General features: G+C 49.5%; 1 protein-coding gene across 1 annotated transcript; it reads left to right on the top strand.

Annotated features, from left to right (window-relative positions):
* Positions 1–42107: 42107 nt before the first annotated feature.
* LOC139273857 (palmitoyltransferase ZDHHC5-like) lies at positions 42108–70858 on the top strand. Its single transcript, XM_070890933.1, has 10 exons — positions 42108–42223; positions 46524–46681; positions 49625–49797; positions 52410–52512; positions 53929–54020; positions 55710–55842; positions 58630–58753; positions 61034–61152; positions 64763–65736; positions 69524–70858. The coding sequence occupies exons 1-10, from the start codon at positions 42187–42189 to the stop codon at positions 69711–69713; spliced, it is 2103 nt and encodes a 700-aa protein (XP_070747034.1). The 5' UTR covers positions 42108–42186; the 3' UTR covers positions 69714–70858.
* The last annotated feature ends 1231 nt before the right edge of the window (positions 70859–72089 follow it).

Raw genomic sequence — 72089 nt, 5'->3', positions numbered from 1 at the left:
CACTTCCGGGAATGTATCCTGTAAATATTGACACACTCCCGGGATTGGACCCTGTAAATATTGACACCCTCCGGGGAATGAGCTGTAAAAATTGACACATTCCCGGGAACGAGCTGCAAATATTAACACACACCTGGAAATGAACTATAAATAATGACAAACTCCCGGGAATGAGCTGTAAATATTGACACACTCCCGGGAATGGCCCCTGTAAATATTGACAATCTCCCGGGAATGAACTTTAATTATTCACACAATCCCGGGAATGGCCCCTGTAAATATTGACACACTCCTGGGAATGAGCTGTAAATATCGATACAGCTCTGGGAATGAGCTGTAAATATTGACACACTCCCAGGAATGGCCCTGTAAATATTGACACACTCCCGGGAATGGGCTGCAAATACTGACACACTCCCGGGAATGAGCTGTAAATATTGACACATTCCTGGGAATGTGCCGTAAATATTGACACACTCCCGGGAATGGTCCCTGTAAATATTGACACCCTCCGGGGAATGAGCTGTAAAAATTGACACATTCCCGGGAATGGCATCTGTAAATATTGACGCACTCCCGGGGAATGAGCTGTAAATATTGACACACTCCCGGGAATGGCCCCTGTAAATATTGACACACTCCCGGGAATGGACCTGTAAATATTGACACACTCCCGGGAATGAGCTGTAAATATTGACACACTCCCGGGAACGGCCACTGTAAATTTTGACATCCTCCGGGGAATGGATCTGTAAATATTGACATACTCCCGGGAATGAGCTGTAAATATTGACACACGTCCGGGAATGGCCCCTGTAAATATTGACACATACCTGGAAATGGGCCTGCAAATATTGACACACTCCCGGGAATGAGCTGCAAATATTGACAAACTCCCGGGAATGCCACTGTAAATATTGGCACTCTCCGGGACGGAGCTGTAAATATTGACACACTCCTGGGAATGGCTCCTGTAAATATTGACTCAGTCCCGGAATGGGCCTGCAAATATTGACACACTCCCGGGAATGGATCTGTAAATATTGACATACTCCCGGGAATGAGCTGTAAATATCGACACACCTGGAAATGAGCTGTAAATATTGACACACTCCCGGGAATGGCCCTGTAAATATTGACACACTCCCGGGAGTGAGCTGTAAAAATTGACACATTCCCAGGAATGGCCCCTGTAAATATTGACAAACTCCCGGGAATGGGCTGCAAATACTGACACACTCCCGGGAATGAGCTGTAAATATTGACACACTCGCGGGATGGTGTCGTAAATATTGACACACTCCTGGGAATGGTCCCTGTAAGTATTGACACCTTCCGGGGAATGAGCTGTAAATATTGTCACACTTCCGGGAATGAGCTGTAAATATTGACACACTCCCGGGAATGTATCCTGTAAATATTGACACACTCCCGGGATTGGACCCTGTAAATATTGACAATCTCCTGGGAATGAGCTATAAATATTGACTCGCTCCCGGGAATGAACAGTAAATATTGACACGCTCCCAGAAATGGCCCTGTAAATATTGACACACTCCCGGGAATGAGCTGGAAAAATTGACACACTCCTGGGAACGAGCTGTAAATATTGACACACTCCCGGGAATGAGCCTGCAAATATTAACACACACCTGGAAATGAACTATAAATAATGACAAACTCCCGGGAATGAGCTCTGAATATTGACACCCTTGCGGAATGGCCCCTGTAAATATTGACTCATTCCCTGGAATGGGCCTGCAAATATTGACACACTCCCGGGAATGAGCTGTAAATATTGACACACTCCCGGGAATGAGCTGTAAATATCGACACACCTCTGGGAATGAGCTGTAAATATTGACACACTCCCGGGAATGGCCCCTGTAAATATTGATGCACTCCCAGGAATGGCCCTGTAAATATTGACACACTCCCGGGAATGGGCTGCAAATACTGACACAATCCTGGGAATGAGCTGTAAATATTGACACATTCCTGGGAATGTGCCGTAAATATTGACACACTCCTGGGAATGGTCCCTGTAAATATTGACACCCTCCGGGGAATGAGCTGTAAAAATTGACACATTCCCAGGAATGGCCCCTGTAAATATTGACACACTCCCGGGAATGAGCTGTAAATATTGACACACTCCCGGGAATGGCCACTGTAAATTTTGACAAACTCCCGGGAATGGGCTGTAAATATTGACACACACCCGGGAATGTGCCGTAAATATTGACACACTCCCGGGAATGGTCCCTGTAAATATTGACATCCTCCGGGGAATGAGCTTTAAATATTGTCACACTTCCGGTAATGAGCTGTAAATATTGACACACTCCCGGGAATGTACCCTGTAAATATTGACACACTCCCGGGAATGGACCCTGTAAATATTGACCATCTCCCGCGAATGGCACCTGTAAATATTGACACCCTCCTGGGAATGAGCTGTAAATATTGACACACTCCCGGCAATGGCCCCTGTAAATATTGACAATCTCCCGGGATTGGACCCTGTAAATATTGACAATCTCCTTGGAATGAGCTATAAATATTGACACGCTCCCGGGAATGAACAGTAAATATTGACACACTCCCAGAAATGGCCCTGTAAATATTGACACACTCCCGGGAATGAGCTGTAAAAATTGACACGCTCCTGGGAACGAGCTGTAAATATTGACACATTCCCGGGAATGAGCCTGCAAATATTAACACACACCTGGAAATGAACTATAAATAATGACAAACTCCCGGGAATGAGCTGTAAATATTGACACACTCCCGGGAATGGCCCCTGTAAATATTGACAATCTCCCGGGATTGGACCCTGTAAATATTGACAATCTCCTTGGAATGAGCTATAAATATTGACACGCTCCCGGGAATGAACAGTAAATATTGACACACTCCCAGAAATGGCCCTGTAAATATTGACACACTCCCGGGAATGAGCTGGAAAAATTGACACAATCCTGGGAACGAGCTGTAAATATTGACACACTCCCGGGAATGAGCCTTCAAATATTAACACACACCTGGAAATGAACTATAAATAATGACAAACTCCCGGGAATGAGCTCTGAATATTGACACCCTTGCGGAATGGCCCCTGTAAATATTGACAATCTCCCGGGAATGAGCTTTAAATATTCACACAATTCCGGGAATGGCCACTGTAAATATTGACTCATTCCCTGGAATGGGCCTGCAAATATTGACACACTCCCGGGAATGAGCTGTAAATATTGACACACTCCCGGGAATGAGCTGTAAATATCGACACACCTCTGGGAATGAGCTGTAAATACTGACACACTCCTGGGAATGAGCTGTAAATATTGACACATTTCTGGGAATGTGCCGTAAATATTGACACACTCCTGGGAATGGTCCCTGTAAATATTGACACACTCCCGGGAATGAGCTGTAAATATTGACACACTCCCGGGAATGGCCACTGTAAATTTTGACAAACTCCCGGGAATGGGCTGTAAATACTGACACACACCCGGGAATGTGCCGTAAATATTGACACACTCCCGGGAATGGTCCCTGTAAATATTGACATCCTCCGGGGAATGAGCTTTAAATATTGTCACACTTCCGGTAATGAGCTGTAAATATTGACACACTCCCGGGAATGAGCTGTAAATATTGACACACTCCCGGGAATGAGCTGTAAATATCGACACACCTCTGGGAATGAGCTGTAAATACTGACACACTCCTGGGAATGAGCTGTAAATATTGACACATTTCTGGGAATGTGCCGTAAATATTGACACACTCCTGGGAATGGTCCCTGTAAATATTGACACACTCCCGGGAATGAGCTGTAAATATTGACACACTCCCGGGAATGGCCACTGTAAATTTTGACAAACTCCCGGGAATGGGCTGTAAATACTGACACACACCCGGGAATGTGCCGTAAATATTGACACACTCCCGGCAATGGCCCCTTTAAATATTGACACACTCCCGGGAATGAGCTGTAAAAATTGACACGCTCCTGGGAACGAGCTGTAAATATTGACACATTCCCGGGAATGAGACTGCAAATATTAACACACACCTGGAAATGAACTATAAATAATGACAAACTCCCGGGAATGAGCTGTAAATATTGACACACTCCCGGGAATGAGCTGTAAATATCGACACACCTCTGGGAATGAGCTGTAAATATTGACACACTCCCGGGAATGGCCCCTGTAAATATTGATGCACTCCCAGGAATGGCCCTGTAAATATTGACACACTCCCGGGAATGGGCTGCAAATACTGACACAATCCTGGGAATGTGCCGTAAATATTGACACACTCCTGGGAATGGTCCCTGTAAATATTGACACCCTCCGGGGAATGAGCTGTAAAAATTGACACATTCCCGGGAATGGCCCCTGTAAATATTGACACACTCCCGGGAATGAGCTGTAAATATTGACACACTCCCGGGAATGGCCACTGTAAATTTTGACAAACTCCCGGGAATGGGCTGTAAATATTGACACACACCCGGGAATGTGCCGTAAATATTGACACACTCCCGGGAATGGTCCCTGTAAATATTGACATCCTCCGGGGAATGAGCTTTAAATATTGTCACACTTCCGGTAATGAGCTGTAAATATTGACACACTCCCGGGAATGTACCCTGTAAATATTGACACACTCCCGGGAATGGACCCTGTAAATATTGACAATCTCCCGCGAATGGCACCTGTAAATATTGACACCCTCCTGGGAATGAGCTGTAAATATTGACACACTCCCGGCAATGGCCCCTGTAAATATTGACACACTCCCGGGAATGAGCTGTAAAAATTGACACGCTCCTGGGAACGAGCTGTAAATATTGACACATTCCCGGGAATGAGCCTGCAAATATTAACACACACCTGGAAATGAACTATAAATAATGACAAACGCCCGGGAATGAGCTGTAAATATTGACACACTCCCGGGAATGGCCCCTGTAAATATTGACAATCTCCCGGGATTGGACCCTGTAAATATTGACAATCTCCTTGGAATGAGCTATAAATATTGACACGCTCCCGGGAATGAACAGTAAATATTGACACACTCCCAGAAATGGCCCTGTAAATATTGACACACTCCCGGGAATGAGCTGTAAATATTGACACACTCCCGGGAATGAGCTGTAAATATCGACACACCTCTGGGAATGAGCTGTAAATATTGACACATTTCTGGGAATGTGCCGTAAATATTGACACACTCCTGGGAATGGTCCCTGTAAATATTGACATACTCCTGGGAATGAGCTGTAAATATTGACGCACTCCCGGGAATGAGCTGTAAATATTGACACACTCCCGGGAATGGCCACTGTAAATTTTGACAAACTCCCGGGAATGGGCTGTAAATACTGACACACACCCGGGAATGTGCCGTAAATATTGACACACTCCCGGGAATGGTCCCTGTAAATATTGACATCCTCCGGGGAATGAGCTTTAAATATTGTCACACTTCCGGTAATGAGCTGTAAATATTGACACACTCCCGGGAATGTACCCTGTAAATATTGACACACTCCCGGGAATGTACCCTGTAAATATTGACAATCTCCCGCGAATGGCACCTGTAAATATTGACACCCTCCTGGGAATGAGCTGTAAATATTGACACACTCCCGGCAATGGCCCCTTTAAATATTGACACACTCCCGGGAATGAGCTGTAAAAATTGACACGCTCCTGGGAACGAGCTGTAAATATTGACACATTCCCGGGAATGAGACTGCAAATATTAACACACACCTGGAAATGAACTATAAATAATGACAAACTCCCGGGAATGAGCTGTAAATATTGACACACTCCCGGGAATGGCCCCTGTAAATATTGACAATCTCCCGGGAATGAGCTTTAATTATTCACACAATCCCGGGAATGGCCCCTGTAAATATTGACACACTCCTGGGAATGAGCTGTAAATATTGACACACTCCCGGGAATGAGCTGTAAATATCGACACACCTCTGGGAATGAGCTGTAAATATTGACACACTCCCAGGAATGGCCCTGTAAATATTGACACACTCCCGGGAATGGGCTGCAAATATTGACACACTCCCGGGAATGAGCTGTAAATATCGACACTTCTCTGGGAATGAGCTGTAAATATTGACACACTCCCAGGAATGGCCCTGTAAATATTGACACATTCCCGGGAATGGGCTGGAAATACTGACACACTCCCGGGAATGAGCTGTAAATATTGACACATTCCTGGGAATGTGCCGTAAATATTGACACACTCCCGGGAATGGTCCCTGTAAATATTGACACCCTCCGGGGAATGAGCTGTAAATATTGACACATTCCCGGGAATGGCCCCGGTAAATATTGACACACTCCCGGGAATGAGCTGTAAATATTGACACACTCCCAGAATGGCCCCTGTAAATATTGACACACTCCCGGGAATGGACCTTCAAATATTGACACACTCCCGGGAATGAGCTGTAAATATTGACACACTCCCGGGAATGGCCACTGTAAATTTTGACAAACTCCCGGGAATGGGCTGTAAATACTGACACACACCCGGGAATGTGCCGTAAATATTGACACACTCCCGGGATTGGTCCCTGTAAATATTGACATCCTCCGGGGAATGGATCTGTAAATATTGACATACTCCCGGGAATGAGCTGTAAATATTGACACACTTCCGGGAATGGCCCCTGTAAATATTGACACATACCTGGAAATGGGCCTGCAAATATTGACACACTCCCGGGAATGAGCTGTAAATATTGACAAACTCCCGGGAATGCCACTGTAAATATTGACACTCTCCGGGACGGAGCTGTAAATATTGACACACTCCTGGGAATGGCTCCTGTAAATATTGACTCAGTCCCGGAATGGGCCTGCAAATATTGACGCACTCCCGGGAATGAGCTGTAAATATTGACACATTCCCTGGAATGGCCCCATGTAAATATTGACACACTCCCGGGAATGGATCTGTAAATATTGACATACTCCCGGGAATGAGCTGTATATATCGACACAACCCTGGAAATGAGCTGTAAATATTGACACACTCCCGGGAATGGACCCTGTAAAAATTGACAAACTCCCGGGAATGAGCTGTAAATACTGACACACTCCCGGGAATGAGCTGTAAATATTGACAAGCTTTAGGGAATGGTCCCTGTAAATATTGACACACTCCGGGGAATGAGCTGTAAATATTGTCACACTCCCGGGAATGAGCTTTAAATATTCACACAATCCTGGGAATGGCCCCTGTAAATATTGACACACTTGCGGTCATGGCCCATAAATATTGACACACTCCCGGGAATGAGCTGTAAATATTCACACACTCCCGCGAATGGCCACTTTAAATTTTGACCCACTCGCGGGAATGGCCCTGTAAATATTGACACACACCTGGAAATTAACTGTAAATATTGACAAACTCCCGGGAATGAGCTTTAAATACTGACACACTCCCGGGAATGAGCTGTAAATATTGACACATTCCTGGGAATGGCCCCTGTAAATATTGGCACACTGACGGGAATGGCTCTGTAAATATTAACACACTCCCACGAATGAGCTGTTAATATTGACACACTCCCGGGAGTGACCTGTAAATAGTGTCACACTTCCGGGAATGGCCCTGTAAATATTGACAGACTCCCAGGAATGAGCTTTAAATGTTCAGACACTCCCGGGAATGGCCCCTGTAAATATTGACACCCTCCGGGGAATGAGCTGTAAAAATTGACACATTCCCGCGAATGGCCCCTGTAAATATTGACACACTCCCGGGAATGAGCTGTAAATATTGACACACTCCCGGGAATGGCCCATGTAAATATTGACACACTCCCAGGAATGGACCTGTAAATATTGACACATTCCCGGGAATGGCCACTGTAAATTTTGACAAACTCCCGGGAATGGGCTGTAAATACTGACACACACCCGGGAATGTGCCGTAAATATTGACACACTCCCGGGAATGGTCCCTGTAAATATTGACATCCTCCGGGGAATGAGCTTTAAATATTGTCACACTTCCGGTAATGAGCTGTAAATATTGACACACTCCCGGGAATGTACCCTGTAAATATTGACACACTCCCGGGAACGGACCCTGTAAATATTGACAACCTCCCGCGAATGGCACCTGTGAATATTGACACCCTCCTGGGAATGAGCTGTAAATATTGACACTCTCCCAGGAATGGCCCTGTAAATATTGACACACTCCCGGGAATGAGCTGTAAAAATTGACATGCTCCTGGGAACGAGCTGTAAATATTGACACATTCCCGAGAATGAGCTGTAAATATTGACACATTCCTGGGAATGGCCCCTGAAAATATTGGCACACTGACGGGAATGGCACTGTAAATATTGACACACTCCCACGAATGAGCTGTTAATATTGACACACTCCCGGGAATGGCCCTCTAAATATTGACAGACTCCCAGGAATGAGCTTTAAATGTTCAGACACTCCCGGGAATGGCCCCTGTAAATATTGACACTCTCCGGGACTGAGCTGTAAATATTGACACACTCCTGGGAATGGCCCCTGCAAATATTGACTCATTCCCTGGAATGGCCCTGCAAATAATGACACACTCCCGGGAATGAGCTGTAAATATTGACACATTCCTGGGAATGTGCCGTAAATATTGACACACTCCCGGGAATGGTCCCTGTAAATATTGACACCCTCCGGGGAATGTGCTGTAAAAATTGACACATTCCCGGGAATGGCCCCAGTAAATACTGACACACTCCCGGGAATGAGCTGTAAATATTGACACACTCCCGGGAATGGCCCATGTAAATATTGACACACTCCCGGGAATGGACCTGTAAATATTGACACACTCCCGGGAATGAGCTGTAAATATTGACACACTCCTGGGAATGTACCCTGTAAATATTGATACACTCCCGGGAATGGACCCTGTAAATATTGACAACCTTCCGCGAATGGCACCTGTAAATATTGACCCTCCTGGGAATGAGCTGTAAATATTGACATGCTCCTGGGAACGAGCTGTAAATATTGACACATTCCCGAGAATGAGCCTGCAAATATTAACACACACCTGGAAATGAACTATAAATACTGACAAACTCCCGGGAATGAGCTGTAAATATTGACACACTCCCGGGAATGGCCCCTGTAAATATTGACAATCTCCCGGGAATGAGCTTTAATTATTCACACAATCCCGGGAATGGCCCCTGTAAATATTGACACACTCCTGGGAATGAGCTGTAAATATCGACACACCTCTGGGAATGAGACTGTAAATATTGACACACTCCCAGGAATGGCCCTGTAAATATTGACACACTCCCGGGAATGGGCTGAAAATATTGACACAATCCCGGGAACGGACCTGTAAATATTGACACGCTCCCGGGAATGAGCTGTAAATATTCACACAATCCCGGGAATGGCCACTGTAAATTTTGACAAACTCCCTGGAATGGGCTGTAAATACTGACACACACCCGGGAATGTGCCGTAAATATTGACACACTCCCGGGATTGGTCCCTGTAAATATTGACATCCTCCGGGGAATGGATCTGTAAATATTGACATACTCCCGGGAATGAGCTTTAAATATTGACACATTCCCGGGAATGGCCCCTGTAAATATTGACACACTCCAGGGAATGAGCTGTAAAAATTGACACATTCCCGGGAATGGACCCTGTAAAAATTGACAAACTCCCGGGAATGAGCTGTAAATACTGACACACTCCCGGGAATGAGCTGTAAATATTCACACACTCCCGCGAATGGCCACTTTCAATATTGACCCACTCGCGGGAATAGCCACTGTAGATATTGACACACTCCCGGGAATGGCCCTGTAAATATTGACACACACCTGGAAATTAACTATAAATATTGACAAACTCCCGGGAATGAGCTGTAAATATTGACACATTCCTGGGAATGAGCTGTAAATATTGACACACTCCCAGGAAAGGCCCTGTAAATATTGATACACTCCCGGGAATGAGCTGTTAATATTGACACACTCCCGGGAGTGACCTGTAAATATTGACACACTTCCGGGAATGGCCCTGTAAATATTGACAGACTCCCAGGAATGAGCTTTAAATGTTCAGACACTCCCGGGAATGGCCCCTGTAAATATTGACACACTCCCGGGAATGAACTGTAAAAATTGACGCACTCCCGGGAATGAGCTGTAAATATTGACGCACTCCAGGGAATGAGCTGTAAAAATTGACACATTCCCGGGAATGGACCCTGTAAAAATTGACAAACTCCCGTGAATGAGCTGTAAATACTGACACACTCCCGGGAATGAGCTGTAAATATTGACAAGCTCCAGGGAATGGTCCCTGTAAATATTGACACACTCCGGGGAATGAGCTGTAAATATTGTCACACTCCCGAGAATGAGCTGTAAATATTGACACACCTCTGGGAATGGCCCTGTAAATATTGACAGACTCCCAGGAATGAGCTTTAAATGTTCAGCCACTCCCGGGAATGGCCCCTGTAAATATTGACACTCTCCGGGACTGAGCTTGCAAATATTGACACACTCCCGGGAATGAGCTGTAAATATCGACACACCTCTGGGAAAGAGCTGTAAATATTGACACACTCCCGGCAATGGCCCCTGTAAATATTGATGCACTCCCAGGAATGGCCCTGTAAATATTGACACACTCCCAGGAATGGGCTGCAAATAATGACACACTCCCGGGAATAAGCTGTAAATATTGACACATTCCTGGGAATGTGCCGTAAATATTGACACACTCCCGGGAATGGTCCCTGTAAATATTGACACCCTGCGGGGAATGAGCTGTAAAAATTGACACATTCCCGGGAATGGCCCCTGTAAATATTGACACACTCCCGGGAATGAGCTGTAAATATTGACACACTCCGGGGAATGGCCCATGTAAATATTGACACACTCCCAGGAATGGACCTGTAAATATTGACACACTCCCGGGAATGAGCTGTAAATATTGACACACTCCCGGGAATGACCACTGTAAATTTTGACAAACTCCCGGGAATGCGCTGTAAATACTGACACACACCCGGGAATGTGCCGTAAATATTGACACACTCCCGGGAATGGTCCCTGTAAATATTGACATCCTCCGGGGAATGAGCTTTAAATATTGTCACACTTCCGGTAATGAGCTGTAAATATTGACACACTCCCGGGAATGTACCCTGTAAATATTGACACACTCCCGGGAATGGACCCTGTAAATATTGACAATCTCCCGCGAATGGCACCTGTAAATATTGACACCCTCCTGGGAATGAGCTGTAAATATTGACACACTCCCAGGAATGGCCCTGTAAATATTGACAATCTCCTGGGGATGAGCTTTAATTATTCACACAATCCCGGGAATGGCCCATGTAAACATTGACACACTCCCGGGAATGAGCTGTAAATATCGACACACCTCTGTGCATGAGCTGTAAATATTGACACACTCCCAGGAATGGCCCTGTAAATATTGACACACTCCCGGGAATGGGCTGCAAATATTGACACACTCCCGGGAATGGACCTGTAAATATTGACACACTCCCGGGAATGAGCTGTAAATATTCACACAATCCCGGGAATGGCCCCTGTAAATATTGACACACTCCCGGGAATGAACTAAAAATATCGACACACCCCTGGGAATGAGCTGTAAATATTGACACACTCGCTGGAATGAGCTGTAACTATTGACACATTGCCGGGAGGGCTCCTTTAAATATTGGCACACTCCGGGAGTGAGCTGTAAATATTGACACACTCCCGGGAATGGCCCAATAAATATTGACACACTCCCGGGAATGGTCCAATAAATATTGACACACTCCCAGGAATGAGCTTTAAATATTCACCCAATCCCGGAAATGGCCCCTGTAAATATTGACACACTCTCGCGAATGGCCCGTAAATATTGACACACTCCCGGGAATGGCCACTGTAAATATTGACACAATCCCGGGAATGAGCTGTAAATATTGACACACTCCCAGGAATGGCCCTGCAAATATTGGCACAAACCCGGGAATGAGCTTTAAATATTGACACATTCCCAGGAATGGCTCCTGTAAAAATTGACAAACTCCCGGGAATGAGCTGTAAATACTGACACACTCCCGGGAATGAGCTGTAAATATTGACACGCTCCAGGGAATGGTCCCTGTAAATATCGACACACCCCTGGGGATGAGTTGTAAATATTGACACACTCCCGGGAATGGCCCCTGTACATATTGACACACTCCCGGGAATGAGCTGTAAATATTGACAATCTCCCGGGAATGGCACCTGTAAATATTGACACACTCCCGGGAATGGCTCCTGTAAATATTCACAATCTCCCGGGAATGAGCTTCAAAGATTCACACACTCCAGGGAATGGACCTGTAAATATTGACACACTTCTGGGAATGGCTCGTAAATATTGACGCACTGACGGGAATGAGCTGTAAATATTGACGCACTCCCGGGAATGAGTAGTAAATATTGACACACTCCCGGGAATGAACTGTAAATATTGACACACTCCTGGGAATGAGCTGTAAATATTGACACACTCACGGGAATGGCCCCAGTAAATATTGACAATCTCCCAGGAATGGCACCTGTTAATATTGACACACTCCCGGGAATGAGCTGTTAATATTGACACACTCCCGGGAGTGACTTGTAAATATTGACACACTCCCGGGGATGATCTCTCTAAATATTGACACCCTCCGGGGAATGAGCTGTAAATATTGTCACACTTCCGGGAATGAGCTGTAAATATTGACACACTCCCAGAAATGTATCCTGTAAAAATTGACAATCTCCCGCGAATGGCACCTGTAAATATTGACACCCTCCTGGGAATGAGCTGTAAATATTGACACGCTCCCGGGAATGAGCAGTAAATATTGACAATCTCCCGCGAATGGCACCTGTAAATATTGACAACTCCTGGGAATGAGCTGTAAATATTGACACGCTCCCGGGAATGAGCAGTAAATATTGATACACTCCCAGGAATGGCCCTGTAAAAATTGACACACTCCTGGGAACGAGCTGTAAATATTGACACACTCCCGGGAATGAGCCTTCAAATATTAACACACACCTGGAAATGAACTATAAATAATGACAAACTCTCGGGAATGAGCTGTAAATATTGACACCCTTGCGGAATGGCCCCTGTACATATTGACACACTCCCGGGAATGAGCTGTGAATATTGACACACTCCCGGGAATGAGCCTGCAAATATTAACACACACCTGGAAATGAACTATAAATAATGACAAACTCCCGGGAATGAGCAGTAAATATTGACACCCTTGCGGAATGGCCCCTGTAAATATTGACACACTCCCGGGAATGGCCCCTGTAAATATTGACAATCTCCCGGGAATGAGCTTTAAATATTCACACAATCCCGGGAATGGCCCCTGTAAATATTGACACACTCCCGGGAGTGAGCTGTAAAAATTGACACATTCCCGGGAATGGCCCCTGTAAATATTGACAAACTCCCGGGAATGGGCTGCAAATACTGACACACTCCCGGGAATGGTCCCTGTAAATATTGACACACTCCCGGGAATGAGCCTGTAAATATTGATACACTCCCGTGAATGGCCCTGTCTGTATTGACACACTCCTGGGAATGAGCTGTAAATATTGACACACTCCCGGGAATGGCCCCTGTAAATATTGACACATTCCCGGGAATGAGGTGTAAATATTGACACATTCCCGGGAATGAGCCTGCAAATATTGACACGCTCTTGGGAATGGCCCTGTATATGTTGACACACTGCCGGGAATGAGCTGTAAATATTGACACACTCCCGGGAATGAGCTGTAAATATTGACACACTCACGGGAATGAGCTGTAAAAATTGACAACGCACCTGGGAATGGCCCTGTAAATATTGACACACTCCCGGGAATGAGCTGAAAATATTGACACATTCCCGGGAGGGCCCCTTAACATATTGGCACACTCCTGGAAATGAGCTGTAAATATTGACAATCTCCCGGGAATGGCACCTGTAAATATTGACACACTACCGGGAATGAGCTGTAAAAATTGACACACTCCTGGGAATGAGCTGTAAATATTGATACACTCCCGGGAATGGCCCCTGTAAATATTGACACCCTCCCGGGAATGAGCTGTAAAAATTGACACTCCCGGGAATGAGCTGTATATATTGACACCCTCCCGGGAATGGCCTCTGTAAATATTGACACACTCTCGGGATTGAGCTATAAATATTGACAATCTCTCGGGAATGCCACCTGTAAATATTGACACACTCCTGGGAATGAGCTGTAAGTATTGACACACTCTCGGGATTGATCTGTAAATATTGATAATCTCTCAGGAATGCCACCTGTAAATATTGACACACTCCCGGGAATGAGCTGTAAGAATTGACACACTCCCGGGAATGTCTTGTAAATATTGGCACACTCGCGAGAATGGCCTGCAAATATTGACACACTCCCAGTAATGAGCTGTAAATATTGACACACTCCCGGGAGTGACCTGTATATATTGACGCACTCCCAGGAATGGCCCTATAAATATTGACACACTCCCGGGAATGAGCTTTAAATATTCACAAGTTCCCGGGAATGGCCCCTGTAGATATTGACACACTCCCGGGAATGAGCTGTAAAAATTGACACACTCCTGGGATTGAGCTATTATTATTGACACACTCCCAGGAATGAGCCTGCAAATATTGACACACACTTGGAAATGAACGATAAAGATTGACACACTCCCGGGAATGGCCCCTGTTAATATTGACACACTCCCTGGAATGAGCTGTAAATATTGACACACTGCCGGGAATGAGCTGTAAATACTGACACACTCCTGGGAAAGGCACCTGTAAATATTGACACACTACTGGAATGAGCTGTAAAAATTGACACACTCCCGGGAATGAGCTGTAAATATTGACACACTCCCGGGAATGGCCTCTGGAAATATTGACACACTCCCGGGAATGAGCTGTAAGTATTGACACACTCCCGGGAATGAGCTGTAAAAATTGACACATTCCCGGGAGGGCCCCTTTATATATTGACCTACTCCCGGCAGTGACCTGTATATGTTGACGCACTCCCAGGAATAGCCCTATAAATATTGCTCGTAAGTATTGGCACACTCGCGGGAATGACCCTGTCAATATTGACGCACTCCCGGGAATGAGCTATAAATATTGACACACTCCCGGGACTGAGCTGGAAATATTGTCACATTCCCGGGAATGAGCTGTAAATACTGACGTACTCCCAGGAATGGCCCTGTAAATATTGACAGTCTCCCAGGAATGAGCAGTAAGTATTGATACACTCCCAGGAATGGCCACTGTAAATATTCACACACTCCCGGGAATGAGCTGTAAGTATTGACACACTCTCGGGATTGATCTGTAAATATTGACAATCTCTCAGGAATGCCACCTGTAAATATTGACACACTCCCGGGCATGAGCTGGAAGAATTGACACACTCCCGCGAATGTCTTGTAAATATTGGCACACTCGCGGGAATGGCCCGCAAATATTGACACAAACCCGGGAATGAGCTTTAAATATTGACACATTCCCGGGAATGGCTCCTGTAAAAATTGACAAACTCCCGGGAATGAGCTGTAAATACTGACACACTGCCGGGAATGAGCTGTAAATATTGACACGCTCCAGGGAATGGTCCCTGTAAATATTGACACACTCTGGGCAATGAGCTGTAAATATTGTCACACTACCGGGAATAAGCTGTAAATATTGACACACTCCCGGGAATGGACCCTGTAAATACTGACAATCTCCCATGAATGGCACCTGGAAATATTGACACACTCCCGGGAATGAGCTATAAATATTGACACACTTGCGGTCATGTCCCATAAATATTGACACACTCCCGGGAATGAGCTGTAAATATTGACACGCTCCAGGGAATGGTCTCTGTAAATATTGACAATCTCCCGGGAATGAGCTGTAAATATTCACACACTCCCGCGAATATCCACTTTAAATATTGACCCACTCACGGGAATGGCCACTGTAGATATTGACACACTCCCGGGAATGGCCCTGTAAATATTGACACACACCTGGAAATTAACTATAAATATTGACACGCTCCCGGAATGGTCCCTGTAAATATTGACCTACTCCGGGGAATGAGCTGTAAATATTGTCACACTCCCGGGAATGAGCTGTAAATATTGACGCACTGCCAGGAATGGCCCTGTAAATATTGACACACTCCCGGGAATGTGCTGTAAAAATTGACACACTCCCGAGAACGGCCCCTGTAAATATTGACACACTCCCGGGAATGTGATGTAAAAATTGACACACTCCCAGGAATGAGCCTGCAACTATTGACACACACCTGGAAATGAACTATAAATATTGACACATTCCCGGCAATGGCCCCTGTAAATATTGACACACTCGTGGGAATGGCCCTGTATATATTGATACAATCCCAGAAATGGCCATGTAAATATTGACACACTCCCGGGAATGAGCTTTAAATATTCACACACTCCCGGGAATGGCCCCTAGAAATATTGACACACTCACGGGAATGAGCTGTAAATACTGACACACTCCCGGGAATGAGCTTTAAATACTGACACACTCCCGGGAATGAGCTGTAAATATTGACACATTCCTGGGAATGAGCTTTAAATATTCACACACTCCCGGGAATGGCCCCTAGAAATATTGACACACTCACGGGAATGAGCTGTAAATACTGACACACTCCCGGGAATGAGCTGTAAATACTGACACACTCCCGGGAATGAGCTGTAAATATTGACACATTCCTGGGAATGACCCCTGTAAATATTGGCACACTGACGGGAATGGCACTGTAAATATTGACACACTCCCAGGAATGGCCCTGTAAATATTGACACACACCCGCGAATGATCTTTAAATATTCACACACTCCCGGGAATGGCCCCTAGAAATATTGACACACTCACGGGAATGAGCTGTAAATATTGACGCACTCCCGGGAATTGCCACTGTAAATATTGACACACTCACCGGAATGAGCTGTAAATATTGACACATTCCCGGGAGAGCCCGTTTAAATATTGGCGCACTCCTGGGAATAGCCCTGTAACTATTGACACACTCCCGGGAATGAGCTTTAAATATTCTCTCACTCTCGGGAATGTACCCTGTAAAAATTGACAAACTCCCGGGAATGAGCTGTAAATACTGACACACTGCCGGGAATGAGCTGTAAATATTGACACGCTCCCGGAATGGTACCTGTAAATATTGACCCACTCCGGGGAATGAGCTGTAAATATTGTCACACTCCTGGGAATGAGCTGTAAATATTGACGCACTGCCAGGAATGGCCCTGTAAATATTGACACACTCCGGGGAATGAGCTGTAAATATTGTCACACTCCCGGGAATGAGCTGTAAATATTGACACATTCCCGGCAATGGCCCCTGTAAATATTGACACACTCGCGGGAATAGCCCTGTATATATTGATACACTCCCAGAAATGGCCATGTAAATATTGACACACTCCCGGGAACGAGCTTTAAATATTCACAGACTCCCGGGAATGGCCCCTAGAAATATTGACACACTACCGGGAATGAGCTGTAAATATTGATACGCTCCCGGGAATGGTCCCTGTAAATATTGACACGATCCGGGGAATGAGTTGTAAATACTGACACACTACCGGGAATGAGCTGTAAATATTGACACGCTCCCGGGAATGGTCCCTGTAAATATTGACACACTCCGGGGAATGAGCTGTAAAAATTGACACTCCCGGGAATGAGCTGTAAATATTGTCACACTCCCGGGAATGAGCTGTAAATATTGACGCACTGCCAGGAATGGCCCTGTAAATATTGACACACTCCGGGGAATGAGCTGTAAATATTGTCACACTCCCGGGAATGAGCTGTAAATATTGACACATTCCCGGCAATGGCCCCTGTAAATATTGACACACTCGCGGGAATAGCCCTGTATATATTGATACACTCCCAGAAATGGCCATGTAAATATTGACACACTCCCGGGAACGAGCTTTAAATATTCACACACTCCCGGGAATGGCCCCTAGAAATATTGACACACTCCCGGGAATGAGCTGTAAAAATTGACACTCCCGGGAATGAGCTGTAAATACTGACACACTACCGGGAATGAGCTGTAAATATTGATACGCTCCCGGGAATGGTCCCTGTAAATATTGACACACTCCGGGGAATGAGTTGTAAATACTGACACACTACCGGGAATGAGCTGTAAATATTGACACGCTCCCGGGAATGGTCCCTGTAAATATTGACACACTCCGGGGAATGAGCTGTAAAAATTGACACTCCCGGGAATGAGCTGTAAATATTGTCACACTCCCGGGAATGAGCTGTAAATATTGACGCACTGCCAGGAATGGCCCTGTAAATATTGACACACTCCCGGGAATGAGCTGTAAATACTGACACACTACCGGGAATGAGCTGTAAATATTGACACGCTCCCGGGAATGGTCCCTGTAAATATTGACACACTTCCGCGAATGATCTTTAAATATTCACACACTCCCGGGAATGGCCCCTAGAAATATTGACACACTCACGGGAATGAGCTGTAAATATTGTCACACTCCCGGGAATGAGCTGTAAATATTGACACATTCCCGGCAGTGGCCCCTGTAAATATTGACACACTCGCGGGAATAGCCCTGTATATATTGATACACTCCCAGAAATGGCCATGTAAATATTGACACACTCCCGGGAACGAGCTTTAAATATTCACACACTCCCGGGAATGGCCCCTAGAAATATTGACACACTCACGGGAATGAGCTGTAAATATTGACGCACTCCCGGGAATTGCCACTGTAAATATTGACACACTCACCGGAATGAGCTGTAACTATTGACACATTCCCGGGAGAGCCCGTTTAAATATTGGCGCACTCCTGGGAATAGCCCTGTAACTATTGACACACTCCCGGGAATGAGCTTTAAATATTCTCTCACTCTCGGGAATGTACCCTGTAAAAATTGACAAACTCCCGGGAATGAGCTGTAAATACTGACACACTGCCGGGAATGAGCTGTAAATATTGACACGCTCCCGGGAATGAGCTGTAAATATTGACGCACTGCCAGGAATGGCCCTGTAAATATTGACACACTCCGGGGAATGAGCTGTAAATATTGTCACACTCCCGGGAATGAGCTGTAAATATTGACACATTCCCGGCAGTGGCCCCTGTAAATATTGACACACTCGCGGGAATAGCCCTGTATATATTGATACACTCCCAGAAATGGCCATGTAAATATTGACACACTCCCGGGAACGAGCTTTAAATATTCACACACTCCCGGGAATGGCCCCTAGAAATATTGACACACTCCCGGGAATGAGCTGTAAAAATTGACACACCCGGGAATGAGCTGTAAATACTGACACACTACCGGGAATGAGCTGTAAATATTGATACGCTCCCGGGAATGGTCCCTGTAAATATTGACACACTCCGGGGAATGAGTTGTAAATACTGACACACTACCGGGAATGAGCTGTAAATATTGACACGCTCCCGGGAATGGTCCCTGTAAATATTGACACACTCCGGGGAATGAGCTGTAAAAATTGACACTCCCGGGAATGAGCTGTAAATATTGTCACACTCCCGGGAATGAGCTGTAAATATTGACGCACTGCCAGGAATGGCCCTGTAAATATTGACACACTCCCGGGAATGAGCTGTAAATACTGACACACTACCGGGAATGAGCTGTAAATATTGACACGCTCCCGGGAATGGTCCCTGTAAATATTGACACACTCCGGGGAATGAGCTGTAAATATTGACACACTCCCGGGAATGGACCCTGTAAATATTGACAATCTCCCACGAATGGCACCTGGAAATATTGACACACTCCCGGGAATGAGCTGTAAATATTGACACACTCCTGGGAATGGTCCCTGTAAATATTGACAATCTCCCGGGAATGAGCTTTAAATATTCACACAATCCCGGGAATGGCCCCTGTAAATATTGACACACTCCCGGGAATGAGCTGTAAATATTCACACACTCCCGCGAATGGCCACTTTAAATATTGACCCACTCACGGGAATGGCCCTGTAAATATTGACACACACCTGGAAATTAACTATAAATATTGACAAACCCCCGTGTATGAGCTTTAAATACTGACACACTCCTGGGAATGAGCTGTAAATATTGACACATTCCTGGGAATGACCCCTGTAAATATTGGCACAATGACGGGAATGGCACTGTAAATATTGACACACTCCCAGGAATGGCCCTGTAAATATTGACACACTCCCGGGAATGTGCTGTAAATACTGATACAATCCCGGGAATGAGCTGTAAATATTCACACACTCCCGGGAATGGCCCCTGTAAATATTGACACACTCCCGGTAATTAACTGTAAAAATTGGCACACTCACGGGAATGTGCTGTAAAAATTGACACACTCCCGAGAACGGCCCCTGTAAATATTGACACATTCCCGGGAATGTGATGTAAAAATTGACACACTCCCAGAAATGAGCCTGCAAATATTGACACACACCTGGAAATGAACTATAAATATTGACAAACTCCCGGGAATGTGCTGTAAATACTGATACAATCCCGGGAATGAGCTGTAAATATTGACATACTGTCGGGAATGAGCTGTAAATATTCATACAATCCCGGAAATGGCCCCTGTAAATATTGACACACTGCCAGGAATGGCCCTGTAAATATTGATACACTCCCAGAAATGGCCATGTAAATATTGACACACTCCCGGGAATGAGATTTAAATATTCACACACTCCCGGGAATGGCCCCTCGAAATATTGACACACTCCCGGGAATAAGCTATAAAAATTGACACACTCACGGGAATGAGCTGTAAATATTGACGCACTCCCGGGAATTGCCACTGTAAATATTGACACACTCACCGGAATGAGCTGTAAATATTGACACATTCCCGGGAGAGCCCGTTTAAATATTGGCGCACTCCTGGGAATAGCCCTGTAACTATTGACACACTCCCGGGAATGAGCTTTAAATATTCTCTCACTCTCGGGAATGTACCCTGTAAAAATTGACAAACTCCCGGGAATGAGCTGTAAATACTGACACACTGCCGGGAATGAGCTGTAAATATTGACACGCTCCCGGAATGGTACCTGTAAATATTGACCCACTCCGGGGAATGAGCTGTAAATATTGTCACACTCCTGGGAATGAGCTGTAAATATTGACGCACTGCCAGGAATGGCCCTGTAAATATTGACACACTCCGGGGAATGAGCTGTAAATATTGTCACACTCCCGGGAATGAGCTGTAAATATTGACACATTCCCGGCAATGGCCCCTGTAAATATTGACACACTCGCGGGAATAGCCCTGTATATATTGATACACTCCCAGAAATGGCCATGTAAATATTGACACACTCCCGGGAATGAGCTGAAAATATTGACACATTCCCGGGAGGGCCCCTTAACATATTGGCACACTCCTGGAAATGAGCTGTAAATATTGACAATCTCCCGGGAATGGCACCTGTAAATATTGACACACTACCGGGAATGAGCTGTAAAAATTGACACACTCCTGGGAATGAGCTGTAAATATTGATACACTCCCGGGAATGGCCCCTGTAAATATTGACACCCTCCCGGGAATGAGCTGTAAAAATTGACACTCCCGGGAATGAGCTGTATATATTGACACCCTCCCGGGAATGGCCTCTGTAAATATTGACACACTCTCGGGATTGAGCTATAAATATTGACAATCTCTCGGGAATGCCACCTGTAAATATTGACACACTCCTGGGAATGAGCTGTAAGTATTGACACACTCTCGGGATTGATCTGTAAATATTGATAATCTCTCAGGAATGCCACCTGTAAATATTGACACACTCCCGGGAATGAGCTGTAAGAATTGACACACTCCCGGGAATGTCTTGTAAATATTGGCACACTCGCGAGAATGGCCTGCAAATATTGACACACTCCCAGTAATGAGCTGTAAATATTGACACACTCCCGGGAGTGACCTGTATATATTGACGCACTCCCAGGAATGGCCCTATAAATATTGACACACTCCCGGGAATGAGCTTTAAATATTCACAAGTTCCCGGGAATGGCCCCTGTAGATATTGACACACTCCCGGGAATGAGCTGTAAAAATTGACACACTCCTGGGATTGAGCTATTATTATTGACACACTCCCAGGAATGAGCCTGCAAATATTGACACACACTTGGAAATGAACGATAAAGATTGACACACTCCCGGGAATGGCCCCTGTTAATATTGACACACTCCCTGGAATGAGCTGTAAATATTGACACACTGCCGGGAATGAGCTGTAAATACTGACACACTCCTGGGAAAGGCACCTGTAAATATTGACACACTACTGGAATGAGCTGTAAAAATTGACACACTCCCGGGAATGAGCTGTAAATATTGACACACTCCCGGGAATGGCCTCTGGAAATATTGACACACTCCCGGGAATGAGCTGTAAGTATTGACACACTCCCGGGAATGAGCTGTAAAAATTGACACATTCCCGGGAGGGCCCCTTTATATATTGACCTACTCCCGGCAGTGACCTGTATATGTTGACGCACTCCCAGGAATAGCCCTATAAATATTGCTCGTAAGTATTGGCACACTCGCGGGAATGACCCTGTCAATATTGACGCACTCCCGGGAATGAGCTATAAATATTGACACACTCCCGGGACTGAGCTGGAAATATTGTCACATTCCCGGGAATGAGCTGTAAATACTGACGTACTCCCAGGAATGGCCCTGTAAATATTGACAGTCTCCCAGGAATGAGCAGTAAGTATTGATACACTCCCAGGAATGGCCACTGTAAATATTCACACACTCCCGGGAATGAGCTGTAAGTATTGACACACTCTCGGGATTGATCTGTAAATATTGACAATCTCTCAGGAATGCCACCTGTAAATATTGACACACTCCCGGGCATGAGCTGGAAGAATTGACACACTCCCGCGAATGTCTTGTAAATATTGGCACACTCGCGGGAATGGCCCGCAAATATTGACACAAACCCGGGAATGAGCTTTAAATATTGACACATTCCCGGGAATGGCTCCTGTAAAAATTGACAAACTCCCGGGAATGAGCTGTAAATACTGACACACTGCCGGGAATGAGCTGTAAATATTGACACGCTCCAGGGAATGGTCCCTGTAAATATTGACACACTCTGGGCAATGAGCTGTAAATATTGTCACACTACCGGGAATAAGCTGTAAATATTGACACACTCCCGGGAATGGACCCTGTAAATACTGACAATCTCCCATGAATGGCACCTGGAAATATTGACACACTCCCGGGAATGAGCTATAAATATTGACACACTTGCGGTCATGTCCCATAAATATTGACACACTCCCGGGAATGAGCTGTAAATATTGACACGCTCCAGGGAATGGTCTCTGTAAATATTGACAATCTCCCGGGAATGAGCTGTAAATATTCACACACTCCCGCGAATATCCACTTTAAATATTGACCCACTCACGGGAATGGCCACTGTAGATATTGACACACTCCCGGGAATGGCCCTGTAAATATTGACACACACCTGGAAATTAACTATAAATATTGACACGCTCCCGGAATGGTCCCTGTAAATATTGACCTACTCCGGGGAATGAGCTGTAAATATTGTCACACTCCCGGGAATGAGCTGTAAATATTGACGCACTGCCAGGAATGGCCCTGTAAATATTGACACACTCCCGGGAATGTGCTGTAAAAATTGACACACTCCCGAGAACGGCCCCTGTAAATATTGACACACTCCCGGGAATGTGATGTAAAAATTGACACACTCCCAGGAATGAGCCTGCAACTATTGACACACACCTGGAAATGAACTATAAATATTGACACATTCCCGGCAATGGCCCCTGTAAATATTGACACACTCGTGGGAATGGCCCTGTATATATTGATACAATCCCAGAAATGGCCATGTAAATATTGACACACTCCCGGGAATGAGCTTTAAATATTCACACACTCCCGGGAATGGCCCCTAGAAATATTGACACACTCACGGGAATGAGCTGTAAATACTGACACACTCCCGGGAATGAGCTTTAAATACTGACACACTCCCGGGAATGAGCTGTAAATATTGACACATTCCTGGGAATGAGCTTTAAATATTCACACACTCCCGGGAATGGCCCCTAGAAATATTGACACACTCACGGGAATGAGCTGTAAATACTGACACACTCCCGGGAATGAGCTGTAAATACTGACACACTCCCGGGAATGAGCTGTAAATATTGACACATTCCTGGGAATGACCCCTGTAAATATTGGCACACTGACGGGAATGGCACTGTAAATATTGACACACTCCCAGGAATGGCCCTGTAAATATTGACACACACCCGCGAATGATCTTTAAATATTCACACACTCCCGGGAATGGCCCCTAGAAATATTGACACACTCACGGGAATGAGCTGTAAATATTGACGCACTCCCGGGAATTGCCACTGTAAATATTGACACACTCACCGGAATGAGCTGTAAATATTGACACATTCCCGGGAGAGCCCGTTTAAATATTGGCGCACTCCTGGGAATAGCCCTGTAACTATTGACACACTCCCGGGAATGAGCTTTAAATATTCTCTCACTCTCGGGAATGTACCCTGTAAAAATTGACAAACTCCCGGGAATGAGCTGTAAATACTGACACACTGCCGGGAATGAGCTGTAAATATTGACACGCTCCCGGAATGGTACCTGTAAATATTGACCCACTCCGGGGAATGAGCTGTAAATATTGTCACACTCCTGGGAATGAGCTGTAAATATTGACGCACTGCCAGGAATGGCCCTGTAAATATTGACACACTCCGGGGAATGAGCTGTAAATATTGTCACACTCCCGGGAATGAGCTGTAAATATTGACACATTCCCGGCAATGGCCCCTGTAAATATTGACACACTCGCGGGAATAGCCCTGTATATATTGATACACTCCCAGAAATGGCCATGTAAATATTGACACACTCCCGGGAACGAGCTTTAAATATTCACAGACTCCCGGGAATGGCCCCTAGAAATATTGACACACTACCGGGAATGAGCTGTAAATATTGATACGCTCCCGGGAATGGTCCCTGTAAATATTGACACGATCCGGGGAATGAGTTGTAAATACTGACACACTACCGGGAATGAGCTGTAAATATTGACACGCTCCCGGGAATGGTCCCTGTAAATATTGACACACTCCGGGGAATGAGCTGTAAAAATTGACACTCCCGGGAATGAGCTGTAAATATTGTCACACTCCCGGGAATGAGCTGTAAATATTGACGCACTGCCAGGAATGGCCCTGTAAATATTGACACACTCCGGGGAATGAGCTGTAAATATTGTCACACTCCCGGGAATGAGCTGTAAATATTGACACATTCCCGGCAATGGCCCCTGTAAATATTGACACACTCGCGGGAATAGCCCTGTATATATTGATACACTCCCAGAAATGGCCATGTAAATATTGACACACTCCCGGGAACGAGCTTTAAATATTCACACACTCCCGGGAATGGCCCCTAGAAATATTGACACACTCCCGGGAATGAGCTGTAAAAATTGACACTCCCGGGAATGAGCTGTAAATACTGACACACTACCGGGAATGAGCTGTAAATATTGATACGCTCCCGGGAATGGTCCCTGTAAATATTGACACACTCCGGGGAATGAGTTGTAAATACTGACACACTACCGGGAATGAGCTGTAAATATTGACACGCTCCCGGGAATGGTCCCTGTAAATATTGACACACTCCGGGGAATGAGCTGTAAAAATTGACACTCCCGGGAATGAGCTGTAAATATTGTCACACTCCCGGGAATGAGCTGTAAATATTGACGCACTGCCAGGAATGGCCCTGTAAATATTGACACACTCCCGGGAATGAGCTGTAAATACTGACACACTACCGGGAATGAGCTGTAAATATTGACACGCTCCCGGGAATGGTCCCTGTAAATATTGACACACTTCCGCGAATGATCTTTAAATATTCACACACTCCCGGGAATGGCCCCTAGAAATATTGACACACTCACGGGAATGAGCTGTAAATATTGTCACACTCCCGGGAATGAGCTGTAAATATTGACACATTCCCGGCAGTGGCCCCTGTAAATATTGACACACTCGCGGGAATAGCCCTGTATATATTGATACACTCCCAGAAATGGCCATGTAAATATTGACACACTCCCGGGAACGAGCTTTAAATATTCACACACTCCCGGGAATGGCCCCTAGAAATATTGACACACTCACGGGAATGAGCTGTAAATATTGACGCACTCCCGGGAATTGCCACTGTAAATATTGACACACTCACCGGAATGAGCTGTAACTATTGACACATTCCCGGGAGAGCCCGTTTAAATATTGGCGCACTCCTGGGAATAGCCCTGTAACTATTGACACACTCCCGGGAATGAGCTTTAAATATTCTCTCACTCTCGGGAATGTACCCTGTAAAAATTGACAAACTCCCGGGAATGAGCTGTAAATACTGACACACTGCCGGGAATGAGCTGTAAATATTGACACGCTCCCGGGAATGAGCTGTAAATATTGACGCACTGCCAGGAATGGCCCTGTAAATATTGACACACTCCGGGGAATGAGCTGTAAATATTGTCACACTCCCGGGAATGAGCTGTAAATATTGACACATTCCCGGCAGTGGCCCCTGTAAATATTGACACACTCGCGGGAATAGCCCTGTATATATTGATACACTCCCAGAAATGGCCATGTAAATATTGACACACTCCCGGGAACGAGCTTTAAATATTCACACACTCCCGGGAATGGCCCCTAGAAATATTGACACACTCCCGGGAATGAGCTGTAAAAATTGACACACCCGGGAATGAGCTGTAAATACTGACACACTACCGGGAATGAGCTGTAAATATTGATACGCTCCCGGGAATGGTCCCTGTAAATATTGACACACTCCGGGGAATGAGTTGTAAATACTGACACACTACCGGGAATGAGCTGTAAATATTGACACGCTCCCGGGAATGGTCCCTGTAAATATTGACACACTCCGGGGAATGAGCTGTAAAAATTGACACTCCCGGGAATGAGCTGTAAATATTGTCACACTCCCGGGAATGAGCTGTAAATATTGACGCACTGCCAGGAATGGCCCTGTAAATATTGACACACTCCCGGGAATGAGCTGTAAATACTGACACACTACCGGGAATGAGCTGTAAATATTGACACGCTCCCGGGAATGGTCCCTGTAAATATTGACACACTCCGGGGAATGAGCTGTAAATATTGACACACTCCCGGGAATGGACCCTGTAAATATTGACAATCTCCCACGAATGGCACCTGGAAATATTGACACACTCCCGGGAATGAGCTGTAAATATTGACACACTCCTGGGAATGGTCCCTGTAAATATTGACAATCTCCCGGGAATGAGCTTTAAATATTCACACAATCCCGGGAATGGCCCCTGTAAATATTGACACACTCCCGGGAATGAGCTGTAAATATTCACACACTCCCGCGAATGGCCACTTTAAATATTGACCCACTCACGGGAATGGCCCTGTAAATATTGACACACACCTGGAAATTAACTATAAATATTGACAAACCCCCGTGTATGAGCTTTAAATACTGACACACTCCTGGGAATGAGCTGTAAATATTGACACATTCCTGGGAATGACCCCTGTAAATATTGGCACAATGACGGGAATGGCACTGTAAATATTGACACACTCCCAGGAATGGCCCTGTAAATATTGACACACTCCCGGGAATGTGCTGTAAATACTGATACAATCCCGGGAATGAGCTGTAAATATTCACACACTCCCGGGAATGGCCCCTGTAAATATTGACACACTCCCGGTAATTAACTGTAAAAATTGGCACACTCACGGGAATGTGCTGTAAAAATTGACACACTCCCGAGAACGGCCCCTGTAAATATTGACACATTCCCGGGAATGTGATGTAAAAATTGACACACTCCCAGAAATGAGCCTGCAAATATTGACACACACCTGGAAATGAACTATAAATATTGACAAACTCCCGGGAATGTGCTGTAAATACTGATACAATCCCGGGAATGAGCTGTAAATATTGACATACTGTCGGGAATGAGCTGTAAATATTCATACAATCCCGGAAATGGCCCCTGTAAATATTGACACACTGCCAGGAATGGCCCTGTAAATATTGATACACTCCCAGAAATGGCCATGTAAATATTGACACACTCCCGGGAATGAGATTTAAATATTCACACACTCCCGGGAATGGCCCCTCGAAATATTGACACACTCCCGGGAATAAGCTATAAAAATTGACACACTCACGGGAATGAGCTGTAAATATTGACGCACTCCCGGGAATTGCCACTGTAAATATTGACACACTCACCGGAATGAGCTGTAAATATTGACACATTCCCGGGAGAGCCCGTTTAAATATTGGCGCACTCCTGGGAATGGCAACTATAAATATTGACACACTCCCGGGAATGAGCTGTAAATATTGACACACTCCTGGGAATGGTCCCTGTAAATATTGACACACTCCTGGGACTGAGCTGTAGATATCGACACGCTCCCAGGAATGAGCAGTAAATATTGACACACTCCCAGGAATGGCCCTGTAGCTATTGACACACTCCCGGGAATGAGCTTTAAATATTCTCTCACTCTCGGGAATGTACCCTGTAAAAATTGACAAAACTCCCGGGAATGAGCTGTAAATACTGACACACTCCCGGGAATGGACCCTGTAAATATTGACACACTCCCGGGAATGGACCCTGTAAATATTGACACACTCCCGGGAATGAGCTGTAAATATTGATGCACTTCAGGGAATGAGCTGTAAATTTTGACACACTGCCGGGAGTGTCCTGTAAATATTGACACACTCCCGGGAGTGACCTGTAAATATTGATGCACTGCCAGGAATGGCCCTGTAAATATTGACACACTCCCGGGAATGAGCTGTAAATACTGACACACGCCCGGGAATGAGCTGTAAAAATTGACACGCTCCCGGGAATGGTCCCTGTAAATATTGACACATTCCGGGAAATGAGCTGTAAATATTGTCACACTCCCAGGAATGAGCTGTAAATATTGACACACTCCCGGGAATGGACCCTGTAAATATTGACACACTCCCGGGAATGGACCGTGTAAATATTGACAATCTCCCACGAATGGCACATGGAAATATTGACACACTCCCGGGTATGAGCTGTAAATATTGACACACTCCTGGGAATGGTCCCTGTAAATATTGACAATCTCCCACGAATGGCACCTGAAAATATTGACACGCTCCCGGGAATGAGCTGTAAATATTGACACACTCTTGGGAATGGTCCCTGTAAATATTGACCCACTCGTGGGAATGGCCCTGTAAATATTGACACACACCTGGAAATTAACTATAAATATTGACAAACTCCCGGGAATGAGCTTTAAATACTGACACAATCCCGGGAATGAGCTGTAAATATTGACACATTCCTGGGAATGGCCCCTGTAAATATTGGCACACTGACGGGAATGGCACTGTAAATATTGACACACTCCCGAGAACGGCTCCTGTAAATATTGACACACTCCCGGGAATGTGATGTAAAAATTGACACAATCCCAGGAATGAGCCTGCAACTATTGACACACACCTGGAAATGAACTATAAATATTGACAAACTCCCGGGAATGTGCTGTAAATATTGACACACTCCCGGGAATGAGTTGTAAATATTGACACACTCCCGGGAATGAGTTGTAAATATTGACACATTCCCGGCAATGGCCCCTGTAAATATTGACACACTCGCGGGAATGGCCCTGTATATATTGATACAATCCCGGGAATGAGCTGTAAATATTGACACACTGTCGGGAATGAGCTGTAAATATTCACACAATCCCGGAAATGGCCCCTGTAAATATTGACACACTGCCAGGAATGGCCCTGTAAATATTGATACACTCCCAGAAATGGCCATGTAAATATTGACACACTCCCGGGAATGAGCTTTAAATATTGACACACTCCCGGGAATGGCCCCTAGAAATATTGACACACTCCCGGGAATGAGCTGTAAAAATTGACACACTCAAGGGAATGAGTTGTAAATATTGACGCACTCCCGGGAATGAGATTTAAATATTGACACACTCCCGGGAATGAGCTTTAAATATTGACACACTCCCGGGAATGGCCCCTAGAAATATTGACACACTCAAGGGAATGAGTTGTAAATATTGACGCACTCCCGGGAAATGCCACTCTAAATATTGACACACTCCCGGGAATGAGCTTTAAATATTCACACAATCCCGGAAACGGGCCCCTGTAAATATTGACACGCTGCCGGGAATTGCTCGTAAGTATTGGCACACTCCCGGGAATGACCCTGTCAATATTGACACACTCCCGGGAATGAGCCTGCAAATATTAACACACACCTGGTAATGAACTATAAATAATGACAAACTCCCGGGAATGAGCTGTAAATATTGACACCCTTGCGGAATAGCCCCTGTACATATTGACACACTCCCGGGAATGGCCACTGTAAATATTGACAATCTCCCAGGAATGAGCTTTAAATATTCACACACTCCCGGGAATGAGCCTGCAAATATTAACACACACCTGGTAATGAACTATAAATAATGACAAACTCCCGGGAATGAGCTGTAAATATTGACACCCTTGCGGAATAGCCCCTGTACATATTGACAAACTCCCGGGAATGGCCCTAGTAAATATTGACACACCCCTGGGGATGAGTTGTAAATATTGACACACTCCCGGGAATGGCCCCTGTACATATTGACACACTCCCGGGAATGAGCTGTAAATATTGACAATCTCCCGGGAATGGCACCTGTAAATATTGACACACTCCCGGGAATGGCTCCTGTAAATATTCACAATCTCCCGGGAATGAGCTTCAAAGATTCACACACTCCAGGGAATGGACCTGTAAATATTGACACACTCCTGGGAATGGCTCGTAAATATTGACGCACTGACGGGAATGAGCTGTAAATATTGACGCACTCCCGGGAATGAGTAGTAAATATTGACACACTCCCGGGAATGAACTGTAAATATTGACACACTCCTGGGAATGAGCTGTAAATATTGACACACTCACGGGAATGGCCCCAGTAAATATTGACAATCTCCCAGGAATGGCACCTGTTAATATTGACACACTCCCGGGAATGAGCTGTTAATATTGACACACTCCCGGGAGTGACTTGTAAATATTGACACACTCCCGGGGATGATCTCTCTAAATATTGACACCCTCCGGGGAATGAGCTGTAAATATTGTCACACTTCCGGGAATGAGCTGTAAATATTGACACACTCCCAGAAATGTATCCTGTAAAAATTGACAATCTCCCGCGAATGGCACCTGTAAATATTGACACCCTCCTGGGAATGAGCTGTAAATATTGACACGCTCCCGGGAATGAGCAGTAAATATTGACAATCTCCCGCGAATGGCACCTGTAAATATTGACAACTCCTGGGAATGAGCTGTAAATATTGACACGCTCCCGGGAATGAGCAGTAAATATTGATACACTCCCAGGAATGGCCCTGTAAATATTGACACACTCACGGGAATGAGCTGTAAAAATTGACACACTCCTGGGAACGAGCTGTAAATATTGACACACTCCCGGGAATGAGCCTGCAAATATTAACACACACCTGGAAATGAACTATAAATAATGACAAACTCCCGGGAATGAGCAGTAAATATTGACACCCTTGCGGAATGGCCCCTGTACATATTGACAATCTCCCGGGAATGAGTTTTAAATATTCACACAATCCCGGGAATGGCCCCTGTAAATATTGACACACTCCCGGGAGTGAGCTGTAAAAATTGACACATTCCCGGGAATGGCCCCTGTAAATATTGACAAACTCCCGGGAATGGGCTGCAAATACTGACACACTCCCGGGAATGGTCCCTGTAAATATTGATACACTCCCGTGAATGGCCCTGTCTGTATTGACACACTCCTGGGAATGAGCTGTAAATATTGACACACTCCCGGGAATGGCCCCTGTAAATATTGACACATTCCCGGGAATGAGGTGTAAATATTGACACATTCCCGGGAATGAGCCTGCAAATATTGACACGCTCTTGGGAATGGCCCTGTATATGTTGACACACTGCCGGGAATGAGCTGTAAATATTGACACACTCCCGGGAATGAGCTGTAAATATTGACACACTCCCGGGAATGAGGTGTAAATATTGACACATTCCCGGGAATGAGCCTGCAAATATTGACACGCTCTTGGGAATGGCCCTGTATATGTTGACACACTACCGGGAATGAGCTGTAAAAATTGACACTCCCGGGAATGAGCTGTAAATATTGACACACTCACGGGAATGAGCTGTAAAAATTGACAACGCACCTGGGAATGGCCCTGTAAATATTGACACACTCCCGGGAATGAGCTGAAAATATTGACACATTCCCGGGAGGGCCCCTTAACATATTGGCACACTCCCGGGAATGAGCTGTAAATATTGACACACTCCCGGGAATGGCCCCTGTAAATATTGACACACTACCGGGAATGAGCTGTAAAAATTGACACTCCCGGGAATGAGCTGTATATATTGACACCCTCCCGGGAATGGCCTCTGTAAATATTGACACACTCTCGGGATTGAGCTGTAAATATTGACAATCTCTCGGGAATGCCACCTGTAAATATTGACACACTCCTGGGAATGAGCTGTAAGTATTGACACACTCTCGGGATTGATCTGTAAATATTGATAATCTCTCAGGAATGCCACCTGTAAATATTGACACACTCCCGGGAATGAGCTGTAAGAATTGACACACTCCCGGGAATGTCTTGTAAATATTGGCACACTCGCGAGAATGGCCTGCAAATATTGACACACTCCCAGTAATGAGCTGTAAATATTGACACACTCCCGGGAGTGACCTGTATATATTGACGCACTCCCAGGAATGGCCCTATAAATATTGACACACTCCCGGGAATGAGCTTTAAATATTCACAAGTTCCCGGGAATGGCCCCTGTAAATATTGACACACTCCCGGGAATGAGCTGTAAAAATTGACACACTCCTGGGATTGAGCTATTATTATTGACACACTCCCAGGAATGAGCTGTAAATATTGACACACTCCCGGGAATGAGCTGTAAAAATTGACACACTCCTGGGATTGAGCTATTATTATTGACACACTCCCAGGAATGAGCTGTAAAAATTGACACACTCCTGGGATTGAGCTATTATTATTGACACACTCCCAGGAATGAGCCTGCAAATATTGACACACACTTGGAAATGAACGATAAAGATTGACACACTCCCGGGAATGGCCCCTGTTAATATTGACACACTCCCTGGAATGAGCTGTAAATATTGACACACTGCCGGGAATGAGCTGTAAATACTGACACACTCCTGGGAAAGGCACCTGTAAATATTGACACACTACCGGAATGAGCTGTAAATATTGACAATGTCCCGGGAATGGCACCTGTAAATATTGACACACTACCGGGAATGAGCTGTAAAAATTGACACACTCCCGGGAATGAGCTGTAAATATTGACACACTCCAGGGAATGGCCTCTGGAAATATTGACACACTCCCGGGAATGAGCTGTAAGTATTGACACACTCCCGGGAATGAGCTGTAAAAATTGACACACTCCCGGGAATGGCTCGTAAATATTGGCACACTCGCGGGAATGGCCCGTAAATATTGACACACTCCCGGGAATGAGCTGGAAGAATTGACACACTCCCGGGAATGTCTTGTAAATATTGGCACACTCGCGGGAATGGCCCGCAAATATTGACACACTCCCAGTAATGAGCTGTAAATATCGACACACTCCCGGGAGTGACCTGTATATATTGACGCACTCCCAGGAATGGCCCTATAAATATTGACACACTCCCGGGATGAGCTTTAAATATTCACAAGTTCCCGGGAATGGCCCCTGTAAATATTGACACACTCCCGAGAATGGGCTGTAAAAATTGACACACTCCTGGGATTGAGCTGTAAACATTGACACACTCCCGGGAATGTGCTGTAAAAATTGACACACTCCTGGGATTGAGCTGTAAATATTGACACACTCCCGGGAATGTGCTGTAAATACTGACACACTCCCGGGAATGGCCTCTGTAAATATTAACACATTCCCGGGAGGGCCCCTTTATATATTGACACACTCCCGGGAGTGACCAGTATATGTTGATGCAATCCCAGGAATGGCCCTATAAATATTGACACACTCCCGGGAATGAGCTTTAAATATTCACAAGTTCCCGGGAATGGCCCCTGTAAATATTGACACACTCCCGGGAATGTGCTGTAAAAATTGACACACTCCTGGGATTGAGCTGTTAATATTGACACACTCCCGGTAATGAGTCTGCAAATATTGACACACACTTGGAAATGAACGATAAAGATTGACACACTCCCGGGAATGGCCCCTGTTAATATTGACACATTCCCTAGAATGAGCTGTAAATATTGTCACATTCCCGGGAATGAGTTGTAAATATTGAAACACTCCTGGGAATCGGCTGTAAATATTGACACAATCCCGGGAATGGCCCGTGTAAATATTGACACACTCCCGGGAATAGTCCTGTATATATTCACACACACCCGTGAATGGTCCAGTCTGTATTGACACACTCCTGGGAATGGCCCGTAAATATTGACACACTCCTGGGAATGGCCCGTAAATATTGACACCCTCGCGGGAATGAGCTGTAAATATTGACATACTCCCGGGAATGGCCCCTGTAAATATTGACACACTCCCTGGAATGAGCTATAAATATTGACACACTCGAGGGAATGAGCTGTAAATATTGGCACACTCCCGGGAATGAGCTGTAAATACTGGCGCACTCCTGGGAAAGGCCCCTGTAAATATTGACGCACTCCTTGGAATGGCCACTGTAAATGTTGACAAACTCCCGGGAATGACCCCTGTAAATATTGACACACTCCTGGGAATTAGCTGTAAATATTGACACCCTCGCGGGTATGAGCTGTAAATATTGACACTCCCGGGAATGGCCCCTGTAAACATTGACACTCCCTGGAATGAGCTCTAAATATTGACACACTCCCGGGAATGAGCTGTAAATATTCACACAATCCAGGAAATGGCCCCTGTAATCATTGACTCAATTGCGGGAATGGCCCGTAAATATTGACTCACTCCCGGGAATGAGCTGTAAATATTGACACACTCCCGCGAATGAGCTTTAAATATTGACACACTCCCGGGAATGGCCCCTGTAAATATTGATACACTCCCGGGAATGAGCTGTAAATATTGACACACTCCCGGGAATGAGCTGTAAATATTGACACACTCCCGGGAATGAGCCTGCAACTATTGACACGTACCTGGAAATGGCATATAAATATTGACACACTCTCGGGAATGAGCTGTAAATATTGACACACTCTCGGGCGGGCTCCTTTAAATATTGGCACACTCCCGGGAGTGAGCTGTAAATACTGACGCACTCCCAGGAATGGCCCCTGTAAATATTGACACAATCCCGGGAATGGGCAGTAAATATTGACACACTCCCGGGAATGGCCACTGTAAATATTGACACACTCCCGGGAATGGCCACTGTAAATATTGACACACTCCCAATATTGACGCACTCCCAGGAATGAGCTGGAACAATTGACACACTCTCGGGAATGAGCTGTAAATATTGACACACTCCCGGGAATGGCCCCTGTAAATATTGACACACTCCCGGGAATGAGTTGTAAATATTGACATACTCCCGGGAATGGGCCTGTAAATATTGACACACTCCCGGGAATGGGCTTGTAAATATTGACACACTCTTGGGAATGAGTTATAAATATTGACACTCTCCCGGGAATACCAAGGGGAGGAAGTGATGCTTCAGTTTTACAGAGCCTTGGTCAGACTGCATTCTGCTAGTTTATATTGGCCTTCGGTGGGTCTGCAGCACAGAATCACAGGACTGATGCCGCTACTTAAAAGGGTTAAATTGTGCCAGGTTGTATAAATCCGTCTTGCATTCTCCTGAGTTTAGAAAATGTAAGGAGTGATCTGATTAAGATGTTTAAAATATTAATAGGATTCGATGGAAAGTATACGGAGAAAGTATATCCTCTGGTAAGAGAATGAGGATGTCCCAAAGCGCTTCACAGCCAATGAAGTCCTTTTGAAAGTGTAGTCACTGTTGTTACGTGGGAAATGTGGCAAGCATTTTGCTCACAGCGAGCTGCTACAACAGCCAATGAGATAAACGTGTAGATCCATCTGAGAGGGCAGACAGGTTCCTCGGTTTAATGTCGCATCCGAAAGACGGCATTTCTGACAGTGCTGAGCTCCCTCATACCTGCCCCTCCGACAGTGCAGCGCTCCTTCGGTACTGCCCCTCCGACAGTGCAGCGCTCCCTCAGTACTGCCCCTCCGACAGTGCGGCGCTCCCTCAGTACTGCCCCTCCGACAGTGCAGCGCTCCCTCAGTACTGCCCCATCCGACAGTGCAACGTTCCCTCAGTACTGCCCCTCCGACAGTGCAGCGCTCCCTCAGTACTGCCCATCCGACAGTGCAACGTTCCCTCAGTACTGCCCCTCCGACCGTGCAGTGCTCCCTCTGTACTGCCCCCTCCGACAGTGCAGCGCTCCCTCAGTACTGCCCCCTCCGACAGTGCAACACTCCCTCAGTACTGCCCCCTCCGACAGTGCAGCACTCCCTCAGTACTGCCCCTCCGACAGTGCAGCGCTCCCTCAGTACTGCCCCTCCAACAGTGCAGCACTCCCTCAGTACTGCCCCCTCTGACAGTGCAATGCTCCCTCAGTACTGGTGTTATCAGCCATGTGTTAGGAAGAGAAAGAAATGACTTACAAAGTACATTTTTTGAAATGTGGTCACTATTGTAATGTAGGAAATGTGACAGACAATTTGCGCACAGCAAGCTCCCACAAACTGCGACAAGATAATGACCAGATAATCGATTGAGGGATAAATACTACCCGTTCTTCTTCCAATAGTGTCTATGGGACCTTTTACATCCACCTGAGAAAGCAAATGGCGCATCATTTTAACGTCTTGAGCTGAAGAGAGGAAATAAAAGTAGCCTGTGTTCCCGCTCCTCACTGCTCACTAGGAACCCTGATTGCATAGTGTGTGTGTGTTTGTACATAGGGTAAGTTTGGAACCTAACGCTGCTGTGATTTCACGCTCTTTCCCCCCCCCCCCCACAACCCCCGACCCCACAAATCCTTGGCTAAAAGAACCAGAGTGGAATATGAGAATTTTTTTTTTGTATCGCAGCAAGTTATTATGATCAGGAATGTGCTGCCAGAAAGGATGGTGGAAGCAGATTCAAAAGTAACTGTAGTACGATAGTACAGGGCAAAGAGGACAGAGCAGGTGAGTCGGTCTATTGCTGCATTACAACAATGCCAACACTCCAAAAGTACCTCATTGGCTGTAAAGCACCTTGAGAAGTCCGATGGTCGTGAAAGGCGCTATATAAATCCAAGTCTGTCTTTCTTTCCAATTGGGTAGACTTTTTCAAAGAGCTGGCACAGCTACGATGGGCTGAATGGCCCCCATTTGTGCTGAAAGATTCCGTGCATTGTGGTCACAATACAAATCCCCCAGGAAGGAATTCATGTTTTCTTCAAGTGGGTGGGATGACTGCAGCTTCAGTGTCGATCTCTAGGTGAAGGAGCCTCCAGTTGCCAAGGATGGGTTGAATGTGACGCATTGTTGACAAATGAAAGCCTCCTCAGTGTGTCGAATCACCTGGCAGTTCCTTTTAGGCCTTGCGCAGGGGACGATGAGCAGCTCAGCATAGGGGGATCTTGCTTCCCTGCTTGCGGGATATCATGGAAGCTGCCGTCTCTACCTCGCGTAAGTGCTGCGCCGAGGAACACAGGAGCAGGAGGAGGCCATTCAGCCCCTCGAGCCTGTTCCGCCATTCAGTGAAATCATGGTTGATCTGTGACCTAACCGTGTCTGCCGTGGCTCAGTGGGCAGCACTCTGATCTCTGAGTCAGAAGGTTGTGGGTTCAAGTCCCGCTCTAGGGACTTGAGCACAAAAAAAAATCTAGGCTGATCCTCCAGTGCAGTGCTGAGGGAGTGCTGCACTGTCAGAGGATGATGAGACATTAAACCTCTCTCATGTGGACTTAAAAGATCCCATGGCACTATTTCGTAGAAGAGCAGGGGAGTTATCCCCGGTGTCCTAGCCAATATTTATCCCTCAATCAACATAACAAAAAAAACAGATTATCTGGGTCATTATCACCTTGCTGTTTGTGAGAGCTTGTTGTGCACAAATTGGCTGCTGCGTTTCCCACATTACAACAGTGACTACACTCCAAAAGTACTTCATTGGCTGTAAGGCGCTTTGTGACGTCCGGTGGTCATGAAAGGCGCGATATAAATCCAAGTCTTTTTCTTTCTGACTCCATCCACCCGCCTTTGGCCTATATATCCTTAATACCCTTGGTTAACAGAAATCTATCAATTTCAGATTTAAAATTAACAACTGATTTTGCATCAATTGCAGTTTGAGAAAGAGTTCCAAAATGCTACCATCCTTTGCCTGTAGAAGTGTTTCCTAACTTCACTCTGAATACGTCTGGCTCTAATTTTTAGACGATGTCCCTTTGTCCGTGACTCCCCAACCAGCGGAAATGGTTGGGGAGTCACGGACAAAGTCTCTATCCACCCTATCAGTTCCCCTTAATATCTTGAAAGCTTTGATCAAATCACACCTTAATCTTCTAAATTCCAGGGAATGCAACCCTAATATGTGTCCATCGCTGCTCATAATTTAACCCTTGAAGGTAACATTCTGGTAAACCCTACGCTGCACTCCCTCCAAGATCAGTATACCCTTCCTAATGTATGGTGCCCAGAACTGCTCACAGTGCACCAGGTGTGGTCTAATCAGGGCTTTGCTCACCTCTCTGCAGTAACGCTGATAGCATTGCCCAGCATGTGGCCTCTTACACAACCACGAAGCAAAAGGAGGTTGTGATCTGGCCTCCCAATTTAATTTCGGGGTTGGAGGGGAGGTTTCAGACTGCAGGCGGAGCTGGTGGACTTTTCGTCTGTCCCGCCCCACCCAAACTGGGTCCGCTTCATTGAGTCTGGAACATTGCCCAGGTGTGTCCTGTCAGTCAAAAGATAATGGGCCTAATCCCAATCCCAGACCCCATCAGCCTACACCCAGTCACCAGCAAAGTGAAGGAAGGAGCCGTCGACAGTGCTATCAAACAGCACCAGTGAATCAAAATTATGAGGTGTTTGGACATTTGCAGGGCTATGGGAAAAGGGCAGGGTTAGTGGGACTAGCTGAGGTGCTCTTGCAGAGAGCTGGCATAGGTTCAACGGGCCGATTGGCCTCCTGTGCTGTAGCCATTCTACGATTCTATGATTATAATCATAGACTAATGCAACAAAGATGGAGGCCGTTCAGCCTGTTGTCGGAGGGGGAGCGCTGTACTGAAGGAGTGCTGCACTGTTGGAGGGGCAGTGCTGAGGGAGCACTGCACTGTCGGAGGTGCCGTCTTTTGGGATGTGCCGTTAATCAGAAGCCCCGTCTGTCTCAGGTGGATATGAAAGATCCCATGGCCACGATTGGAGGAAGAGCAGGGGGAGTTTTCCTCCATGTCCTGGGCCCAATGTATCATCATCATGTCATGTCATAGGCAGTCCCTCGAAATCGAGGAAGACTTGCTTCCACTCTGAAAGTGAGTTCTCAGATGACTACAGTCCAATATGGGAAATTGCAGTCTCTCACAGGTGGGGCAGACAATTGTTGAAGGAAAGGGTGGTATGGAGTCTGGTTTGTCACACGCTCCTTCCGCTGCCTGCGCTTGTTTACTACATGCTCTCGACGACGAGACTCGGATGCTCTTCCTCCACTTAGGGTGGTCTTTGGCCAGGGACTTCCAGATGTCAGTGGGGATGTTGCACTTTATCAAGGAGGCTTTGAGGGTGTCCTTGAAACGTTTCCTCTGACCACCTGGGGAATGCTTGCCGTGTAGGAGTTCCGAGTTGAGTGTTGCTTTGGGAGTCTTGTGTCGGGCATGCGGACGATGTGGCCTGCCCAGCGGAGCTGGTCGAGTGTGGTCAGTGCTTCGATGCTGGGAATGTTGGTCTGGTCAAGGGCGCTCACGTTGGTGCGTCTGTCCTCCCAGGGGATTTGTAGGATCTTGCGGTGACATCGTTGGTGGTATTTCTCCAGCGACTTGAGGTGCTTACTGTACATGGTCCATGTCTCTGAGCCATACAGGAGGGCGGGTATTACTACAGCCCTGAAGACCATAAGCTTGGCGGCAGATTTGAGGGACTGGTCTTCAAACACTCTTTTCCTCAGGCGACGGAAGGCTGCACTGGCGCACTGGAGGCGGTGTTGGATCTTGTCGTCAATGTCTGCTCTTGTTGATAGGAGGGTCCCGAGATATGGCCATCTATCACATTGCTGGTTGTGGGAGTTTGCTGTGTGCAAATTGTCTGCCGCGTTTCCTACATTACGACAGTGACTACACTTCAAAAGTTCTTCATTGGCTGTAAAGGGCTTTGGCATGTCCCGAGGTTGTATAGATTGGAGTCTTCCTTCTCTCTTTCGGAAGGAGGTCAAGGCCTTAGATAGTGTGCAAAGGAGAATGATGCCGGGGATGAGGGACTTCAGTTATGTGGAGAGACTGTGAGATGCTGGGATTGTGCTTAGAGTGGAGAAGGTTAAGGGGAGTGACTGCACCTGAAGAAACTTCATTGGCTTTAAAGTGCTTTGGAATGTCCCGAGGTCATGAAAGGCGCGGTATAAATGGGGGAGTTCTTTCTTTGAAGGGACAAGTGTTCAGAGGAGCAGTGACCATGGGCTGTAGAAAGCTAGCTTGTGACCGGAATCGTTACCTCTGGTGTCTCCCAATGATCTATCTTTGGCTCCCTCCTATTTCATAGAATCGTAGAAATTTACAGCACAGAAGGAGGCCATTTTGGCCCATCGTGTCCGTGCCGGCCGACAAAAAGCTATCCAGCCTAATCCCACTTTCCAGCTCTTGGTCCGTAGCCCTATAGGTTACAGCACTTTAAGTGCACATCCAAGTACTTTTTAAATGTGGTGAGGGTTTCTGCCCCTACCAACCTTTCAGGCCGTGAGTTCCAGACCCCCACCACCCTCTGGGTGAAGAAATTTCCCCTCAAATCCCCTCTAAACCTCCTACCAATTACTTTAAATCTATGCCTCCTGGTTGTAGGAAATAGGTCCTTCCTATTCACTCTGTCCAGGCCCCTCATAATTTTATGCACCTCAATTAAGTCTCCCCTCAGCCTCCTCTGTTCCAAAGAAAACAAACCCAGCCTCTGCAATCTGTCCTCATAGCTAAAATTCTCCAGTCCAGGCAACATCCTCGTCAATCTCCTCTGTACCCTCTCTAGTGCAATCACATCTTTCCTGTCATGTGGTGATCAGAACTACACACTCCTTAAAACCTACCTCTATGACCAAGCTTTTGGTCACCTGCCCTAATTTCTCCTTATGTGGCTCGATGTCAAACTTTTTGTCTCATGATATTCCTCTGAAATGCCTTGGGACGTTTCACTATATTGAAGGCACTACATAAATACAAGTTGTTGTTGTGATTATTGTGTTGTGACCTTTGTGTGTGTGTGTCTCTCTCTCTCCCTCAGGTGCCCATGGCTCAGTCAGGCCTTCTCTCCCGCCATCCCGGTCTACAACTTGATCATCTTCGTCTTCGTCCTGGCCAACTTCAGCATGGCCACCTTCATGGACCCCGGCATCTTCCCCCGAGGTGAGTCTCCGCGGCACTCCGCCCACCCCCCCATAAGCGGGGTTCACTCTCGCCTTGCGGGCGCTGACTATCCGACAGAGGAGCCACCCAGCGGAGGCTGAAAGGGTTAACATCCGAAGGCAGGTTGCACAGTCTTAATCGATGCATTGAAGGTTAAAGATCGAGGGCTAAAAATTCGTTATCGCCCGCTTTGAGGCGGTGACCCCTCTTGGGCGGCAATTTTAGCGTCAGGCGATGTTTACTGCCTCCAGCCGGGATATTCAGTATCAGCGCCCCAAGAGAGGGGCGAAGCGCTACTCTCGGGGTGCTAACGGGGCAGTAACTGCCGCAGGAATAATGAAGTCCAGGCACGAGGAAACCAGCATCCTAACACTTAACGGGGCGCTCAGCTGGACCTCCCGAAACATGAGAAAAAGTTGAAAGAAGCATTGGAAACATCAGCAGCAGTATGTCAGACCTCACAGAATCACAGCAATCTTAAAAAGCTTTTACACTGAGCACCCACCTGCTCCTGCTTTATAATGTCGCCCCGGGAGCTTCCACGGAACGCCTGCTCGCCCTGTCTGTGACGACGCCACGCGCCACGGCAGGCAAATGGCGTGCAGTTCGGGACTGCGGCGCTAATGTGGCGTTGCACACTCATGACGTCACCAAGTGGGCGACGCGAGAGTGCCCATCCCAAATTATAGCGCCGCTGCCAAACCACCAGTGAAATTCGTGACGGGCACTAACAGCAAGGAGCTCGGGCGGTAAGTGCTTAGCGGCCCATTAGCGCCCCCCTCGGGGTTGTGCTAAGCAAACAAATTATTAGCCCCTATTGTTTTAGATGTGGGGTGTTTTTAGACGATTAAAGGCTTCAATAGGGTTGATCGAGAGAAACTATTTCCTGCTACTGGGGGAGTCCAGAACAAGGGAGCATAACTTTAAAATTCGAGCCAGGCTGTTCAGGGGCTGATGTCAGGAAGCACTTCTTCACACACAGGGTCATCATCATCATCACAGGCAGTCCCTCGGGATCGAGGAAAACTTGTTTCCACTCTAAAAATCAGTCCTTAGGTGGCTGAACAGTCCAATACGAGAACCGCAGTCCCTGTCACAGGTGGGACAGATAGACGTTGAGGGAAAGGGAGGGTGGGACTGGTTTGCCGCACGCTCCTTCCGCTGCCTGTGCTTGGTTTCCGCATGCTCTCGACGATTAGACTCGAGGTGCTCAGTGCCATCCCGAATGTACTTCCTCCACTTAGGACGGTCTATGACCAGGGACTCCCAGGTATCAGTGGGGATGTTGCACTTTATCAGGGAGGCTTTGAGGGTGTCCTTGTAACGTTTCCTTTGCCCACCTTTGGCTCGTTTGCCGTGAAGGAGTTCCGAGTAGAGCGCTTGCTTTGGGAGTCTCGTGTCAGGCATGCGGACAATGTGGCCTGCTCAGCAGAGCTGATCAAGTGTGGTCAGTGCTTCAATGCTGGGGATGTTGGCCTGGTCGAGGACGCTAACGTTGGTGCGTCTGTCCTCCCAGGGGATGGAGGACACAAAAGGTAGAGGACATCTGGAACCGCCAATTTGTTTTGCTGTGACTTTCTGAAGAGAAAGGGGAGGCCGGGGGCGGGGGAAGCGGAGAGGACAGAGGAGAAGAGATCACTTGACACAGTAGAGTCTTTCAAGCATCACGGGGAGTGATGCTGGGAAAGTGGCGATGGTGAATGAGTTAAGTTGTGAGACGAGGTTGCAGTGACTGGGTGTGTGAAAAATTACAGCACTAAGAACGCAACAGAACTCCGAGACTGCCCGTCCCACCTCCTCCCCACCGCTGGACCCAGACTGGTAAATTAATTGGTGGAAAGATTAAGGAACACGAGTTCTCCTACACTCAGGAAGCTTAGTGTATGGCTCTTCATGAAATCCCCGGTTTTTATTTCAGATGTTTCCTCCAGTATAGAAGATTACGGGGTGATCTGATCGAGGTGGTTAAGATGATTAAAGGAGTTGATAGGGTAGACAGAGAGAAACCATTTCATCTGGTGGGGGAGTCCAGAGCAAGGGGGAATAACCTTAAAATTAGAGCCAGGCCGTTCAGGGGTGATGTCAGGAAGCACTTCTTCACACACAGGGCAGTGGAAATCTGGGACTCTCTCCAAAACGCCACTGAGGCTGGGTGGGTCAATTGGAAATTTCATAACTGAGATTGATAGATTTTTGTTAGGCAAGGGTGTTAAAGGTTACGGAACCAAGGATGGTAGATGGAGTTTTAGGGTACAGATCAGTCATGATCTGTTTGAATGGCGGAACAGGCTCAAGGGGCTGAATGGGCCTCCTCCTGTCCCTGTGTAACAGACTCGAGGGACTGAATGGGCCTCCTCTTGTTCCTGTGTAACAGGTTCGAGGGGCTGAATGGACCGCCTCCTGTTCCTATGTAACAGGCTCGAGGGGCTGAATGGGCCTCCTCCTGTCCCTGTGTAACAGACTCGAGGGACTGAATGGGCGGCCTCCTGTTCATGTGTAACAGGCTCGAGGGGCTGAATGGCCTCTTCCTGTTCCTGTGTGCTTGGCACATCTAAATGCAAGGGCATGGATTAAAATTTAAACAGTTGCAGAACTGCTTTCAACGAAGTCTTCTGCGATGAGCTCTTGGATATTGGATGGGTGTGGTTTGGAAATCATGCAGGACGGGTTGCATAGACTAGGCTTTGTGTTCCCTTGAGTTTAGAAGATCGAGGGGTGATCTAATCGAGGTATGCAATGTCAGAAAATGGCTTTTACTCACTAAACACAGCAGCACAAATGTAACATCAGTTTTTGGGTGTACGCCTTTGAGTGGGAGCTAGATCTCGTTCTGTTGCAACGTAGGGAAACGCGGCAGCCAAATTGTGCACAGCAAGCTTCCACAACCAGCATTGTATCACGACCAAATAATTTGCTTTCGTGACGTCGGTTGAGGGACTTTGTTGACGGCTGCTTCCAGGAGAGAGAGAGAGAGAGAGAGACACACGTCAACAGAACCACAGATACTGGCGCAGAGAGTGGCGATCTGCTGATTGAAGTCTCCGCTCCCCCCCACCCTCCCTCCCTGTAGCTGTTAACAGTGCCAACGGCTGATGGGAGACTTGGGAAGGCAGCAAACCATCAGGTGCTCCTGCCGTCGGCAAACCCACAGGGAATTTACATTGACAGAAGTGTGGGCGGGTGCTGTTTAATCTGGAATTTTCAACTCCCCCCCCGCTCCCCCCTACTCCCGACACTTAGCATTGCATTACCAAGCCCCTTGAGTTATCTGTTTTGAGGAGGAGCGATGTGGGAAAAGTACAGCTGGATTGTGAGATTTCATCACTTTCTCAATTCAGTGTCAGATGTGGCTCAGATGTGTCAGGGTGGCACTCCTGCCTCTGAGTCAGCAGGTTGTGGGTTCACGTCCCACTCCAGGGACTGGAGCACTTTAATCTAGGCTGACACTCCCAGTGCAGTGCTGAGGGAGCGCAGCACTGTCGGAGGTGCCGTCTTTCGGATGAGACGTTAAACACCGAGGCCCGTCAACTCTCTCAAGTGGGTGTAAGAGATCCCGTGGCACTATTTCGATGAAGAGCAGGAAAGTTCTCCCCGGTGTCCTGCGCCCGATATTTATCCCTCAATCAACTTAACAAAAAAAATGATCTGGCATTGTCACATTGCTGTTTGTGGGAGCTTGCTGTGCGCAAATTGGCTGCCGCGTTTCCCACATTGCAACAGTGACTACACTTCAAAAGTACTTCATTGGCTGTGAAGCGCTTTGGGAGCTCCAGTGGTCGTGAAAGGCGCTATATAAATGCAAGTCGTTCTTTTTACCCAGTTGATGGGGCGAGATGAAACCGGGGTGGGAGGAGGCTGGTGTGGAGTGTACATGTCATTATGGAGGAGTTGGGCCGAATGACCTTGTTTTTGTGCTGTACAATTCGATGCAATTCTGCGTAAAATTTGACACCGAGCGACATGAGATATTAGGGTCAGGTGATAAGCTTGGTCAAAGAGGTAGGTTTCAAGGAATGTCTTAAAGGAGGAGAGAGCGGCGGTGGCAAAGTATCGCAGACAAATTGTGGTGGGGACTGGACTTAACCAATAACTGATTATGGGGAGCAGGCAGGGAAGTGGACCCGAGTCCATGATCGGATCAGCCATGATCGTATTAAATGGCGGAGCAGGCTCGAGGGGCCGTATGGCCTACTCCTGCTCCTATTTTTTCTGTCCCCTGGCATGTTCTATGTTTCCTGTTATGCTCACACCAACTTCCTTCTCATTTCTTTCTCTCTCTCCCTCCCGCTCCCTTTCTCAGCTGACGAAGATGAAGATAAGGACGACGACTTCCGGGCTCCGCTGTACAAGAACGTGGAGATCAAAGGCATCCAGGTCCGGATGAAGTGGTGCTCGACCTGCCGATTCTACCGCCCGCCCCGGTGCTCGCACTGCAGCGTCTGCGACAACTGCGTGGAGGTACGGTCGGGGTGGGGCGGCTCGCTAGCCTTCAGCTCCCTGCCCCCCACCACCAACCCCCGCCTCCTTCCTCACTGGCAGCACCAACTCCATAGGCACGGGTCACAGACCTGCTTCCTCGTCCACATAGGCAGCCCCTCGCTTATGAGGCGAGATAGCCGTGCACAGTGTGCATCGGGGCCAGGCCCACATAGGATGTGGCACACACTCGCGCGTATACACACTCACATATACACGATCACATGCACACGTGCGTACACACGTACACGCACAGACATGCATGCTCAGGCGCACAAATGTACACGTGCAAAGATATTATGCACACTCTCGTGTTCATGTAAAGAGAGAAAGTGATACTTACATTTATACAGTGCCTTTCACGACCACTGAATGCCTCAAAGCGCTTTATAGCCAATGAAGTCCTTTTGGAGTGTGGTCGCTGTTGTAATGTGGGAAACGTGGCAGCCAATTTATGCACAAGCAAGCTTCCCCAAACAGCAATGTGATAATGACCACCACATCTGTGTTTTTTGTTATGTTGATTGAGGGCTAAACTTTGGCCTAGTACACCGGGGATAACTTCCCTGCTCTTCTTCAAAATAGCGCCATGGAATCTTTTATGTCCACCCAAGAGAGCAGACGTGGCCTTGGTTTAACGTCTCATTCGAAAGACCGCACCTCTGGCAGTGCAGCGCTCCCTCAGCACTGCACTGAAGTGTCAGCCGAGATTTTTTGTACCCACCCATATCTGCACGCATTCATGCGCGCCTGCACACCGGCATGTAGGCACACATTCATTTTACCTTTCTCACCCTCCCTCGAGCCTTCCAGCAGGAGAACAAATCCCCTCCCATCCCCAAACCCCGCATGCGTTGATAACAACCTCGCAATCCGAAACAAAACAGGAAAACAGCACAGGAAAGAATAAAGTAAAGGGAGGACATTGATGGCAAGGGAATAAATAGAGCGATGACAGGAATCTAACAGGATGGTTAAGCATAAAGTGAGAGGAAATCCTATTAAAAATGAGTTAAACTGTTTTTGCAGCAATGTACATAGTGTCAGTAATAAAACAGGGGAGCTGGAGGCAATCATGTGTTGCGAGGAAACAGATATAGTAGGGATTACTGAAACATGGCTACAGAAAAATCCGGCTGGGAATTAAACATTGCAGGGTATAACATATTTAGAAAAGATAGAGAGGGAAATAGGGGAGGTGGAACAGCTGTACTTATTAGGAATAACATAATGGCAGGAGAAAAAAGCAACGCAGCTATCGGCAAAACAAAAATAAAATCCATATGGATAGAGACTAAAGATAATAAAAGAATCAATCACATTAATAGGTGTAGTCTACAGACCACCTAATAGTGGAAGGGAGGCGGAGGAAGAAATATGCAGGCAAATTAAGGAAATTAATAAAAAAAACATAGAATAATAATCATGGAGGATTTCAACTACCCTGATATTAATTGGCCAGAAAAGGTAGATAAAGGGGATAAGGGAATGGAATTCTCACAATGTGTACAGGACTCCTTTCGAACCCAATATGTAAAAATTCCAACAAGGGAGGGTTTGCTATTGGATCTAGTAATTGGGAATGCACCAGAGCAGGTAAGAGAAGTAAAAGTAGGGGAACATCTGGGCAATAGTGATCATACTTTAATACGCTTTTAAGATGATAATTGAGAAGGACATAAGTATGACGAAAACCGGGGTAATAGATTGTAGAAAAGCTGATTTTGAGGGGCTGAGAATAGAACTTGGGAAAATAAAATGGGCAACAATATTGGCAAACAACGATGTAGAACAGCAATGGGAAACAATTAAAATGGTGTTCAACAGAGTGCAGGAACAATATATTCCGCTAAAAGGAAAGAACAAACTAAACACTAATGAGACTCCATGGATGAATAAAGCCACAAGGGAATAATTGAGGGTAAGGAAAGAGGCACACATTAAGTACATAGTCAGCAGGGGAGTGCATGAGAAGGGAGAATACGAAAAGATTAGGAGAAAAATCAAAAAAACAATGAGGAAGGCAACAAGGAACTATGACATTAAGTTAGCAAGGAACATAAAACAAAATAGTAAAATATTTTACAGGCACATCAATAAAAAAAGGAAGGTTGGGATGGAAATTGGGCCATTAAGGGATAGACAGGATAATGCCACAGGTAACGATAGAGAGATGGGAGAAATATTAAATAATTATCTTAAGTATTTACCAGGGAGATAGAACAGGTGGACATGACATTAGATGCTGAGATAAGTACATTTAAAATAAAGAAGGGATATATTAAATAAACTAACCAAACTCAAAGAGGATAAAACCCCTGGTCCGGATGGATTACATTCAGCATTTTATAAGAATCTAGGGAAGAGATAGCAGAGACATTACTACACATATTTAATAATTCATTAGAAGAGGGTGTAGTGCCAGAGGATTGGTGGATAGCTAACATAATATCTATATTCAAGAAGGGGGATAGAACATGTGCAGTGAATTATAGACCAGTCAGCTTGATATCCGTGGTAGGAAAAATAATGTAATCCCTACTAAAGGAGAAAATAGAAGAACATCTAGAAACCAAAAATATGGTAATGAATAGTAAGCATGGATTTCAAAAGGGCAAGTCTTGCTTGAGCAACCTCATTGAATTTTTTGAAGAGGTTAACAGAGTAGACAATAGTAATGCAGCAGATGGGGTGGAGGGCTGATGGGGAATATGTTAAGTGACGCATCATACCTGTTTACGGAACTCTTAAAATGGCGGCTTTGGGGAACCGCTTTAACTGGGTTTAACCTGGAATGAATTCTTGGGTTGTTGCGCCACACGAGCGCTGGTCCCGCGACCGGTTTCCAGGTGCTCTTGATTCTAACTGGTTTTGTCTCGTTCTTCCCCTCCCCCCACCCTCTTCCCGTATCCTCGTCCTTCCCAGGAGTTCGACCATCACTGCCCGTGGGTGAACAACTGCATTGGACGGCGGAACTACCGTTACTTCTTCCTCTTCCTCCTCTCGCTCACCACCCACATCATCGGAGTCTTCGGCTTCGGCCTCCTCTACGTGCTGTACCACGTGCACGAGTTGTCCAAGGTGCACACTGCCGTCACGTATCCTTGCTGTGTTTCCCTGGTGGCAGGACCATACGATCCGCCTAGGAGCTGGGACATTGCAGTGCGCGTGGTGGAAGGGGTGGGGGTGGAGGTGGAGGGTGGCGCAATGTATCAGGAGCTTTAATTTCTCCATCCGCAGCATAACTCAGACCGCCTGTTGCCACCTCTGTATCATCGCCCATCTCCGCCCCTGGCCGCAGCCCATCCACTGCTGAAACCCTCATCCATGTCTTTGTTACCTCTAGACTTGACTATTCCAACCCACTCCTGGACGGCCTCCCACATTCTGTCCTCAGTAAACTAGAGGTGATCCAAAACCCGGCTGCCCCGTGTCCTAACTCGCACCAAGTCCCGCTCACCCATCACCCCCTGTGCTCGCTGCCCCGTGTCCTAACTCGCACCAAGTCCCACTCACCCATCACCCCCTGTGCTCACTGACCCGTGTCCTAACTCGCACCAAGTCCCGCTCACCCATCACCCCCTGTGCTCGCTGCCCCGTGTCCTAACTCACACCAAGTCCCACTCACCCATCACCCGCTGTGCTCACTGACCCGTGTCCTAACTCGCACCAAGTCCCGCTCACCCATCACCCCCTGTGCTCACTGCCCCGTGTCCTAACTCGCACCAAGTCCCGCTCACCCATCACCCCCTGTGCTCACTGACCCGTGTCCTAACTCGCACCAAGTCCCGCTCACCCATCACCCCCTGTGCTCGCCGACCTACTTCGGCTCCCGGTTAAGCAACGCCTCGATTTCAAAATTCTCATCCGTGTTTTCAAATCCCTCTCGACCGACCCTATCAGTTCTCCTTAATATCTTGAAAACTTCGATCACATCACCTCTTCACCTTCTAAATTCCAGGGAATACAACCCTAGTTTGTATCATCTCTCCTTGTAATTTAATCGTTGGAGTCCAAGTATCATTCTGGTAAATCTTCACTGCACTCCCTCCCAAGGCCAGTATATCCTTCCTAAGGTGTAGTGCCCAGAACTGCTCACAGTACTGCAGGTGTGGTCTAACCAGGGCTTTGTGCAGCTCTGTTTGATTTGACTCTCCAGGTCCCTGTGTTCCTTTTGCCACACACCACACAGAACCCAGTGTGTAAATCTTGCCCCCTCCCTCCCTCCCTCCCTCCCACCCAACGTGGTCCTTGTCTGGACCAGATGACCTGCAGTTGTCCTTACTACAGTTCTTTGACTCTGGGATTTACAGGAACAAAATATACACGACACAAAGGTTCAGGCTCAACCCAAAACTTATTAGGTTATTAAAACCAACAAAACACAGACAAAACCCCATAGAGATTTGGTTGGAACGTACAATCAGCCAATCCGGCTGGTCGTCACCGCTGTCAATTGTTGGCCCTGGAGCGGAGCTGGGAATGAGCGGTCACCTGACTGCCGCCATCCTCAAGAGCGAGAAAGTGTCATCTTGTGTGATTCCTTGTCCCATTCTTAAAGTCTTTTTGTCACAAAGCTCTCCCCCAAGTCTCCGCAAGATCCTGCAAATCCCCTGGGAGGACAGACGCACCAATGTTAGCGTCCTCGACCAGGCCAACATCCCCAGCATTGAAGCACTGACCACACTTGATCAGCTCCGCTGAGCAGGCCACATTGTTCGCTTGCCAGACACAAGACTCCCAAAGCAAGCGCTTTACTCGGAGCTCCTTCACGGCAAACGAGCCAAAGGTGGGCAGAGGAAACGTTACAAGGACACCCTCAAAGCCTCCCTGATAAAGTGCAACATCCCCACTGGCACCTGGGAGTCCCTGGCCAAAGACCGCCCTAAGTGGAGGAAGTGCATCCGGGAGTGCGCTGAGCACCTCGAGTCTCGTCGCCGAGAGCATGCAGAAATCAAGCGCAGGCAGCGGAAGGAGCGTGCGGCAAACCAGTCCCACCCTCCCTTACCCTCAACGTCTATTTGTCCCACCTGTGACAGGGACTGTGGTTCTCGTATTGGTCTGTTCAGCCACCTAAGGACTGATTTTAAGAGTGGGAGCAAGTCTTCCTCGATTCCGAGGGACTGTCTATGATGGTGATGATGATGATGCTGGGCTTCTGTATCAGCCACCGGAGATATGCAGAGTCTGTGAAATTGAAGATGACTCCTCATCTTTGTTTCCCGCTCCCTGAAAAACACATTTAATGTGGTTTCCTCTTACTGTTGATGGGTGTGTCTGATCATCGGCTCGCAGATAAACGTTTTTCTGATACAGGCCATGAAGTTAATCTGACCCCATTGTTTGAGTGAAACTTAGAGCATTGTCCAGATGCAATTTCTCCCATCGAAATCAATCGAGGCTTGCTCAAGATTCCAGGCCACATCTTTCCATGGATGCTCCTTTTCATAGTCAATCAGAAAAGCTTTAAAACATTCCAATGTCCAGTATCACCGTCCTTCATCAATTCAAAACCGTAGTTGGCTGTCGCCTTTTTGCTGTGCTTCATGTTTGAGTCTCCAGACCCTGGCATCTTCCTGAGCCAAATATCTTTGCGAAATGCACAGTGCGCAGAAACCCTTTACGTTCTCCCAAGGCAGGTTTTTGAACAGTGTTGCTGTGTGTTTCTCTCACTCTCTCACTCCTTTTTCCCTTAACTCTACTGATGTAGTATGGCGGTCATGTGCGTGGCGGGCTTGTTCTTCATCCCCGTGGCCGGTCTGACCGGATTCCATATCGTGCTGGTCGCCAGGGGCCGGACGACCAATGAGCAGGTGGAGTATCCGTGCCAGTTAGTGTGCTGTCTTTTACACATCCCCCTCACTCCTCTTCTGTACCGCCTTCGCACCATTCTGCATACGCCAGAATCCGGCCGGTGCAGCTATTCACCTGTGGAGGGCATCGTCACGGCGCCCAATCCCCCCCCCCCCCCCCCCATATACAAGTGGGGAACGGTGGTGGCTCTTGTTGGGCAAGGTCCTTGCGGACACTGCCTCTCTTCAGTATCCCGTCACTCCGTTCTTCGGGCGCAGCTATTCACCTGTGGAGGTCATCGTAGCAGAGCCCAGTCCCGCAGACGCTCTCCAACAGGAGGGATTAGATGTTAATCGGGAGCGGCAATCTTGCTGAGATCGATAGATTTTGTGCTAGACAAGGACGTGGAGCCAAGGTGGGTGGATGGAGTTAGGCTAAACATCAGCCATTGTCTCAACGAATGGCAGAAAGGTTCAAGGGGCTGAAAGGCCTCCTCCTGTTCTGGTGGTGAATTAGTAACAAGGGGGCCACTGACTGAGGACTAACAGTAGCGGGAAGCTGGGGGAAATGTTTTCTCAGTTGGTAGTCAGAACAGGGAAATGTTTGACTGAGGTGAAGACTAGACCATTATGTAATTGGCCAAGTGATGGAACAGTATTCAAGGATACTGGGAGAAGGACAGGAAAAGGGGATTTGAGCCAGAAGCTAGCACCAGCACACACACAATAGGCCAAATGGCCCCTCTGCCGCAGTTTTCATGATGCTGTGGAAATGAGAGAAGTGATGGGAGGTGACCAAAAAAAGAAAAGAAAGGTTTACATTTACATAGCGCCTTTCATGACCACCAGACATCTCAAATCGCTTTACAGCCAATTAAGTACTTTTGGAGTGTAGTCACTGTTGTAATGTGGGGAAACATGGCAGCCATTTTGCGCACAGCAAGCTCCCACAAACATCAATGTGATAATGACCAGATCATGTTTTAGTGATGTTGATTGAGGGACAATATTGGCCAGGACACCCTGGGATAACTCACCTGCTCTTCTTCGAAATAGTGGCCATTGGATCTTTTCCATCCACCTGAGAGAGCAGACGGGACCTCGGTTTAATGTCTCATCCGAAAGACGGCACCTCTCCTGGAGTGGGACTTGAACCCCACAACCTTTAGACTCAGAGGCGAGCGTGCTACCCACTGAACCACAACTGACACTGATGTGAAGGCACAGTGCAAGGGAGCGGGGAGAATCGGCAAAGGGATTAGGTGATGGGACCAGTGTCACCGGAGCTTGCCAACCGCGCAGTGCCACAGAAGTCGAGCGGTTGTGGGGAGGAAGGGGAAGCGACACACAGCAGGCCAGAACGAGGGGGTTTGAACTGTCCCATCGGCCCAGGGTCTCTCTTTGTTCCCACCACTGAATGCCTGTCCCTCGTTGCAGGTTACGGGTAAATTCCGGGGAGGTGTGAACCCCTTCACGCAGGGCTGTTGGAGGAACATCTCTTATGTGCTCTGCAGCTCACAGGCACCCAGGTAAGGCTCCTACTTCTAACCTTGCCCACACCCCACCCCTCCCCCCCCTCTTCCTGCCTCTTTGGCTCCCCATCAAATTGATAGCAAAACCCTCACGTTTTATTCCACACACACTTAATAGAGACTTGTCCGTGGAACCTTGGAATTGGTGCGCGTGGTATTTCTCACCCGGCACCAGCCTGCTCAGCTCCCCACGTATCTGTCCTTCATTCTGGTCTTCAGGGGAATGATACTCCAGGGGACGGGTTACCCAGGACCCCTCAGGTTACCCCCAGGGGCGCGGGCTACTCAGGGCCCCTCCAGTCACTCCCAGGGCGACAGATTACCCCCAGGGGGGCGGGTTACCCAGGGCCCCTCCAGTCACCCCCAGGGCGACAGATTACCCCCAGGGGGGCGAGTTACCCAGGGCCCCTCCAGTCACCCCCAGGGCGACAGATTACCCCCAGGGGGGCGAGTTACCCAGGGCCCCTCCAGTCACCCCCAGGGCGACAGATTACCCCCAGGGGGGCGGGTTACCCAGGGCCCCTCCAGTCACCCCAGGGCGACAGATTACCCCCAGGGGGGCGGGTTACCCAGGGCCCCTCCAGTCACCCCCAGGACGACAGATTACCCCCAGGGGGGCGAGTTACCCAGGGCCCCTCCAGTCACCCCCAGGGCGACAGATTACCCCCAGGGGGTCGAGTTACCCAGGGCCCCTCCAGTCACCCCCAGGGCGACAGATTACCCCCAGGGGGGGCGAGTTACCCAGGGCCCCTCCAGTCACCCCCAGGGCGACAGGTTACCCCCAGGGGGGCGGGTTACCCAGGGCCCCCCCAGTACCCCCCAGGGGGGGCGGGTTACCCAGGGCCCCCCCAGGGGGGCGGGTTACCCAGGGCCCCTCCAGTCACCCCCAGGGTGACAGATTACCCCCAGGGGGGCGGGTTACCCGGGGCCCCCCCAGTACCCCCCAGGAGGGCGGGTTACCCAGGGCCCCTCCAGTACCCCCCAGGGGGGGGCGCGTTACTCCCAGGGGGGCGGGTTACCCAGGGCCCCTCCAGTCACCCCCAGGGTGACAGATTACCCCCAGGGGGGCGGGTTACCCAGGGCCCCTCCAGTCACCCCCAGGTCGACAGATTACCCCCAGGGGGGCGGGTTACCCAGGGCCCCCCCAGTACCCCGCAGGGGGGCGGGTTACTCCCAGGGGGCGGGTTACCCAGGGCCCCCCCAGTACCCCCCAGGGGGGCGGGTTACCCAGGGCCCCTCCAGTCACCCTCAGGGTGACAGATTACCCGGGTTCCCCCCAGGGCAACAGCTTACCCCCCATGCCCCCCCTGGTTACCCTCTCCTCCACCCCCCCCCCCCCCCCCCCATGGCCCCTACAGTTCTCTTCCCCCCCCCCCCCCCCACTGGCGACAGGTTCCCCGACACACGAGGAGGAAGGTGGGGAGCACAGCTGTGCGCAGGCCTCCTCGGGTTCTGCTTTAACCCCCTTTCACCCTGCCTTCTTGGCCCACCTTCTCCGCTTTACCCTTTGTCGGTCAGTGAGGAAAGAGGTGCCACCAGCATTGCCACCGGGATGACCCGCTGTCGAGAACCCAGAGCCGCGTGTGACTGATAAGGGCAGGGTGGGGGGGGTGGGGAGAGTTTGTACCCCCACCCCCACAGCCGAGTGCCACTAACGCGCCCAATGTGACATTCACTCCCCGGCAGGTACATCAGCCGAGAGAAGAAGGAGCACCAGATCCCGGTGCAGACGCCCTTCTTGCGGCCCACGATTTCCGACACCGAGGTCACCATGAAGTTGATGGACAACGGAATTCAAACAAACCTCACGAGGACAAGGGTAAGGGGGCAGGGGCTGGACCTGTTATCGGTGGGTGGTGGGGTGCGGAGGGAGGAGGGGATGGAGGGTGGGGTGCGGAGGGAGGAGGAGATGGAGTGGGGTGCGGAGGGAGGAGGAGATGGAGTGGGGTGCGGAGGGAGGAGGAGATGGAGGGTGGGGTGCGGAGGGAGGAGGAGATGGAGGGTGGGGTGCGGAGGGAGGAGGAGATGGAGAGTGGGGTGCGGAGGGAGGAGGAGATGGAGGGTGGGGTGCGGAGGGAGGAGGAGATGGAGTGGGGTGCGGAGGGAGGAGGGGATGGAGGGTGGGGTGCGGAGGGAGGAGGGGATGGAGGGTGGGGTGCGGAGGGAGGAGGGGATGGAGGGTGGGGTGCGGAGGGAGGAGGAGATGGAGGGTGGGGTGCGGAGGGAAGAGGAGATGGAGTGGGGTGCGGAGGGAGGAGGAGATGGAGGGTGGGGTGTGGAGGGAGGAGGAGATGGAGGGTGGGGTGCGGAGGGAGGAGGAGATGGAGGGTGGGGTGCGGAGGGAGGAGGAGATGGAGGGTGGGGTGCGGAGGGAGGAGGAGATGGAGGGTGGGGTGCGGAGGGAGGAGGGGATGGAGGGTGGGGTGCGGAGGGAGGAGGAGATGGAGGGTGGGGTGCGGAGGGAGGAGGGGATGGAGGGTGGGGTGCGGAGGGAGGAGGAGATGGAGGGTGGGGTGCGGAGGGAGGAGGGGATGGAGGGTGGGGTGCGGAGGGAGGAGGAGATGGAGGGTGGGGTGCGGAGGGAGGAGGAGATGGAGGGTGGGGTGCGGAGGGAGGAGGGGATGGAGGGTGGGGTGCGGAGGGAGGAGGGGATGGAGGGTGGAGGGAGGAGGAGATGGAGGGTGGGGTGCGGAGGGAGGAGGAGATGGAGGGTGGGGTGCGGAGGGAGAAGGGGATGGAGGGTGGGGTGCGGAGGGAGGAGGAGATGGAGGGTGGGGTGCGGAGGGAGGAGGGGATGGAGGGTGGGGTGCGGAGGGAGGAGGGGATGGAGGGTGGGGTGCGGAGGGAGGAGGAGATGGAGGGTGGGGTGCGGAGGGAGGAGGGGATGGAGGGTGGGGTGCGGAGGGAGGAGGAGATGGAGGGTGGGGTGCGGAGGGAGGAAGGGATGGAGGGTGGGGTGCGGAGGGAGGAGGAGATGGAGGGTGGGGTGCGGAGGGAGGAGGAGATGGAGGGTGGGGTGCGGAGGGAGGAGGAGATGGAGTGGGGTGCGGAGGGAGGAGGAGATGGAGGGTGGGGTGCGGAGGGAGCAGGAGATGGAGGGTGGGGTGCGGAGGGAGGAGGAGATGGAGGGTGGGGTGCGGAGGGAGGAGGAGATGGAGGGTGGGGTGCGGAGGGAGGAGGGGATGGAGGGTGGGGTGCGGAGGGAGGAGGGGATGGAGGGTGGGGTGCGGAGGGAGGAGGAGATGGAGGGTGGGGTGCGGAGGGAGGAGGAGATGGAGGGTGGGGTGCGGAGGGAGAAGGGGATGGAGGGTGGGGTGCGGAGGGAGAAGGGGATGGAGGGTGGGGTGCGGAGGGAGGAGGAGATGGAGGGTGGGGTGAGGAGGGGATGGAGGGTGGGGTGCGGAGGGAGGAGGAGATGGAGGGTGGGGTGCGGAGGTAGGAGGGGATGGAGGGTGGGGTGCGGAGGGAGGAGGATATGGAGGGTGGGGTGCGGAGGGAGGAGGGGATGGAGGGTGGGGTGAGGAGGGGATGGAGGGTGGGGTGCGGAGGGAGGAGGGGATGGAGGGTGGGGTGCGGAGGGAGGAGGGGATGGAGGGTGGGGTGCGGAGGGAGGAGGAGATGGAGGGTGGGGTGCGGAGGAGATGGAGGGTGGGGTGCGGAGGGAGGAGGGGATGGAGGGTGGGGTGCGGAGGGAGGAGGGGATGGAGGGTGGGGTGCGGAGGGAGGAGGAGATGGAGGGTGGGGTGCGGAGGGAGGAGGAGATGGAGGGTGGGGTGCGGAGGGAGGAGGAGATGGAGGGTGGGGTGCGGAGGGAGGAGGAGATGGAGGGTGGGGTGCGGAGGAAGGAGGGGATGGAGGGTGGGGTGCGGAGGGAGGAGGGGATGGAGGGTGGGGGTGCGGAGGGAGGAGGAGATGGAGTGGGGTGTGGAGGGAGGAGGAGATGGAGGGTGGAGTGCGGAGGGAGGAGGAGATGGAGGGTGGGGTTCGGAGGGAGGAGGAGGTGGAGGGTGGGGTGAGGAGGGGATGGAGGGTGGGGTGCGGAGGGAGGAGGAGATGGAGGGTGGGGTTCGGAGGGAGGAGGGGATGGAGGGTGGGGTGAGGAGGGGATGGAGGGTGGGGTGCGGAGGGAGGAGGGGATGGAGGGTGGGGTGCGGAGGGAGGAGGGGATGGAGGGTGGGGTGCGGAGGGAGGAGGAGATAGAGGGTGGGGTGCGGAGGGAGGAGGAGATGGAGGGTGGGGTGCGGAGGGAGGAGGGGATAGAGGGTGGGGTGCGGAGGGAGGAGGGGATGGAGGGTGGGGGTGCGGAGGGAGGAGGAGATGGAGTGGGGTGCGGAGGGAGGAGGAGATGGAGGGTGGGGTGCGGAGGGAGGAGGAGATGGAGGGTGGGGTTCGGAGGGAGGAGGAGATGGAGGGTGGGGTGAGGAGGGGTTGGAGGGTGGGGTGCGGAGGGAGGAGGAGATGGAGGGTGGGGTGCGGAGGGAGGAGGGGATGGAGGGTGGGGGTGCAGGACAGCGTTTGATACTGAAATGGGGAGATAGTGTGTCTGTGAGGGTTTAGCAACTGCACTTTGCAGGGACTCACGCTTAATCTCTGCTCTCTCCGGCAGTCGAAAGGAAGTCTGGAGGTCATGGAGAGCCAGTCAGCCGACGCCGAGCCCCCTCCACCACCTAAACCAGATCTGAACCGGTACTCAGGGCTCCGGGCACACCTGACGCTGGCAACCAACGAGGGTGAGAGGTCACTGTGCAATAGACCAGGGGCAGGGGGAGCGTGAGCTTCACGGAGAGAACTCCGTATGCACACAAAAGCGAGACATCCACTCTACATTATCTAGGCAGCGTATCCCTCCACCCAATGTCAGCATCGAGCGCTCCCAGGGCAGGTACAGCACGGGTTAGATACAGTGTAGGGCTCCCTCTACATTACCCTGACAGTGTGTCCCCCACTTTATACCCAGTGTCAGCATCGAGCGCTCCCAGGGCAGGTACAGCACGGGTTAGATACAGTGTAGGGCTCCCTCTACATTACCCTGACAGTGTGTCCCCACTTTATACCCGGTGTCAGCATCGAGTGCTCCCAGGGCAGGTACAGCACGGGTTAGATACAGTGTAGGGCTCCCTCTACATTACCCTGACAGTGTGTCCCCACTTTATACCCAGTGTCAGCATCGAGTGCTCCCAGGGCAGGTACAGCACGGGTTAGATACAGTGTAGGGCTCCCTCTACATTACCCTGACAGTGTGTCCCCACTTTATACCCAGTGTCAGCATCGAGTGCTCCCAGGGCAGGTACAGCACGGGCTAGATACAGTGTAGGGCTCCCTCTACATTACCCTGACAGTGTGTCCCCACTTTATACCCAGTGTCAGCATCGAGTGCTCCCAGGGCAGGTACAGCATGGGTTAGATACAGTGTAGGGCTCCCTCTACATTACCCTGACAGTGTGTCCCCACTTTATACCCAGTGTCAGCATCGAGTGCTCCCAGGGCAGGTACAGCACGGGTTAGATACAGTGTAGGGCCCCCTCTACATTACCCTGACAGTGTGTCCCCACTTTATACCCAGTGTCAGCATCGAGTGCTCCCAGGGCAGGTACAGCACGGGTTAGATACAGTGTAGGGCTCCTTCTACATTACCCTGACAGTGTGTCCCCACTTTATACCCAGTGTCAGCATCGAGTGCTCTCAGGGCAGGTACAGCACGGGTTAGATACAGTGTGGGGCTCCCTCTACATTACCCTGACAGTGTGTCCCCACTTTATACCCAGTGTCAGCATCGAGTGCTCCCAGGGCAGGTACAGCACGGGTTAGATACAGTGTAGGGCTCCCTCTACATTACCCTGACAGTGTGTCCCCCACTTTATACCCAGTGTCAGCATCGAGTGCTCCCAGGGCAGGTACAGCACGGGTTAGATACAGTGTAGGGCTCCTTCTACATTACCCTGACAGTGTGTCCCCACTTTATACCCAGTGTCAGCATCGAGTGCTCCCAGGGCAGGTACAGCACTGGTTAGATACAGTGTAGGGCTCCCTCTACATTACCCTGACAGTGTGTCCCCACTTTATACCCAGTGTCAGCATCGAGTGCTCCCAGGGCAGGTACAGCACGGGTTAGATACAGTGTAGGGCCCCCTCTACATTACCCTGACAGTGTATCCCCACTTTATACCCAGTGTCAGCATCGAGTGCTCCCAGGGCAGGTACAGCACGGGTTAGATACAGTGTAGGGCTCCTTCTACATTACCCTGACAGTGTATCCCCACTTTATACCCAGTGTCAGCATCGAGTGCTCCCAGGGCAGGTACAGCACCCTCAAAAGTCTCCCTGATAAAGTGCAACATCCCCCACTGACACCTGGGAGTCCCTGGCCAAAGACCGCCCTAAGTGGAGGAAGTGCATCCGGGAGGGCGCTGAGCACCTCGAGTCTCGTCGCCGAGAGCATGCAGAAACCAAGCGCAGGCAGCGGAAGGAGCGTGCGGCAAACCTGTCCCACCCTCCCTTACCCTCAACGTCTATCTGTCCCACCTGTGACAGGGACTGTGGTTCTCGTATTGGACTGTTCAGCCACCTAAGGACTCACTTCAGGAGTGAAAGCAAGTCTTCCTCGATTCCGAGGGACTGCCTATGATGATGATGGAATCTGCCCCACCCTGACCCGTGGGCTCATTCGAGGAATCTGAGACTGGGGGGCAGACCACACGCCGCCTCTTTACATCCCATCTGACCGGACCGGATGTTGGGCTACAGCAGAGGGCGCGTGGCGGGGGCGTGGTGACGGCTTGGCGGGTCCTTGGCCAATCAGACTAACGCGGGATGCACAGTAACGCAACCTGTGGAAAAATGGCGTGTGTGGGGGGGGGGTGGCGGGGGAGTGCGCAGAGATTCCCGAAGACCCCGAGCTTCAGTTCGACCGTGCATGCGCGTGAACTGCGGCCGTCGGTTTGGGCGTTTTGCCTCACAACTTGCCATTGACCCGAGTGTTTTGATTTCTTTGTTTCCCTCTCCCCGCACAGAGGGCACCCTGCTGCACAGAATGGACAACCCACCGACCCCGACCATGTACAAGTACCGGCCGGCTTACAACAGCCCCGGCCGCAACCACGCAGCCCTCACGCACTCCGCCAGCGAGAAGGTACGTTGCCCCGATCCCACAGGTGCCGTGACATCGTCACGGTGCATCACATGAAGTCTACAGCACTGAAACAGGCCGTTTGGCCCAACAAGTCCATAACCAGTGTTTACGCTCCACACGAACCACCTCCCCGACCCGACTTCATCTCACCCTATCAGCATATCCTTCTATTCATAGAGTCATAGAAATTCACAGCACAGAAGGAGGCCATTTCAGCCCGTCGTGTCCGTGCCGGCTGACCAACAGCTACCCAGCCTAATCCCACTTTCCAGCTCTTGATCTGTACCTGCAGGTTACAGCACTTCAAGTGCACATCCAAGTACTTTTTAAATGTGGTGAGGGTTTCTGCCTCTACCACCCTTTCAGGCCGTGAGCTCCAGACCCCCACCACCCCTTGGGTGAAGACCTTTCCCCTCAAATCCCCCTAAACATAGAAACATAGAAAATAGGTGCAGGAGTAGGCCATTCGGCCCTTCGAGCCTGCACCGCCATTCAATGAGTTCATGGCTGAACATGCAACTTCAGTACCCTATTCCTGCTTTCTCGCCATACCCCTTGATCCCCCTCGTAGTAAGGACTTCATCTAACTCCTTTTTGAATATATTTAGTGAATTGGCCTCAACTACTTTCTGTGGTAGAGAATTCCACAGGTTCACCACTCTCTGGGTGAAGAAGTTTCTCCTCATCTCGGTCCTAAATGGCTTACCCCTTATCCTTAGACTGTGACCCCTGGTTCTGGACTTCCCCAACATCCCCCCAATTACTTTAAATCTATGCCCCCTGGTTGTTGACCCTCTGCCAAGGGAAATAGGTCCGTCCTATCCACTCTATCTAGGCGCATCATAATTTTATACACCTCAATCTGGTCTCCCCTTGGCCTTTGCGCCCCCACCCCGCCTCCCTCACGTCCTCGCTGACCTACATTGTTTTTCTGGACCCCAAACGTCTTTGTTTAAACATTTCTCATCCTCCTGTTCGAATTTTTCCATGGCCTCACCCTCCATCCCTGTAACCTCCCCTACAACCCCCTCTACACACCTCCAATTCTGGCCTCTTGAGCACCCCCCCCGATTTTTATCGCTCCACCATTGGTGGCTGTACCTTCAGCTGCCTGGGTCCCCGAGCTCGCGAATTTGCCCTCCTTTCAAGCTGCTCCTTAAAACCTACCTCTTTGACCAAGCTTTTGGGTCACCTGCCCTCATATCTCCGGTGTCAAATTATGTATGACTTGCGCTTCTGTGAAGCGCCTTGGGATGTTTAACTACATTGAAGGCACTCTATAGGACTTGATGCCCCTCCACAGTTGAATGCACTGAAACACCTGAGGTGGGGAGCGGTGGGAAGAAACTGCGGAGGCTTGTGTATCTCATAGAATCATACAGCACAGAAGGCAGCCATTTGGCCCGTCGCACATGAGCCGGCTCTTTGAAAGAGCTATACAATCAGTACCCACCTCTCTCTCTCCACCCTGGCCTCTTTTCCCCCACGGCCTGCAAATCTTTCCCTTCAAGTATATATCCAATTCCCTTTTGAAAGTTACTATTGAATCTGCTTCCACCGCCCTTTCAGGCAGTGCATCCCAGGTCACGACATCATAGGCAGTCCCTCGGAATCGAGGAAGCCGTGCTTCCACTCTTAGCATGAGTTCTTAGGTGGCTGTACAGTCCAATACGAGAACCACAGTCTCTGTCACAGGTGGGTGGGGAGTCTGTCTTGTCGCACGCTCCTTCCGCTGCCTGCGCTTGGTTTTTGCATGCTCTCGGCGACGAGACTCGAGGAGCACAGCGCCCTCCCGGATGCACTTCCTCCACTTAGGGCAGTCTTTGGCCAGGGACTCCCAGGTGTCAGTGGGGATGTCGCACTTTATCAGGGAGGCTTTGAGGGTGTCCTTGTAACGTTTTCCACAAATCAACTCTAAACCTTCTACCAATTACTTTAAATTTATGCTCCCTGGTTGTTGACCCCTCTGCTAAGGGAAATAGATCCTGTCTATCCATTATATCTAGGTTCCTCATAACTTTATACACCTCAATGAGGTCTCCCCTCAGCCTCCTCTGTTCCAAGGAAAACATATCCAGCCTATCCAATCTTTCCTCATAGCTAAGATTCTCCAGTCCTGGCAACATCCTCGTAAATCTCCTCTGCACCCTTTCCAGTGCAATCACATCCTTCCTGTAATGTGGTGATCAGAACTGCACGCAGTACTCCAGCTGTGGTCCAACCAGTGTTTTATACAGTTGAAGTATAAACCCCCCCCCCCGCTCTTGTATTCTGTGCCTCAGCTAATAAAGGCAAGCATTCCATATGCCGCCTTTAACCACATTATCTCCCTGGCCTGCTACTTTCAGGGATCTGTGAACCTGCTCTCCAAGGTCCCTTTGTTCCTCTACACCTCTGTGTCCTACCATTTAATGTGTATTCCCTTGCCTTGTTAGCCCTCCCCAAATACATTACCTCACACTTCTCTGGACAAAATTCCATTTGCCACTGTTCTGTCCACCCAACCAGTTGATTGATATCTTCCTGCAGTCTACAGCTTTCTTCTTCATTATCAACCGCAAAGCCTATTTTAGTATCATCTGCAAACTTCTTAATCATACCGCCTATATTCAAGTCAAGATCATTGATATATACCACAAAAGGCAAGGGATCTAATACTGAGCCCTGCAGAACCCCACTGGAAACATCCTTCCAGCCACAAAAACACCCATCAACTGTTGCCCTTTGCTTCCTGCCTCTGAGCCAATTTTGGATTAAACTTGCCACTTTTCCCTGGATCCCATGGGCTTTTACTTTCGTGACCAGTCTGCCATTTGAGACCTTATCAAAAGGTTTGCTAAAATCCATAAACACTACATCGTACGCACTGCCCTCATCGAGCCTCCTGGTTACCGCCTCCAAAAATTCAATCAAGTTAGTCAAACACGACCTTCCCTTAACAAATCCATACTGACTGTCCCTTGATTAATCCGTGTCTTTCTAAATAGGGTGGAAGCCAGGAGAGATTAAATGACTAAAGGGATGATGGCACCAGGCAAAAGGAGATGGTAACGGGACAGGTAAAGAAACAAAAGATGAGTCTAGATGAGGTGTAAATGGGAATGGCAGAATCATCATCAGCTGCCATGTGTGCAAAACATGGGGGCAGAAGTCATGGCCTGAAAGCTGTGAAATGCCACATTGAAAGATGAGGCGCTGTTCCTCGAGCTTACGTTGAGCTTCATTGGAACAGTGCAGGAGGCCGAGGGCGGAGAGGTCAGAGTGGGAGTGGAGCGGAGAATTAAAGTGACAGGCGACCGGAAGCTCGGGGGGGTCGGTCACCCTTGCAGACTGAACGGAGGTAAACGGGTCACCCAATCTGCGTTTGGTCTCCTCCCCAATATAGAGGGGACCGCATCGTGAGCAGCGAATACAGTACACTGAATTGCCAGAAGTACAAGTACTTTCACCCGGAAGGGGTGTTTGGGGCCCTGGATAGTGGGATGGGAGGAGGTGAAACTTTGCCTTGAGACTGAGCGAAATCTTGTGGCAGAAGGGAAAATGTTCACCGTTGCCGAGCGAGTGAAGCTGGATGTGATAGCTCGGTGTGTTTGCTCTTTTTGTGCACCAGATCTCCCGAGGCGAGGCTGTGAAGGAGCCCAGGCCCATCGACGAGAGCAGCAGGAGCCAGAGCTACAAGTCGGAGCCCAACCTGGAGTCGGATGACTACCGCTCACCCACCATCTACAAGAGCTTCCAGTTCGAGCCCGTCTCCAATGATTCGCGCTCGTCCAGCCTGAAGTCGGCCCACGGCGGGGGCTTCGAGATGAGCCACCTGCAGTCCATCCGCTCCGAGGGCACCACCTCCACGTCTTACAAGAGCCTGGCCAACCAGACTCGCAACGGGAGCCTGTCCTACGACAGCCTGGCCACCCCCTCGGGCAGCCCTGAGCCTGAGTCTCCCTGCCCGGGGCCCGAGCCCACGGGCTACCACTCGCCCTTCATGTCGGCCAAGATCGCTCAGCAGAGGGAGGCGGACCTTCACCGCTACCTGCCGCCGGGGGCCTACGGGCCCCCTCCCCGCTGCCCCCGGGAGCCCCCCCCCCCGTCGTCGTCATCGACCTCCTCCTCTGCTGACGGCCGGGGGCGGCAGGAGCGGGAGAAGCTGTTGCGGCCGGAGGAAGCGCCCCCTCACCTCCCCGCGGGCACTGCCTACCACCACCACCACCAGCAGCAGCCGCCGCCGCCGCAGCACCACCACCACCACCACCACCCCAGGATGGGCGCTGGCTCCTCCGACGACGCCAGGCGTTCGCCGGGCTTCCGGGGCCCGGCCCAGCGGACCAGCGCCACCCTGCCACCCCCCTCCTCCTCCTCCTCCTCCTCCTGCTCGCAGTCCGGGGGCGCCGTCCCCCAGCCCTCCCGCTTCTCCAGGGTCTCCGAGGGTGCACCCCACGCCCCTCGGATCCGCTCCATGGGCTCCCCCGAGGCCCCGCCCCCTCCCATGGGCAAGTCCACTTCCTACGTGGTGGCGAGGCCGCCGTACGGCGCCGCACTGGACACCAGCGAAGTATTGGCGACGACGCATCCGCTGCTGGCTCCCAAGTAAGTGCCAACTCGCTTGAACATGTGTGTCCCCCGATTTTACACCACAGCAGGACGTCCCAAAGTGCTTCACGGCCAACTGAGCACCTCAGCTGTACCAAACCAAACAAAAGAGGTCATCATAATGGAAAACAGGGAAATGGCAGAGACTTTGAACAAATATTTTGTATTGGTTTTCACGGAAGGAGACACCAAAAGGATCCCAATAGTAATCGATAATCAAGGGGTTATAGGAGGGGAGGAACTTCAAACAATCACAATCCCTAGAGAAAAAGTACTCGGCAAATAATGGGACGAAAGGTGGACAAGTCCCCTGGACCACCTGACGCCTTACATCCTAGGGTCTTGAAAGAAGTGGCTGCAGGGATAGTGGATGCATTGGTTGTAATCTACCAAAATTCCCTGAATTCTGGAGAGGTCCCAGCAGATTGGAAAACCGCAAAGGTAACGCCCCTATTCAAGAAGGGAAGGAGACAGAAAGCAGGAAACTACAAACCAGTTAGCCTAACATATGCCATTGGGAAAATGCTGGAGTCCATTATTAAGGAAGTAACAGCAGGACATTTAGAGAATCAAAGTACAATCAAGCAGAGTCAGCATGGTTTTATGAAAGGGAAATCATGTTTGACAAATTTACTAAAGTTTTTTGAGGATGTAATGACCAGGGTGGATAAGGGGGAACCAGTGGATGTGGTGTATTTGGATTGCCAGAGGGCATTCGATAAGGTGCCACACAAAAGGTTACTGCTCATGGGCTCCCGCGAGGGTCTATGGAGCGTCCTCCCCTGTTTCGGATGTCCCCAAAAGTACCTCACCATCCTCCGCCTGCTCCACGACGACATGCAGGCCGTGATCCTTACAAATAGATCCATCACAGACCCAATCCGCGTCCGGACCGGGATCAAGCAGGGCTGCGTCATCGCCCCAACCCTCTGCTCAATCTTCCTCGCTGCCATGCTCCACCTCACAGTTGACAAGCTCGCCGTTGGAGTGAAACTAAACTACAGAACCAGTGGGAAGCTGTTCAACCTTCGCCGTCTCTAGGCCAGGTCCAAGACCACTCCAACCTCTATCGTCGAGCTACAATACGCGGCCGATGCCTGCGTCTGCATACACAAAGGCTGAACTCCAGGACGTAGTCGATGTATGAAAGCATGGGCCTTACGCTAAACATCCGTAAGACAAAGGACCTCCACCAGCCTGTCCTCGCCGCACAGCACTGCCCCCCAGACATCAAGATCCACGGCGCAGCCCTGGACACCGTGGACCATTTCCCATATCTCGGGAGCCTCTTATCAACAAGAGCAGGCATTGACGACCAGATCCAACACGGCCTCCAGTGCGCCAATGCAGCCTTCGGCTGCCTGAGGAACAAAGCGTTTGAAGACCAGGCCCTCAAAACTGTCACCAAGCTCATGGTCTACAGGGCTGTAATAATACCTGCCCTCCTGTATGGCTCAGAGACATGGACCATGTACAGCAGACAGCTCAAGTCGCTGGAGAAATACCACCAACGATGTCTCCGCAAGATCCTGCAAATCCCCTGGGAGGGCAGACGCACCAACTTTAGCGTCCTCGACCAGGCCAACATCCCCAGCATTGAAGCACTGACCACACTCGACCAGCTTCGCTGGGCAGGCCACATTGTCTGCATGCCAGACACGGGACTCCCAAAGCAAGCGCGCTACTCGGAACACGTCCACGGCAAACGAGCCAAAGGTGGGCAGAGGAAACGTTACAGGGACACCCTCAAAGCCTCCCTGATAAAGTGCGACATCCCCACTGACACCTGGGAGTCCCGAGCCAAAGACTGCCCTAAGTGGAGGAAGTGCATCCGGGAGGGCGCTGAGCTCCTCGAGTCTCGACGCCGAGAACATGCAGAAACCAAGCGCAGGCAGCGGAAGGAGCGTGCGGCAAACCAGGTTCCCCACCTACCCTTCCCTTCAGCACTGTCTGTCCCTACTGTGACAGAGACTGTGGTTCTCGTATTGGACTGTACAGCCACCTAAGGACTCATGCTAAGAATGGAAACAAGTCTTCCTCGATTCCGAGGGACTGCCTATGATGATGATGATGGGGTTAATATATTAGCATGGATAGAGGATTGGCTAACTAACAGAGAACAGAGAGTCGGGATAAATGGCTCATTTGGCAAACAGTAACTAGTGGGTGCCGCAGGGATCGGTGCTGGGGCCTCAATTATTTACAATCTATATTAATGATTTCGATGAAGGAACCGAGTGCACTGATGATACAAAGATGGGTGGGAAAGCAAGTTGTGAGGAAGACACAAAGAATCTGCAGAGGGATATAGAAAGGCTAAGTGAGTGGGCAAAAATTTGGTAGATGGGAGTATAATGTGGGAAAATGTGAGGGTATCCACTTTGGCAGGAAGAATAAAAAAGCAAATTATTATTTAAATGGAGAGACAACAAAATGCTGCAGTACAGAGGGATCTGGGAGTCCTTGTACATGAAACAAAAAAAGTCAGCATGCGGGTACAGCAAGTAATTAGGAAGGCAAATGGAATGTAGGTCTGTATTGCAAGGGGGATAGAGTATAAAAGTAGGGAAGTCTTGCTACAACTGTACAGGGCGTTGGTGAGACCACACCTGGAGTATTGCGTACAGTTTTGGTCTCCTTATTTAAGGAAGGATATGCTTGCATTGGAGGCAGTTCGGAGAAGGTTCACAGGTTGATTCCTGGGATGAAGCGGTTGTCATATGAGAAAAGGATGAGCAGGTTGGGCCGATACTCATTGGAGTTTAAAAGAATGAGAGATGATCCTGTTGAAACATATAAGATTCTGAGGGGGCTCGGCAAGGTGGATGCAGAGAGGATATTTCCCCTCATGGGGGATTCTCGAACTAGAGGGCATAGTTTCAGAATAAGGGCTCGCCCATTTAAAATGGAGATGAGGAGGAATTTCTTCTCTCAGGGTCATGAATTCTCTGCCCCAGAGAGCTGCGGAGGTTGGCCATTGAATATATTTAAGGTGGGGATAGACAGATATTTGAACTATAGGGGAGTTAAGGAGAGCGGGCGGGGAAGTGGAGTTGAGGCCAAGATCAGATCAGCCATGATCTTATTGAATGACGGAGCAGGCTCGAGGAGCCAAATGGCCCACTCCTGCTCCTATTTCTTATGTACATTACAACAGTGTCTATACTTGGATAAAGTACTTAAGTGGATGTAAAGCACTTTGGAACATGCTGAGGTCATGAAAATCGCTATATAAATGCAAGGCTTTCTTTCTGTTCCTGAATTTTGTTCACGGCCACCTGGGTCAGGGAGGGAAGGGAAATCAGCCTGGGTTCCTGCTCCTGATCAATGTCCAGTGACCCCTGGGTTAGAGAGATGGAACACTGGGTATAAAGTGGAGATGCACGGTCAGGATAATGTAGAGGGAGCTCTACACTGTATCTAACCTGTGCTGTACATGCCCTGGGAGCACTCGATGCTGACACTGGGTATAAAGTGGGGACACACTGTCAGAGTAATGTAGAGGGAGCCCTACACTGTATCTAGCCCGTGCTGTGCCTGCCCTGGGAGCACTCGATGCTGACACTGGGTATAAAGTGGGGACACACTGTCAGGGTAATGTAGAGGGAGCCCTACACTGTATCTAACCCGTGCTGTACCTGCCCTGGGAGCACTCGATGCTGACACTGGGTATAAAGTGGGGACACACTGTCAGGGTAATGTAGAGTGAGCTGTACACTGTATCTAATCCGTGCTGTACACGCCTCACGTGAATTAACGTCCTTCTCTCTTCCCCTCTTGACAGAGACGAGGTGAGGATGAAAGGCTCCCACAGCAAAAGCAACGGGCAGCCCAAAAGCCTGAGCAAGGGGGATCCCCGACAGACCTCGCCGCCCCCTTGCCCCGGGACGACCAGCGGAGCTCCCCTGAGCCCCAGCAAAGGCGTGAAGAAAGTCTCGGGGGTTGGGGGGACTACCTACGAGATCTCCGTGTGAGGCCGAGCGAGGGGGAGTGGGCGCCTCGCCAAAGACTCTTGTATGCAATCGGAGGGGACTGAACCTCGCGATGACACACTTTATTCCTTTGGGTGCTGGGAGGAGAAGGAGAGGAGAAGAGATCTGATGAACTCAAGCGAGCTTCCGTATCTTTACAGGACCTGGCGGGACGGCTGTGGGAATCCTTCTATGTGTATATTCAAATTTTAGCCAATCGTAAGTTTTAAGAGAGAGGTAGGAGAGAGAAAAATAGCGTTTCGCACACACATGCGCTCGCACACACACGCTCGCTCACACATGCTCTCTCACACACGCTCTCTCACACACGCTCTCTCACACGCGCTCTCTCTCTCACACGCGCTCTCTCTCTCACACGCGCTCTCTCTCTCACACGCGCGCTCTCTCTCACAGGCGCTCTCTCTCACAGGCGCTCTCTCTCACAGGCGCTCTCTCTCACAGGCGCTCTCTCACAGGCGCTCTCTCTCACAGGCGCTCTCTCTCACAGGCGCTCTCTCACAGGCGCTCTCTCTCACAGGCGCTCTCTCTCTCACACACCCGCTCTCTCTCTCTCACACACCCGCTCTCTCTCTCTCACACACCCGCTCTCTCTCTCACACGCGCGCTCTCTCTCTCTCACACACCCGCTCTCTCTCTCTCACACACCCGCTCTCTCTCTCTCACACACCCGCTCTCTCTCTCTCACACACCCGCTCTCTCTCTCTCACACACCCGCTCTCTCTCTCTCACACACCCGCGCTCTCTCTCACACACACGCGCGCTCTCTCTCACACACACGCTCTCTCTCTCTCACTCACGCGCTCTCTCTCTCACACACATACACATTCACTCTCACAAACACACATTCACACTCACTCACTCACGTATAAACTATGAGAGGGACGTAGGTTTGATGGGGAAGGGGGAGGCTGGCAGTGTGTGTAGGACACGAGAGGAGGGAGAGAGATTTTGTGGCTTTCTCCCCCGGCACTAAAGAGAAAGAGGGCACTAAGCTTGCATTTTAAAAATTTTGTTTAACGCTCCCTCTCTCTCGCGCTCTCTCTCTCTCTCTCTCTCCCTCCTTCTCTCTCTCGTGCAAGTTTCTGCGAGTTCGATCACTGAGGAGCGGACATTGTGCAATCACCATGGGGAGGGGGTGGGTGGGATTGGAGGGCGGGGGGTGGGGTTAAAGGACGGAAATCTAAAGGAAAAAAGAAAAGACTTTTGCAAAAAAAAAGATTTTTTTATATAATTAAAGGGATTATTTACTCTGTATCCTTTCACTTGTAGAAAGGCACAAACTATTAGACTCACCTGTCGATGGAGCGAGCCGCTGCAGAGGGGGTGGGGGAGGCGACAGAGGCCGGGGAGGGGTAACAGGTGCAGGGAGGGAGAGAAGGTGACACTCCGCAGTCTGATGTCACCACTCTCCTCATCCTCCTCGCTTCACTCTGACTCTCACTCACATTACGCCTATTTAAATCCGCCCCTTACCCCCGCCCCGCTCGGTTTGTTTCTGAAAAAAATAATTATTAGCGATTAAATTAAAGGGATGTTTGGTGGTCTCTGGACGAAGTTTCTGGCCTTAACGTTCCCCACTCTCTGGTCAAGCCAAAAACCGAGCCAGCGAGGACTCCTGCACCACAACCCCTCCCCCGGTGGGATCCCGCCATTCCGGAACTGCCGCTCACAGTCCCATCCCATCCGCACTTAACGCTCAGAATTCAGCAGCTCGGGAATGTTGGAGGCTTCTGCAGAACGTTTGGGGGGAGGGGGAGGGGAGGGGGGGCATTGGGAACATCTCGATCTGAATATAATAAATATTTTCGAAATACCGTATTAAAAAAAAAAGACGAGAAAAATTATTACCGGTGGATTTTTGCGCGGGAGAGAGCGAACGAGATTTCGTAACTGTGTAGCGGGCGGCCGTTTCCTCCGAGCTGCCCACCTCTTCCCTCCCCATCCTTTCCTCCAAGTAGGTGCTGCCACTTGACGCCCAGTTCTTCGCCTGTCTCTCTCTACCTGTTCAGGTGGGGAGCCGGGTAAGGAACCCAGGTGAGGTACCCAGATCTGGTGCTGGCCAGGTGGGATACCCAGATCTGGTGCTGGCCAGGTGTGGTACCCAGATCTGGTGCTGGCCAGGTGGGGTACCCAGATCTGGTGCTGGCCAGGTGGGGTACTGGCCAGGTGGGGAAACCAGGTGGGGTACTGGCCAGGTGGGGGACCAAGGTGGGGTACTGGCCAGGTGGGGGACCAAGGTGGGGTACCCAGGTAGGGGCACAGGCCAAGTGAGGTACCCAGGTGTTGGACTGACCAGGTGGGGTACCCAGGTGGAGGACTGGCCAGGTGGGGTACCCAGGTGGAGGACTGGCCAGGTGG

The sequence above is a fragment of the Pristiophorus japonicus genome, chromosome 9 (assembly GCF_044704955.1).
Source record: "Pristiophorus japonicus isolate sPriJap1 chromosome 9, sPriJap1.hap1, whole genome shotgun sequence".
NCBI classification, from domain to species: domain Eukaryota; kingdom Metazoa; phylum Chordata; class Chondrichthyes; family Pristiophoridae; genus Pristiophorus; species Pristiophorus japonicus.
The sequence above is the reverse complement of the archived record's forward strand: the minus strand, read 5'-3'. Positions and strand labels throughout refer to the sequence as shown.

What these genes read in the sequence shown, in the direction of transcription:
- LOC139273857 (XM_070890933.1), top strand. Translation starts at nt 42,187, where the DNA reads ATGGCCACCTTCATGGACCCCGGCATCTTCCCCCGAG. An exon ending in CAAACCTCACGAGGACAAGG is followed by an intron (nt 55,843 to 58,629) that starts GTAAGGGGGCAG and finishes TCTCTCCGGCAG; the next exon opens with TCGAAAGGAAGTCTGGAGGT. An exon ending in CGCACTCCGCCAGCGAGAAG is followed by an intron (nt 61,153 to 64,762) that starts GTACGTTGCCCC and finishes TTTGTGCACCAG; the next exon opens with ATCTCCCGAGGCGAGGCTGT.